A 72,089-nucleotide genomic window follows, 5' to 3' on the forward strand; every position below is an offset into this window, starting at 1 on the left:
AACACCTTTGATCTTACATGTAGGGTCGGGAGAGGGGTAGAGTGTACACAAATCTTATCTCAACCTTGTGTGAGATAGATAAATTATTTCTGATAGACACTCGATTGAAGAAAATAATTTTTTAAGCAGTAATAGTACTGTATTATTTATTTATTTATTTATTTATTTGATGTCACTACCATGCAGTTAATGAAAATCATATCACCCTACCTGTATATACAGATATAGTAGTAATACTTCATTGACTTATCAATCTCCTCCATTTCCCTCCATAGCCTATCACCAATTCATTGTTTCATCACTTTTTGTATACTCTTATACATGAATTCTTTTGATTAACCATTAAAACTTATATCCTTTTTGTCATTCAAATGGGCTGTTTTTTTAGCTCTACTAAAAAAACACGTTCAAATCCTACTACTTCATCACCTAAATCTCATAGATCTCCACCACTTACACTTCCATTTCTTGAAGAAGAAAAAGTGAAAGAAGTTCTCTCTGAAACTCCCACCATACCAAAAAATAATCATCAAAATATTTTGGAACAAAAAAACCATAATGATAGTGTTTTAAAAATAGCCAAGATTTTCAACCCTAAGGAACAACTCTCTCAGGAGCCTCCGGATATGTACAGAAACTTCAGCAGGAGTATCCGGGTCGGGTCGGATCCGAAGGAGACGGTCAAAGAGCTCAGCAGGCATATCCGGGTCGGGTCACACCCGAAGGACACGATCAAGGAGCGCAGCAGGCATATTCGGGTCGGGTCGGATCCGAAAGAGATCATCAAAGATGTTGGAACTGAGCTCCGGCAGAGGTCACCTGTAAGGAAGCGGAACAACACTTCTCCGGCTAAAATAAGGCCTGAGCATTTGTCCGGGTCGGGTCAAACACGGAACACTTCTCCAGCTAGAATAAGGTCGGATCACTTATCAGGTTCGGTTCAGACCCGGAACACTTCTCCAGCTAGAATAAGGTCTGATCACCTATCCGGGTCGGGTCAGATACGGAACGTTTCTCCGGGTCGGGTCGGGTCAGGAAAGAATACGGGCGGGTTATCAAGAAAAGATAATGGGGAGAGTTCATTTAGGAGAACAAGGTCACCGGTGATATGTGCAGATCAAAATGGAACAAGAAACAGTATAAGTAGATGCCCGTCAGCAAGGAAATCCGGTAAGTCGCCGGGAAGAGTGAGATCGGAATTAGGTGACCGGCGCCGGAAGCCGCCGGTGGAAGCTGGCAATAATAGTCACAGGGAAAATAGAGAAAACAAGCTGACAAATGGAAATAATGAATCTCTTGAAAATCCACTTGTGTCTATGGAATGTTTTATTTTTCTTTAAAATGTATATTTGGATATTTAAGTAACCTATGTTCTTTTATTTTGTCTATCTTTTTTTTTTTAAGTTGTAAATGTTGGTATTTATGTAGAGAGAATCATAATTTATGTGTACTTATTGGTTCAGTAAACGAATAAATATTCATAAGGTAAAATAAATCAAGCTTAGTGCAAGAAGTCAAATAAGTATTGACATGTGACTTGTAAGGAATGTGATATATATTTCAATTGAAGTTAGGTGAATGAAAAACATTATTTCATTTCAAATAATCCCCACATATATTTTTCAATGTTAAATTCTCTATTTCAATTCGAAGTTGAAATAATTGACCAAATTATAAAACAAACCTTAATTTGCAAATATTTCAAATTGAAATTGAAATAATGAAATACTCCGTACTTAATTTTTATGACTAATTGGGGTTGCCTAAGACAATGATATTATGTGGAGAAAAGAAATGAACTTTGTGCATGAATTATATTTTTTATGTACAATATGGTTAGATAAAACTTTAAGATTTACACACTAACGTTGTAAAAAATATTAATGAAATCAGGTCGCTTATATATATATTGTAATTGGTAACCTAGTAAAAATAATAATTAACATACTATTATAGAGTTAAATTTTAAATATACGTAGAACTCTATCTAATACTAAAGTTGTTCAATTTGCAAGAGCAAAGGGGAATGAAAGATTGCATGTGGGATTAAAGGAGTGGAACAAGAAGTTGTTGAGATCGTATTTATGGACAGACAGAGTAGGAAGCATAGGAAAACTTTGACTAATTATTGAATAGCTTTTATGCCACCATATTCATCTCAACTACCCTAAATTCTTTTGCAAGCTAACTTCTTCCTTTAGTTTCACACCCGATATTCGCATTGGTGCCTAACAAAATTTAAATTCACGCCAAATAAACATAAATTTTGGGGTAAAGAGTTTCCTGACGAAGACTACTCTATATTCAGGACTCGAACTCGAAACCCCTAGTTAAGAATGGAGGAATTTTTAACACTCCACTATAACTCTTATTAATATTTTGCAGGCAACTTCACATGGAGCAACTAGCAACTAAGCCGCCAAAATGACCAACGAGCATGGACGGATTTATCGCCCAATATATGAGGCATGTGAACTTATGATCTTTTCGCTAAACTAAGTATTTTATGTACATATTTTTTAGAATTGATCTAATATTATTTACCTGCACTCATACTCAGTTGCTTCAATGCTAAATTTTTTATCAAAAGGATCAAGGATCAATTCCCACTTACTAATTTCTTTTTCTTTTTTTTCCTTTCTTTAGTGGTACATTCATTTCATAAAAAATTTAGATTCGCCTCTGCGAAGAGGTAATGAAAGAATGATTAAGTAAAATACAAAATTTTAAAATTCCTATTTATAAGAAAAAAGTTTAGATTGAATTGTTCTCATTTTGGCCTGAGAATTCCAAAACTAGTCCATGCAATTTTATTGTCCTTACCAAAAAAATTCTAGATCCGCCTCTGCTAATGAGGTAATGAAAGAACGATTAAGTAAAATACAAAAATATAACATTCCAATTAAAAAAAAAAAGAGTTTAGATTGAACTGTTCTCATTTTAGCCTAAAGATTTCAAAACTAACCATGCAATTTTATTGTCCTCACCAAAGAAATACTCTACGAGGGTAAGAACGTACAGTAAGGAGGGAATTTAAGGCCATTTGGTTTAAGTGGCGGTCCATCATTTAAAATTTGTTTGTCTGTTGATTTTACTTGAAGCTAGTAGAAACCAAAATAGGCCAAACTAGTAAGCAGTATCAGCCATTTTGAGATTGTCCCTATGTATTTACTTTTGAAATTGACTTCGCTGAAAAAGAGTGTTTAAGTGTTCCCTTGCGCAAAATTCATTTCGGTCCGCCACCAAATTATTTATATTCGATAGCTGTAAAAGTATATAAAGTTGGGAAAATGCATAAGTATCCCTTGATCTATATTCGGATTTTCAATTACACACTTTTTCTTTACGGGAATCCTATTACCCCCTTAAACTTATTATAAATGAAATTATTTGCACCCTTAACGCTGACATGACAGAGTGTGCGTATTTCACTCTTCCAAAGGATGGGAGAGTGAGAAGCAAGAAAAAAATAATTTTCAAATTATTTTTTACCATTTTTTCCTTTTCCTTTTTCTTTGTCTTTTTTCTTTATTTTTTCGTTTCTTCTCTAATTCCGACGGATATTCATTCACCGGTAACTTTGTCTAACCGTTTTTCTTACATTTTTTATTTTCACACACAAATTAAACTCTCAAAAAGATCTATTCATAAGCAAAGCAAAATACACTCAGATTTAGGGGAAAAAATTCATCATCGGAAAACCTTCTCACGCCAGAAAAAAATAATATATTGAAATTTTAACTGGAAAAAGTTTTTTTAGCTTATATTCGTTTTTATTTCTTTTGTTCTTCCTCCCACTCATAAATTACACTTCCAAGAAAAATATATATATATATATATATATATATATATATATATATATATATATATATATAACAAAACACACTTAGATCGGGATAAAAATTTGTCGCCAGAAAAAAAAATTCGCCGAAAAAAATAGTGTTTGTGAAATTCCGACGACCACCATTTTATGCCGTCGGTGACCAAAACAAAAATAAAGAGAATGAAATAACCAAAAAAAATGAGAATAATAAGAAATAAGAAAAAAGGATAAGAAAAAGAAGAAAGAATTAAAAAAGTACTAAAAATACATGTGGGGCGCGTGTAGCTCACCACTTGCCAAGAGTTTGGTTGTCTGCATTAAGGGTGCAAATAATTCCATTTAAAATAAGTTTAGGGGGGTAATAGGATTCCTGCAAAGAAAAAGTGTGTAGTTGAGAATTCAGGTATAGGTCAGGAGAGTACTTACGCATTTTCTTATATAAAATTTATATATTTTTTGTTATATATATATATATATATATTAGGCTATTATTTTTAAAACGGCTATACAATTTATTTATTTTTCCTTACGGGAACACTAAAATGACCTACACATCGGGCCGTGGCTCTTACTACGTGGGATGACACAAGAAAAGAACGCAACTCGTCAAACCAAGATTGTTGTAAATGACTCATTTCAAGTAAACCCTATAACCAATTAAAAAAAAAAAAGTAGACAATACGATTACAGAAGAGTACAATTCTCGAGGAAAAAGAAATGGTGAAAAACCCGACAAACACATAAAGTTTGATTAGGACTTTCCTAATCATAATAAAGTACAATTATAAGCTTTTACTTAATCCTCTATCTCAGTCTTAATGTTTTTGGGTCCTCAACTTGTTGGTCCATTGGGAAAGTAATGATACAATGACAAGAATAATCCTTATGTTTGAGGTAAGTCTTGATGTTTTTGAGTCCTCAACTTGTTGGCCCATTGGCAAGGAAATGAGAAAATGACAAGAATAGTCCTTATGTTTGGTAGGTCTAAAATAGTCTATTAAATGTATTCTTGATCTTTTTTTAATCCTTTACCAAAAGTGAACACTTTTGGTAATGGGTGGGTGCTCACTATTAATTAATGCTAGCAAATGATGGGGGAGTCCGATTGATATGGACGGATTTTCGAATTACTTATATTTAATACGGATAAAACATAGATTAATTGACGAAAAATATGAATATTCATATTTTCTTGAATATTATTATTATTGTGAGGATTCCAATCCACAATATAGGCTTGTATACGATCGAAGTCGGGCTCAACTATTGCACGTCAGATCGGGATTGAAACGCGATGGGTTGAAGATCGACCCCAGGTTCCATCGAACCGAGATAAGAGGTCAGAATGCTCGTCCTCGAGAATCGAGGAAACATTTCCAGACCAATAATGGAAGGCGAAATATCCATAACCAATCGGGTATCATGGCAGGAATCTCAGCACGTATCAATGGAAAACCGACTAATTAGCAAATCATGAGATCTTTTACCTTTTATAGAATTGTACCTAAAGTAGGACTCCCCTACTATATAAAGAGGGTCTGATTATTTGTAAAGCACATTGTAACACGCATCCCAAATTACTATAATATTTTTTTTTTCTTTCTGCAATCTATTGTTCTCCTGTATTTGGTATCATTTGAATTTCTTTCAATCTGATTGAGACTTACTTTTCAAGGCTATAACTGTTCAAGTCACACGGTTTGAATTTACTTTATTATTGTTCGCTTTATTTATAATTTAATTTATCGCTTTGTGTCAAATTAATCCACGTATCCTTAAAACCACTTATAAATTCAATTGTTATGGAATTTTGAAGGTAAACAGTTTGGCGTCTACTGTGGGGCTAAGGATAATAGTGGTTATTTGATACAAATTTTCATAAAACACACTATTTTACACTTGTTCTTTAAAGTGTCTTTGATTTCAGGCTTAAGCTCAAAATGTCAAACTCACAATTAGCACCTCTACCTGCTGACAATGAGTTTTGTTACCACGGTGAAAACAATAACATAGCGCCCGGTAATGAGGTACCGCCCGTTGATCCCATCGGAATTCCAGTTGCGGACCCGTTGGACGCTAACTCGCATGTGGCTATCGACACAAACCTACCTACTGACCTCGAGAATAACATCCATGGTGGAGCTCGGTCAACAGCGTAGAACACTCAAAACAATGGAGGAGACGGGATCAATCTACGAATGATCTTCGAAATATTACATGCTCAACAGACGGCGATAGCTTAGTTACAAAACCAACGCCGTACACCGAGCAGAATCGAACCCGATCCGTCTCGAGAGATCACCCACAGGGAAAAACCGGTCGCGGAGAGGTCGAGTGGGAATGAGTGGGGTACCAATCCCGAGATCATAAAAATGCTCAAGGAGCTGATGAAACGGATAGAATTAGGAGAGAAGAAACTCGGAGCAAATGATAAAAAGGTGAAAACCTAAAATTCCAGAGTCGACCAGATCCCGGGAGCCCCGCCGATACTAAAAGGCTTGGATTCCAAGAAGTTGGTACAAAAACTTTACCCTCCGAGTGCGGCTCCAAAGTCGATCACTAAAAAATTTTGCATGGCCGAGACTCCTAAGTACAATGGGACGACTAACCCAAACGAGCATGTCACTTCATACACATGCGCCATCAAAGGAAACGACTTGGAGGATGATGAAATCGAGTCTATCTTGTTGAAGAAATTTGGAGAAACCTTGTTAAAGGAAGCCATGATATTGTATCATAACTTACCCCCTAATTCTATTGACTCATTTGCTATGCTTGCAGACTCTTTTGTGAAAACACATGCTGGGGCTATCAAGGTTGAAAGGATAATAAAATGCTCACAGAGTTTGTATCTCGGTTTCAAATGGAACGGATGGACCTACCATCGGTCGCTGATGATTGGGCCATTCAAGCTTTTACCCAAGGACTCAATGTTAGAAGTTCCGTGGCTTCACAGGAGTTGAAGCAGAATATGATAGAATATCCGTTTGTCACTTGGGCCGATGTACATAACCGATATCAATCGAAGATTGGAGTCGAAGATGATCAACTAGGGGCTCCTTCCGGGTTCATTTATCCTATTAGACCCATCGACTGAGTCAAGAGAGACATCGACCATGAACCAAGGTCGAATAGGGATCAGTATCAACAGTACAATGAGGATCAAAGAAGCAATGGGTCCAAACGGAGTTCCATGCGAAATGAAAGGAGAAATGACCGAGGCCAGAGCAGCCGGGGACTCATGAGCAAGAACGGTTTCAACAAGCCTATCAGACCTAAAGAAGCACCAAGGTTATCAGAATATAATTTTAACGTTGATGATGCTGCCATCGTATCGGCTATCAGACGCATCAAAGATACTAAATGGCCTCGACCTCTAATGTCTGACCTAGCCCAAAGGGATCCAAACCATATGTGCAAATAACATGGCACTCACGACCGCATAACGGAGGATTGACGACAATTGAGGGAGGAGGTAGCCCGTTTATTCAACCACAAGCATCTTCGAGAATTCCTGAGTGACCGAGCCAAGAATCATTTCAGAAATAGGGACTCTAATAAACAAACCGAGCAAGAAAACCTCAACACATCATTCACATGATCATCAGAGGGGTCGATGTTCCTCAAGGACCAATGCTAAAGTGCACCAAAGTATCCATCATAAGGGAAAACAGACTCGAGATTATATACTAGAAGGAACCTCGTCTTTTAGCGACGAGGACGCAGAAGGAATCATGCAGCCCCATAACGATGCATTGGTAATATCTGTTTGTTAATTGATCCAGGTAGCTCGGCCAACATCATTCGATCGAGGGTCGTAGAACAGCTCGACCTACAAGACCAAATTATTCCTATAACCCGAGTTTTAAATGGATTCAACATGGCGTGTGAAACTACTAAGGGAGAAATAATATTACCCGTAAAAGTCACCGGAACTATCTAGGAAACTAATTTTTATGTGATGGAAGCAGACATGAGGTACAACGCCCTATTTGGGAGACCATGGATCCACACATGAGGGCAGTACCCTCGACTTTTCACCAAGTGTTAAAATTTCCAATGCCAGGAGGGATTAAAACAATCTATGGGGAGCAACAAAGGAAATGTTTGCAGTCGAAGAAGTGATTCCAATATCGATATTGGCGACATCAAAGGAATCGAGTTCGGATACAAAGCAGAAAGCTAAAAAGCAATTATCGACACCAGCCACGACCCAATCGGATAAACATGAGATTGATGAAGATGATGATTACGGGGTTCCCAGGTCTTTTATAGTCCTCGATGATTCTGACGCTACTAAATCAACAGACGAAGAGTTGGAACAAGTCACACTGATCAAACATCTACCCAATCGGAAGGTATACCTGGGCACGGGGCTAACCCCTGAGCTTAGGAAAAAATCATTCAATGTAATAGCCCAGCCCGCTAGTGATATTATCCGCTCTGGGCCTAGGCCCTCAGGGGTTTAAAATGCATCACTAGGGTCTAAGGCTTGTTAACTTATATACCCAGTGATAGATCTTAAATAATCTTACCTTATGTTTTGATGATCTAACAAACTTACTTATAAACCAGATAGGGAACCTGACCTACTTGGATTGCTGCAAATTGGAACGAATCCCAGCTAAGGATGAACTGCTACAGATTTAGGACCTAGGAACCAAACAAGGACCCGATGCTACTGTGGTTCCTATGTAGCAGTGCAGAGTCATTTAGACCCAGCTGGAACTGAAGTGACTGACGGCACTGTTTCTGTCGTACTGCAATATACTGTCAGTGCACTCATTCTTTAACCAAACAAAGCACTCACATCACTTCAAGTGGTGTGTTCAAGATGTACCCGATGAATCCTTATACAAAGACATCACTGGAAGGTTTCTGTTTCTTATTCAAGCCTTTTGCAAAAATAGAAAAATCATCCTCTCAAGCTTGAAGAACAAGGTTGAACGCCACTACGGACTAGTTCCTAAAAGATTGATTGTTCCTATCCTAGTTGAGTTGTAACCATGTTATTGTACTTACTATATCTCCTAAATCGCTTACTTAGAAACATACTAATTAGGAATCCTCTTGTAAATCCTTAAACTCGCTGAGTTTAGGTTGTGACTAGATTTAGTCATAAAGAAAAGTCTTTGTAATTGTAGAATTACAAAGTGGCTTGTGATGCTAGCACCACAAGTTAGAAAAAGCCTTTATAACTAGGATAGTCACAAAGTGGCTTGTGGTAAAGGTACCACAAGTTAGTTGAGTAAATCCTTTGCAATAGGAAGTATTGTAAAGTGACTTGTAATAGGTAAGATTACAAGTTAGTAAAGTTTAAAGCCTACAGGTGTAGGTCGTGGTTTTTTGATCCCCTTGTGCGGGATTTTTTCACGTAAAAATCCTCTGCCTCATTTACTTACTACTTTACTAAGTGCTCTCAGCAGAAACTTGTAGAGGACTAGGTACTCTACCATTTGGTGGACCCATATAAGCTAACAATTGGTATTAGAGCAGGTTCCTCCTATCAGGTTAACACCTAGGAAGGATCCTCATGACGGCTCTAATAAATCTTGAAGAAGGTCAATACATATACCACTCACCCAAGTTTTATGGAAAATGCTATTGGTGGTGGAAAGCTAGAATGCATGATTTCATCATGGCTGAGGATTGAGAGCTTTGGGATGTTATCTGCGATGGTCCGTTTGTTCCAATCAAGGTACTAAATTAATTTTCATTTTCAATGAAAAAGACCAGCGGAGAATACACTGAAGTAGATTAGAAAGCAATAAAGAAGAATTTTCGTGCCAAGAAAATTTTGGTATATGGTTTGGAACCCAAAGAGTACGACAGAGTATCTACATGCGACACTGCTAAGGAAATATGGGTGGCTTTGCAAATAGCCTATGAGGGAACTACACAAGTAAAGCAAGATAAATCTAATACTGATAATAGTTTTATGATGGCAGTTGAAGGCGAGGAGATTGGATATGACTCAACACTTGCTTTGATGGCTCAATCAGACAATGGCGAAGATAATGGCAACGGAGAGGTAAACTTCAGGGATGTTCAGAAAAATCTGAAATCCTATTCTCCAAAAAAAACTCATGTGTTTAGCTGATGTTTTAATTACTGCCTTTTGTAGTCTTGCGGAGGATAGATATTCCTTGTTCTTAGAACTAAAAGAATCTGAATATATTAGAAAAGACTTAGTGGCTGCAATCACTGATCAAAAGAAGGCCATTGAAATTCTTAGAAAAGAAAAGACTGATCTTTTGGCAGAAACTGCTGACCACAGGGAACTAATAGCAAAGCCCTTGACTGAGTCAAAACCAAAAAGCTCTGAAAGAGGAAAGGAGATAATAAGTGAGGAATATTCTAGGCTTGAAGATGAGGTGAAGGCCTTGAGATGTAGGATGAGTGCTGAAATTGAGAAAAACGAGCTCCTCCAAGCCAATCTAGAAAAAGTAATGAATGATCTTGAAAAGTCTCTAAAGTGGACCTGGTCCGTAGAGGCTACCACTACCTTGCTCACTAATAACAGTGAAAAAGGGCGGAGAGCAGGGTTTCCAAGGAAGAAAGATCCTTACAACCCTCACAGTAAGAGCGCCACTGCATCTGACAACTGGCCTCGTACCCAATGTGGGAACACTGGGCACTCCAATGAAGGTGTCCAAGCTAAGAATCAATCAGTCCCAAAAGATAAAGTGGCTACTGAAACTGTGATCACAAAAGAAGGACTAGGTTCCACTCATAGAAAACGTACATTACCTGTTTGGACTAAGAGAGCTCTTATTCATCCTCTTGTGTAGAGAACAGTGAAGGTAAGTGGTCAACAATGGTTCATGGATAGTGGATGTTCGAAACACATGACTGGAAACATCACAAACTTTCTTTCACTAAAAGCCCTGCAAGGAGGGAGTATATCCTTTGGCAATGGCAAAAAGGGGTACATTCTTGGAGTTGGAAAAGTTGGGAAGTCACTCACTCACTCTATTGAAAATATGTACTATGTCAATGGACTAAAGTACAGTCTCCTGAGTGTCTCTCAAATTTGGGATAAGGGAAACAAAGTAGAGTTCTTGTCCAAAATATGTACAGTCACTGACCTTGTGACTGGTGAAATAGTCCTGGTGGCCAAAAGATACAAGAACATTTATGTTGCTGATTTCGAATCCTTACAGAGTTGTGATCTGAGTTGTCTGAAGGCTATTGACGATGATGCTGAACTATGGCACAGAAGACTGGGTCATGCAAGCTTCTCCCTTCTGAACAAACTAATTCAGAAGGACTTGGTCCATGGTTTGCCCATGTCACAATTCAAAACTCAAACGGTCTGCGATGCCTGTGCTAGAGGAAAACATGTAAAGTCCTTCTTTAAGTCAAAAAGAGATGTGAGCACCTCAAAACCACTTGAGCTCCTGCATATGGATCAGTGTGAACCTATGAGGGTGTAAAGTAGAGGAGGAAAGAGATACATTTTCGTGATCGTGGATGACTATTCCAGATTCACATGGACTCTATTTCTCAAAACAAAAGATGAAACGGTTGAAGTATTTATGGCCTTTGTGAAGAAAATCCAGGTGAAGATGGAGTCTAGAGTTTTGTGCATTAGATCAGATCATGGGACAGAATTTGGCAATGTCAAATTTGATGATTTCTGCAATGAAAATGACATCTCTCACAACTTCTCAGCTCCTAGAACTCCACCGCAAAATGGAGTAGTAGAAAGAAAGAATAGAACTCTGGAAGAAATGGAAAGAACAATGCTGATTGACAGTGGACTTGCTAAGAAATTTTGGGCTGAAGCTGTCAACACTGCCTGCTATTTAGTGAATAGGTGCAAGATCAGATCAATTCTGAACAAAACCCCGTATGAGTTGCTTAATGGAAGAAAACCCAAGCTGACTTACCTAAGAACATTTGAATGCAAATGCTATGTTCTCAACAATGGAAAAGATCAGCTTGGTAAGTTCGATGCCAAAAGTGACGAAGGGATATTTCTTGGATACTCTTCTCAAGTAAGGCTTACAAGATATATAACAAGAGAACTCAATGTGTTGAAGAAAGCGTCCATGTTATTTATGATGAATCTCATCCATCATTTGAGAAGAATACTGAGGAAGATCAAGATGGAGAACCCTTACTTGTTCCTAGTGAAGTCATTAACATGACAAACGGAAAAGTAGATATGATGAGTCAAGTGAAGGAGGCAAATGAGGACAACGCTACCTCATCGTCAACAGAACCAAGCACTCCAATTACAACCACTGAAGCTGAAGAAAGAGTGGTTGATGCAGTTCAGGGAACTCTACTACCATCTGAGAGAAGGATAGAGGAAAATCAGCCAAACATACTTTCTACCTCTCAGAATGAACCCCAGACATCTAACTGGAGACATCAAAGTTCTCACCCGTTGGATAACATAATCACTCCTCTATATTCCGGAGTCTAAACCAGGTCAAGAGCTAGAAATTCACTTTCCTTCTCAGCCTTTCTCTCCTAGATAGAACCCAAGAACATCAAGGAACCCTTAAAAGATGCAGATTGGATTACAGCCATGCAATACGAGCTGTATCAATTTGAGAGAAATAGTGTTTGGCACCTGGTACCCAAACCCCCAGATAAAACCATTATATGAACCAGGTGGGTATTCAGAAACAAGCTCGATGAGCATGGAATTACCACAAGGAACAAGGCCAGGCTAGTGGTTCAAGGTTACGATCAGGAGGAAGGGATTGACTATGATGAAACTTATGCTCCAGTGGCTCGCATTGAAGCCATTAGAATTTTGATCGCCTTTGCTTATCATATGGAATTTCACTTTGTTCCAAATGGATGTCAAAAGTGCATTCTTGAATGGACTACTTAAGGAAGAAGTCTATGTGAAGCAACCCCCTGGGTTTGAATGTCATGAGCACCATGAATATGTGTTCAAATTGGACAAAGCCTTGTATGGGGTAAAGCAGGCTCCTCGAGCATGGTATGAAAGATTGTCAAAATTTCTCTTAGAAAATTGCTTTAAGAGAGGGAAAATTGACAACACTCTTTTCTTAAAGAAACGAGGAAGGAACCTGCTCATTGTTTAGGTCTATGTTGATGATATTATTTTTCGAGCAACGACTGACTCTGTGTGAAGAATTTGCAAAACTTATGGGAAGTGAATTTGAAATGAGCATGATGGGGGAATTAAACTTCTTCTTGGGTCTTCAAGTAAAACAGTCCCCAAAGGGTACTTTCATCTATCAGTAAAAATACATCAGGGAACTCTTGAAGAGGTTCGACATGGAAGCATCAAAGGTGATAGACACTCCCATTGCAACTGCCACTCGACTGGACATGGATGAAACCGAATCTCATGTGAATCAAACAATATATAGAGGCATCATTGGGTCTCTTCTCTATCTCACTGCCAGTCGACTTGATATTGTTTTCAGCGTAGGGCTGTGTGCGAGGTTTCAATCAAATCCCAAGAAATCTCACTTGAAGGATGCCAAAAGAATACTGAGATATCTCAAAGGCACGTAGGACCTGGTGCTATACTATCCATCAGGTGACAATTTTAATCTATTTGGGTATGCTGATGCAGCCTATGCAAGTTATCTTGTAGACCGAAAAAGCACCTCTATGATGTCTCACTTCGTAGGATCATGTCTTATCTCTTGGGGTACAAGGAAGCAAAATTCAGTGGCTCTTTCAACAGCTGAAGCTGAATATGTAGTTGCAGCATCCTGCTGTGCTCAACTTCTATGGATCAACCTGCAATTGGAGGATTTTGGAGTTCTCACTGAGAGTGTGCCCCTCCTATGTGACACCCTTCCTATGTGACAACACTAGTGCACTCAACATGGTAAAGAATCCAGTTCAACATAAAAGGACCAAACATATTGATGTGAGGAATCATTTTCTAAGAGATAATATGGAGAAAGGGTTGATATGAATGAAGTTCTGCAGCGCCGAAGATCAAATTGTAGACATTTTTACCAAGGCACTAAGTAGGGAGCAGTTTGAAAGAAACAGATAAAGTTGGGACTACTGAGGCCAAATTAAGAACCTGATTCCTTTTTGAGTTGGCTCGAGTTATTAAGAAATAATAGGTTCAAAGTGTTTTCTGACCCTGTCTAACTCACTTCAATACCATTGCAGGTAAACACGCATGATGAGCATAGAAGCAGTAGATGCAGTACATGATTGATAAAAGAGGATTAATCCTTTTTTTTTTAAAAAGGGGCTTGAAGAAAATGTTATTTCAAAGAACCAGGTTCTTGTACTAAAGGTGAGTAGTTCTGTACATACTTTAATACGCGTCTTAAAAGGCACAAAAAACAACTGCCATGTCATCAACTTTTTAGATCCGCTGTCACGTCCCTTTAATTCAAAACATTCCATCTCCCTCTGAAATGTCACAATTCTCCACGCCCAACCGTCGTTTCAGAACCGATGCCTATTCTTCTCCCTTCATAATTATCCTCTCCGTTTTAAAAACCTATCTCTTCTGCCCTTCCTAACTATAAGCCCTATTCTAGATTCACCTAAAAGGAAGGATCATCACACCACCTCTTCTAATGGCTGAGAAAACTTCTGACCCATCCATGGAACCTCTCTCTTTCACTGAGTCTGTGTCACCCTATATCACTCTTACTACTACAATCACACCTTCCCTAGTTTCCCAACCTCTTCCCAACTCAAAAACCCCTGAAACTACTATTCCGTCTTCTCCGTCATCTACTGCCCACACCAGTCGAACCCTAAATGGAAAACAAGGTGAAAATACTGACTTCATAAAAGGCTCCGCCATCGTTGCTCGACTCCATGGTTGTGGAAGCACCTCTTGAAGAAGAAAAGACTGTGTATTGCATGAAGTCATTTCTAGGAGAAAAGAGTCACAAAGCATGTGGGTAGAAGGGGCCCTTCTGGCTGTTGAAGGGGATGCAACAGTATACACTACTAGGGTATCACATGAGGAACCTGATCCCTCTCCAGAGGACCCAGGTTAGGACTCTCATCCCTAGGATATTGCTGTACCTGCATCCGATGCTATGCCCCTGAAAATTCAAGCACCAGAAATGCGATCTAGTGATGAAGAAGATTTGGACAACGTGGCCCTAGATGCATTCATAAGTAAGCGCAGGGTTGTCACCACCCCTGAGTCTGAAAGTAAGCGACCTACTACCAGGCTTCAAGTCAAAGTAGCCTACAATTCTGCACTCCAAAAGAGTAAGAAAAGTAGTAAGAAGAAAAGGAGAAAGTTGGTAAAGAATGGTGTCCCTGTGAGTGATGAAGTTATCCTTGTAGTTGTGGTGGAGAAAGGAACTTCTAAGGAACCTGGTTCCCTTGTAAGGCGGTCCTCGAAAAAGGCTGAATCTATTTCCATGGAAAAAGGATCTACTTCCAAGTCCAATACAAACGAGGGAGTGAATGATGAAGATATTCTTGTGAAGTCCAAGGGGAAAGGTAAAGTTAGTGGAGAAAAGCATAGGAAACGCAAGTTTGAAACAGTTGAAGAACCCAGTTCTGGGAAGAAAGTCAGAAGTGACGTCTGCCTTGGCTCTGAGCGACTAAGGCATCAAAAGGTTTTGCTGGGTCGTATGTTTGACCCAACAATCTCTGAGATGGCAGGAATGCGTCAACTTCTAGAAATGGTGGAGTTTCGGCAATGGACGCATCTATTCTACATTGACGCTCCTAAAGTGTATAAGGAGGAGGTCAAGAGTTCTTCGCAAGTCTCTTTTCAGTTGATGCTGACCATGTGTGTGCCTTAGTCAATGGGGTGGATATTGTCTTTGATGTTAAATTTCTTGGGGAAATTCTGCAGGTTCCTACAGTTAGGGTGTCTAGTGTACGAGATGTCTGTCAATACAACTTCCGCAATACAGTCGTGAAAGATAATTCTAATCAGAAGGGAGACCAGGTCCATAAGAAAGGACTACTTCCTGTCTACCAGTTGTTGTTTGAGCTGGTTAACAAAGTTTTGTTGCCTCGAGCAGAAAGGCGATCTGTCACTTCCAAATCTGATCTATTCTTAATGGAGCAATTAGACAGTTTCAACCCTGTGAGTTTGCCTGCCATAATGATTGAGCACATGCAGTAGTGGCTGATTTCAAGGATGGCAATCACGGGCTTCCCTATGGATTCTTGCTTACACAAGTGTTCAAATACTTTGAGGTTCCACTGGGAACAGGTAAAGTAGGGACCCGTAAGTAGACATTCTCACAGACGACCTTGGAAGAGTGCGAGTGTATTGAGAAATATGGGGGTGTAGGAATAACTTCAACTGTGTCTTAGCTCATCAATGCCCAAAACAGTGCAACTGAGGAAATAGGTTGATTAAAGGCCAGGATGCCATCCTGGAAGGCCAGCAAGCCCGAGCGGTTCCCATTTCAAATGATGAGCTGATCCGTTTGACCAAAGAAAATGCTGACCTCAGGGCACAAGTTGAGAACCTGAAGGCTGAACTGCATAACGAGCAAAAGTCGGGAAATCCCCGAATAGACCTTGTTCTCCAAACACTTGCTGCAGCTTCCAAGCCTTTTCCTCCTAGTGCCTCCTAAGTTTCCCCTCAGTAACCAGTTACCTGGATATGGTCCTGTTCCTTTTTGTTTCCTTATTGATGGTTGGTGGAAGTTTTTGTTGTTTTTTTGTGGTTGGGATGTACTATTACTACTGCTCCCGTGATCAAGTCCAAATGTTGCATCTTCCTTTTTCAAAGGAAGAGGCATATTTAAAAAAAATTATTAATATAAATCCTCTTTTATTTTTTGTCTAGTACTTTCTCTTTGTGTTCTATTTTTTCTCGTGCTAGTGTGCACATATGTGGCATGAGTTAGCTTGGCTGGACTTCGTTGTGCTTTTATTCTTTTTAATGATGCCAAAAGGGGGAAAAGTATCGGACTAAGGGGAAACCACATTGGGGAACTGGTTCTTATATATGAATTGAAAAATTGAAAGATTAAGGCATAGTCTTAGGGGGAACTTTTTGACACTGCTCTCTGCTGCGTTAATTCTGAACTTATAACTGTTTAAGTTTGTCATCATCAAAAAGGGGGAAATTGATAGATCTTAAATACTCTTACCTTATGTTTTGATGATCTAACAAACTTACTGATAAGAACTAGATAGGGAACCTGACCTACTTGGATTGCTGCAAACTAGAACGGATCCTAGCTAAGGATGAACTGCTATAGATTCAGGAGCTAGGAACCAAACAAGGACCCGATGCTCCTGTGGTTCCTATGTAGCAGTACAGAGTCATTTGGACACAGCTGGAACTGAAGTGACCGACGGCACTGTTTCTGCCGTACTGCAATATACTGTTAGTGCACTTATTCTTTAACCAAACAAAGCACTCACATCACTTCAAGTGATGTGATCAAGATGTACCCGATGAAGCCTTATACAAAGACATCACTGGAAGGTTTCTGTTTCTTATTCAAGCCTTTTGCAAAAATAGAAAAATCATCCTCTCAAGCTTGAAGAACAAGGTTGAACGCCACTACGGACTAGTTCCTAAAAGATTGATTGTTCCTGTCCTAGTTGAGTTGTAACCTTGTTATTGTACTTACTATATCTCCTAAATCGCTTACTTAGAAGCATACTAATTAGGAATCCTCTTGTAAATCCTTAAACTCGGTGAGTTTAGGTTGTGATTAGATGTAGTCATAAAGAAAAGTCTTTGTAATTGTAGAATTACAAAGTGGCTTGTGGTGCTAGCACCACAAGTTAGAAAAAGCCTTTGTAACTAGGATAGTCACAAAGTGGCTTATGGTAAAGGTACCACAAGTTAGTTGAGTAAATCCTTTGCAATAGGAAGTATTGTAAAGTGGCTTATAATAGGTAAGATTACAAGTTAGTAAAGTTAAATGCCTACAGGTGTAGGTCGTGGTTTTTTGATCCCCTTGTGCGGGATTTTTCCACATAAAAATCCTCTGCCTCATTTACTTACTGCTTTACTAAGTGCTCTCAGCAGAAACTTGTATAGGACCAGGTACTCTACGATTTGGTGGACCTATATAAGCTAACACCCAGCATCTCTCTTGTGTTTTTGCTGATGTGGGACTCTGTCTAAAGCCTGGGATATTACATACACCACCTCTTATGGACTCAGCATCCTTGCTGAGGTTTTCCCCACCGCATGGGATTTGCCTAGACTCAGCACTGAGGTTTGTCCCGCCTAACCAAGATTTTCCTAAACTCAGTTGAACTCTAACCCACCATCGGCAAAGCTAATACAAGAGTGGCTCTGATACCATTTGTAACAGCCCGGCCCGCTAGTGATATTTTCTGCTCTGGGCCTAGGCCCTCAGTGGTTTAAAACACGTCACTAGGGTCTAAGGCTTGTTAAATTATATACCCAATATCTCTCTTGTGTTTTTGCCGATGTGGGACTCTGTCTAAAGCCTGGGATGTTACATTCAATTTCTTATATCTAACATAGATTGTTTCACTTGGTCCCTTCTTGATATGATAGGGATCCCACCGGAGATTACCACTCACAAGTTAATCCTAGACCCGAAATTCCACCTGGTAAAACAGAAGAAGAGACCCCAGTCCGAGATCAAACATACTTTCATCAAGGATGAGGTAACTAAAATCTTTAAAATAGGGTCCATTCGTGAAGTTAAATACCCGGAATGGTTAGCAAACGTAGTGGCAGTCCCTAAAAAGGAAAAAATTAGAGTGTGTATAGATTATATGAATTTTAATAAGGCATGTCCCAAGGACTCTTTCCCTTTGCCCAACATCAATCCCCTGATCGATGTTATCACGACCCAAACTGATAAGCTGTGACGAGCACCCGGTACCTTACTCAACCGAGTACCAACATATCGTATCTTTAAGAATACATAATATCATAAAGGTCGGGATAGGGTCCCGCCATACCAATCAATACATGTACTAATTATACTGACCAAAGAAGCAACTCCGGAGCAAATGGAGCGCATCAATACCTTCTGCTGAGCTGATAGCCTACTTGGAGGACTCTTGGCCTGTCTATCAGGACCTACAGGCATGAAATGAAGCGTCCCCAGGCAAAAGGGACGTTAGTACGAATAATGTACCGAGTATATAAGGCATATAAATAAGTACATAACAGACATGGAAGAAATATAGGGTAAATGATTTAACCTGTAAGTCGGGATAACTCTGTAAATCATGAAATAATTATAGTGTCATGTATATGCGTATGAATGTCATGTCGTGCGTAGGTACATGTTTCATAACATCATCACGCTTCTGAGGGCATCCCATCATATCATCTCGGCCACTGTGGGCAAAATCATCAACGTATACCAACTGATCAGGTGGTGGTGTGTATATAACGATGTAGCTTTCCCCCCCCACACACACACACACACATATATATATATATATATATATATATATATATATATATATGCATATATAACGCCATCTGGTCATAGGTCAACATACATGTATAAATGAATGCAATGCATGAGAAAGTACGTCAATAAAATCTTTTGGAATGTCACAAGACCATTATGCCTCTGATTAATATCATGAAGTAAACTTTTTTCAACTTATGTATTTTTCTAAAACCCATGAACAGATGATAGAATAATAGGACACATGGAAATAAAGAACATATGTATCTCTAGTATTTCTATGAATAGAGTCATTTATGGAAATTGTGTATTGGCACATTTCGGTTGTGTCGTATAAATCATGACAAAAAGAAAGAAGTGATAACCTTAACATACTTGAACCAATTCTCTTTTGTAAAAACACGTAGCAACAAATCAAAGTAGGGAAAAATCCGTATGATATTCTTGGAAAAGATTGCACCGTACTCCTTTAGAACCGCAAAATTTTACGTTGCTAGATCTTGTTGGAATCGTTTGGTTGCAAGAAGGATTGCTAACGTTTTTCTCTTCTTATTGCAATGTTTTGGTATTGAAAGTATTAGGAAAGAGTTTCATTTGGTTGAAGTGTCTTTGAGAGTCAATTTTCAGAATGCTAACGTTTGGTATTGGAAATGAAATTTGCAAGGTTTTGTTTTAAAAGCTTTAAAGTTGAGGTGTCTTTTGATTAAAGAATTAGGATGCCACCTACTAATAATTGACTAAGAGTCATTGTCTCAATAAGGGTTTTGCTGCCATGTTTTTTTACTTTGATGCTTATCCAAAATTTTCGATTAATTTAATTAGGTAATATCCTGTAACCCGATAATTAACCAATTATCCGAATTGTTAAAAATTGTCTCAACTTACTTAAAATACTACTTACTTTTAACACACCTTATACATCATACTATAATGGCCATGTGGTACCTTGTATGACATTAATCCATAAATATGGGTATTATAGCTTGGATCGTATTCTATCCCAAAATGCCAAATTTCGACGAAATTCGTTTCCTTTGATTTTCTTACCCTCTTACCTTCACGAATTTGCTCATCACTTGTTTGAAATAGCATAATCCTTATAATCTCTAAATAATCTTTTTCCTTGGACTAATGTCTATTACCTTACGACAAATTCAACGTACAATACTACAGGGTACAACATCGTCGTAATTAAATACTACGGGATGTAATATCGATGTAATATTGCGGGGCGTAACATCATTCCCTCCTTTGGAACATTCGTCCTCAAATGTTGACTGATGCTCTTATCATTCTCATAACCCATAGGTCTTGCGAATACTTTAGTACTCGTCTTGCCATCTAGGCAACTGTTCTGTGAATCAACCCCAAAGGCCAGGGCATTCCCCCCTTTAAGCCTCTTTCTCACATCAGGACTTGTAGTCGGAATCCTTCTAATCTCGTAACTGTTGCTACCTTCTATCATGCAGCCTTTATGACTCTAACTTTGTATGTGCGCCTGACTCTTTTCTTCTCTTCCAGCTTTTAGCCAATCTCTAGGCTTCACTTTGTGAACATATACAAAATTATGTCAAACTGTCCCTCTGGCGTCATTAGCTTTACTACATCTAAGTATGCCATACTATACCAAAATTCTTACTTCGATTTATCATTACTGAGGTCTGCTACTGAACTCCAGGTTACTCTCGTGGCTTATCCTATATGCATAAAGCTAAATCCTTTAACGCTTCTTCATTACTGTTCATCTTAAGACTGATGGTCCAATCTCATCTCGTACTTTGCAACTTTTACCCATCCATTGTTGATTCACCTCAATGTTGATCTACAATCATCCATTGATAACTTGAAATTTCTTACGTAATATATTGTCACTAGGGTTTACATTGCATCATGGAATATTTGAAGTGATTTTTCTGATCCACAGGGGTGATACGATATTATACTTCCATAACCGTATTTCATAGCATCCCAATATGACTTGCCTTATGTGGCTATTTTAATCCTATCCAATTCATGAAGTCCCTTTCTTTTTTTTTCCGTCAGACCATTACTCAATCGAAGGCCCAAACGTTGTCCTTTATCTATCATAATCACACCCTCATTCTATATCATTACATCTCTTCTAAATGCTATTAGTGACTCCTTTTAGTTCATTCAGGCTATAGTGAGCTTTGTATAACTTAGAGAAACTGTCTCCTCTTCTTGTTTTCATGGGCTTAATCCTAAGGACTTATCCATTTTCGTTACCTTCTCACTCGCCCTTTCTTATCCTTACTCATGTCTTCTAGAACCGTGTCGCTTTACCATACAATAGCTTGCGACCTACACGTATCTATTTATATTACTTGCAACCTTTCAACTTGGTTGCATCATAGATTTCCTTATGTCTTTTTGGAATATCAAGCGAGATATCACATCATCTCTAACTCTTCTTTGTTCTCTTAATCAGGCTTCTCGATACCTAGACCATAGGCTGGAGGATATGCTACTGACGGTGCCGCTATTATTCCTAGATATTGAATCCCCATACTTCTAGACTTCTATCCAAAGTAGGGACTATTCACAACCTTTTATATTTGAGTATCTCATACGTTGTCCACCTTTACCTTACTTATCTTAAAGTCTCACATCATATCTTTTATCTCTTTCATGACCTCTATTTCACATAGGTATAATCACATCCACAACTTGAAGCTCTCTTATAATACTTGTGCCTTTGGTGTATACACAATCTGGTGGTAGCTCCATATTGGTACTCTTCTAACTGGCTCTATCGTAGAGCCGTTATAGAATATGGCTACTGTACTATTTCTCTTGTACCTCTGATATTAAGAGTGATTCTACAATGTTCTCAATCATGATGTTTGTAACTTTCTGGGTCCAATAAGCAGACTCCTAATTTACTTAGTTGATGTAATTCATTAATTTCCTCTTTCTTCTGATTAGACTTTATGTAGGCTCAAGCTATCTCCAGGTCTGTGGCTTATGGCATTTAGTTATTACTTTAGCCTTTTATGGACGCTATGGAAAACCATGATATAGTTTTCAAATGATTCAATCCTTTTGTCTATGACCTGGACCCAATTCCTTTTTTTTAGTTTATACCGGAGTCTTCTACGGCTGATCATTAATCGAATAATTCCTTTCGTTCCATTTCAGCTTTCTTCAAATGTAGGCAATTGTTTTTCCTAGTCCTTTTGCCCCTTTTTACGTGCATACTTAGCTTATCTGAGTTCTCACGCATGTCGAAGTTTTTGTGCAACTCATATGGTCTCGAATATTACTTTTGGTTTTACTCCCCGGTCATTAGCCATGGTAGGTGCAACTTTCTTTTGGAGTGCATACAATTTTGTAGTTAAACTGTTGTTACACAACCCTTTCCTCTTTAGGTCACTGTGATTTGGTTGAAGCCTTCTTCCTTATTGCCTCAATTAGTCTTTCATTGTGGTACTTAGGGGGGGGGGAGAATCCTCCGACTCTTGTAAGGGGTTGAGATTATCACATCGTATGCCTGACGAAATTCTTGATGTTCTTCCTCAACTATAATTACCTGTAGTTACTTATCTCCATGCCCTTGTGCTTGTAGGATTACTCCTGAACTAATATTTTGATTGTCTTCACGGTGGCACTTTCTTTTATTTCCGTAAAACTCAAACGATAACTTTTTAACTTCCCAAACTCATATATGGATATTTTTCAAGGATCACGATGTCATAACTATGAAGCTGAATTCTCCATATTAGGGTTCCCTATGTTTATCTTACACGATCTGTTGATTTGTCTGTATTCTCTTGTCTAGCCATAGCTAGGTTATTCTTGAATCAACTACTAATTGCTTGTTGGTCCATTCCCGTATCAATATTCGTGTGTAATCTTTCTTGGGTCATTTCCTTTGTCTTAACTTACCTCTCGCACTGGCTCCTTATTAATCAATAATATCTTGGGCAGGAACCCTTACTTCATCTCCCTAACGTCATGTTTGCATAATGCTCTGGTATCGTAGTATATTTGTAGGCTTTGAATAAGTGTAATCTCATCCCTTTTTCGTTTTATCGCATTCTTCCTTTACCATTCCATAATTACTAGAACCACTTAATTCTGACGTAATATCACGTCATTCCATATTTCTCCCTTTAGGGGAGATCTAAGAGTTGGAGCTACGACGATCTACTTATATATGTTTTACCTCTTCATCTTTACCGTTTTTTCACATCATAGATGGCCCTTAATTTCCTTGTGGTAATCCTTCTATACCAAGGATAACAAAATTCTTTACTCGCGAGGGTGAAACTTAGTATAACTGGCACATACAGTCCCTTAGGTTTTAACTTTACTCACATTGCTTGCTTTAGGGAAGCGTCTGCCTGAATGACCATTCTCAGAATTTCTCATGAATTTTCTTCTGTTTTCCATTCTATTGTTTCCAGAACGAAGTATGAATTTCTCATGATGTCGACCATTATCAAATCATTAAATCCCTAATCCATGTTTACTTTATCTTGTTCACCAGCCCATACTGATCCCTATTATTCTGGGGTCTAGCTTTTCCTATTGCTAATCATGTTAGAGTCACGAACTTACTTCTTGAAATAAGAATATGACTTTATAGCCTATACTCTTTTGTTTTCTTAAGTCCGATCATATCTCGTCTCTTCCTTCACCTGACTGTGGACCTAGTAATATCGTTATCTTTTTGATCTACCATTGTCATCCATGTATTGCATCTTACTCATAATTCTTCCTTATCTCTCTTCTTATTACTCTGCTAATATTTCTTCCTATTCCTTTCTTGTGAAATCTTCAGCAAGACATTCTTTTGCTTTTTGCTCCCCTTGCTTCATCTATCGGCTCTTCGGGTTGATCAACGTCCTTGCTCTACTAGGGACGAGAGTCACACTAAGGTAATATTTATCCCTTCTAGGCTTTCAGTGCCTATCTTCTGAATTTTTTTTGATCATGCTAGTATTCACATCTAACTGTAATATTCTAGAGTGCACCATCTGGGTGTCATACAAGAAGATCTATTAGCACATTTGTAATACCCTTTGGAAATGTCAACTGACACGAACAATCCATTCACCATTTAGGGTTACTCTAACCCCAGCCGAATCCTAATGTTCTATCGTTTTCTTAAACTACACATGTTAGCCCCCATAGGGCATAACCGAGATGGGTACGGCCAATTACATATCTCTGTTACTGTTGAATATAACTTAAAAAGCTTATATTCCTTTGCCTAAATTATAAACACTGTTAACCTTCATTAACTGGGCGCCTCGTACTCTTCTTCATCTTGCTTCTTTTGCTTGTTGAAACTTATATTTATCTCCTGAATCTCTCATTGTCTTTCACCATTAAGGTGGATAGGTATTCTTGCCTTAAGACTCCTTATCAAGAGGCTTAGACCTTTCAGTACGCACATGATTTGCTGAAGACCTCACATTTACACTACAGGAAAATAGGTCTTTAACGATGGGAAATTCGGTCGTTAAAACTCTAAATCCGGTCGTTATCAATTAATTACGATGGGGTAAAAACCGGTCGTCACCAGTCGTTAGTGCCTCCGTCGTTAAAGGTAAACGACCGGTTGATCCCATAGTAAAAACTCTTTTAACGATGGAAAGGAATCCATTCGTTATACCAACTTTAGCGAGGGGATTTTCCCATCATTAAATGTCGTTCTAGTCGTTAAACACTTCACTAGCAGTAACTAATTTTCAGTCGTTATTAGTGTTTGGAGACCGGAATTCCATTCGTTAATCGTATGTACTTTCAACGACATAAAACCCAAAATTTTCCTTAACTAACGTGAAATTTAAATTAATAAATATATTACACGCATTCAAAATCATACAAAGAATGAATTTCAATATCGACATAAAACATCGTTTTGATTATAAAGAACTAAAACATCAAAAAATATATTGCGTCCAAATTGCATGATCCTTTTGTTTCAATTCCTTAAAGAAAACAGAAAACTAAAGAGAAAGCGAAATAGTAGTTTGTACAGATGACGACTACAACTCCTAATAAAACAAAATAGATTTCCCTTGTTCTTGAACAATTCCACATGCTTCAACTTGCTCGAAACTCTCTTAAAGGATAATTCTTCAAATTTCAGGCCCTTTATCTGTTAAAAAAGCTTCATATTAGTTGAGTAAGAAAACAAGATTTAAGATTGGTAAGTCGCTTCCACGCAGTAAAATGTAAAACCACGAAGTGAAGAACATTTCAAAATACTATGAATAATTAGTGCTTCTTACAACTAAATCCAACATTAAGAGTATCATGAAAACATATTACTGATGCTCGCCAATAGTATAATAGCCAATACATTGGGAGCAAATGATATCATATAAAAAAGTATTACTATTCCCTCCTAAGAATCATGCAGCAGTAGCAATGGCAGGACATGTTGAAAAACATGGAAAAGAATCATGAGCTATTGTAGTTTCATCTTTAGGAGCTACTCTTCCTTTGAATGCATCAAGTGATCGAGCTACTGCTGAGCAAAAATATTGTGGTCAGGAGAAGCCTAACATGAAGGTGTTTCCAGCTGAGCAAGAGAAAGGAACCAGAACAATGATCGACCTACTGCTACACTAGGTGATTTAGCTGGAAAACTACTAGGTTTTAGGGATGAAGCTGGTGCAAAAAGAACCAAAAATGGGAACATTGTGCATGCTAATCCTAAGACTACTGGGATTACATCTATTAATGCAGCTTCTACTCCCAAGTCTATTGGTTTGAAAAGAGCACGAACACGGGAAATAGTTGTGTCAACTCAGTCAAAGAAGAACAACTCCAAAAGAAAAAGAAAAAGAAAAGAGTAGAACACTTTCCACCTCACTAGCAGTAAGAAACTATTGTTTGAGTTTCTTAGCACCACTTAACCAAAAAGAAAGAGAGAAAAAACTATTGCATCAGTCATGCATTTATAATCTTATATATATCTCCTCAGTAGAGCAAACTAGTGCTCTTTCCAGCCAGATTAATCGTAATACTACTCCATTTTAATATCTCAAACAAATAAGCTGACAACAACAGTAAATACTTGAATATTCTATTCCATTCAAATACATATCAATAATTTACATTAATCACATATACATCAAAGGGAATATATAAATGACAGTAACCATAATACTTTAAAGCCAGAACTAGGAAAGATACAACCTCAAAACTGTCAGGAACATATAAATTTTATGGCAGCATTAGAGGAAATCAAAAGCTCATTTATGAAAAAATAGTTAAGTACTGTAAACTTAAGGGCTTAACCCAAGTAAACATAGTAAAGGATTAGATGAGAAAAGACAAACTTTTTCTTGTTAACGCCACGAATGTCACTTCTTTCTAGCTCAGTACTTTATTTAACTAACAAAAAAAGATTTCACTAAATTCATTTAAGGATATTCATCATGTAAAAATTTGTAGAAAGCTTACGCACCTGTCAAATACTTCAACTTGTACTTTGTTGACTTGTAGATGGTGCTGATGAAGGTTGATCAACCAATAAGCTTATAAGATGATCATACTTAGACTCAAAGTCGTCCATACGTTTTTCCAGAGAGTCTTTTGCTTTTTTAGTTGCATTCAGCTCTGTTTGTAGTGATTCTTTTTCTTTTCGAGTTGCATTTAGCTCAATCAGGATTGCAGCCTTTGAGGAGCTACCACCTTTCAACTCCTTAGTGGTTATACCACACCCTAATCCAACCACATGACTCTTGTTTTGAGGTCCGAAATACCTTTCTATTACCTCGATATTTGTAAGAGATGGCTCAAATTGTACCAGCTCTTGTATTTCAGCCTATAAAATACAAGAAAATTTGAAATAACAAAATACATAAAAATAAAATGAAGGATGTAAAATAAAGTTCATCAATAAACATACATATTTTTTACTAGCTTCAGGTTCTACAAGCGTGTTGTCTTTCTTGTGAGTCTCAAAGAATATAGTTGCCATGTTCGGTGACATACATATTTTTTACTAGCTTCAGGTTTTACAAGCGTGTTGTCTTTCTTGTGAGTCTCAAAGAATATAGTTGCCATGTTCGGTGGATTACCGTCTTTGCATCCCGTCACATTTAAATAAACAAGTCAAACAAATACATTAAACACTGCCTGAAGATCCCCCCTTAGTTTGGAGCAAGTTGCATCAGAACCTGCCTCAGTAGTGCTGGACTGCAAGGCTTATTAGTAACAATTTTAATCACCAAGTTAATTATAATTGCTACTATCCTCAGCTGTTACGGATAAGATGCAGCATTTCCTAAACATCAAATCTGGTATATTTATGTCTACTTTGTATGTTTTAAAAAGGTGCTTTGCATATTAAATAAGAGACAGAGGAGATTGATGAACTTATAAAGCTCTAATTTATGCCTCCCTTGTTGCATCTAGTGTAAAAAAGAGATGAAATAAACATAAAGTAAATATAGCCATTAAGGAAAATTCAGGATCATATGGAGCTACATGGATGCATGCTACTTTAATCCGACTCTACCAAAAGCTAGCAATTATGACATGCATTAAGCTATGAAATTACGGAGCACTGAAACTAAAGTAAGCAGCAAGTGATCTACTACAGCAGAACAATCACTATTGTTCTGTTGCATTTTAGTATCAGTCACTATTATTCTGCAGCAAGTGATCACTATTATACTGCAGCAGAAGAGTCACTATTAATCACCAAGTTATATAGTACCAGTCAAGTCCTTTACTTCCATATTATTCTGTTGCATTTTTTTTAGAATTAGTAATTCTGTAACATTACTAAACCAAACATGTAAAATCAAAGCGAATACACAGTGTAGTTTGCAGTTCAAGGTGCAAAAATTAAACTGGAAAAAGCACTCTTCAGCGAATATGAATCGGATTGTTGTGCTCTTACCAGTTCGTAAATAATTTCTCTAATCGGCTTGCTACCCGTACGATGAGGCATTCTCAACTTAGACCTATTGATCGAGTTTTTAATACTTGTTTCCTACATTAAGAACAAACCATTGAAATCATGAACTGTTACTTACAATAATAAGAAGTTAAAAAGTAGTTATGAAGTCTTACCTTAAATTTTTCACTTAAAAAATGTTCTTTGACTAACCATTCCCAATCACTCTTGTCTATCTCCTTCGGAACATTTTTTAGAGCTTCATGCAATGGCTTAAACTTTACATCCTGGGCAATGATCCTCTCCAATTGGTCCATAACTTTTTCATATGGTTTAAGACATGATCTCTTTGATGATTCGTGTCATCACTGTCAAATTTGTCCTACAATATTTTGCAAAATCATCAATCAAGAAAGGAAAGGACTTGAAAATTATCAAAAGGCAAATTAGTAATGCAACCACTTTGCAATGAATTAATAATATAAACTAAATATGTATTGTAGGTTAAATCTCACGGTACCTGGCCAAAAAATATGAGGACTATTGAGACAAATACTTTTTAATGATAGGTTGGTGAGTTGTTTTTTAGTTTAGGTAAACACCAAAAATGCAGGACATTTAATATGACATAAAATGCAAGTCAACTCAAAGATTTTTGAGAATGGTAATAATTGTATTAACAAAAATGCACTAAGGCAGTGCATAACCATATCCACAGGGTCAACTCAAAGATTTTGATAGTATCATATGTTCCTATATTTATTCTTTTAGCATTTACCCTCTACAACTCATAACTCCATTTGGTATGTTACCACTTAGATGATTCTGAGAATGGTCTAAATCTTGCAAATATTGAAAGTTGCCAAAACTAGGCAGAGATCACTTCAATGTCAAGAAGCTTTGTAAAGCATCAAATATTTCACACTAATAACAATGTAATTGGCAGAGATCACTAATAGCGATTCAAGACAACTTATAAATGCAAAAAACTAGCTTAAAAACAAAGATTCACAGAAGATGTGCTGCTAAATAAAGAAAGCCCCTCAAGACATTGCCTTCATTAATAAATTTTTAACTATGGAAGAGAAGATGTTCTGCTAAATATGGCCAACTAAACTTCTCTTTCTCAAGAGTGATTTTCAAGATTATATCCCATGAAATTTTTTCCTGAAAAGAGCAATTCAACCAAGAAAGTATTGCTTTAATAATGGTTTAAATACTTACTGTAACAGCTCGCCACATGTGTTCCGGCTTATCTTCTCCGATGTCCTTCCATGAATGTACTTGCAACGGACACATATTACGATCACGAACTAATATACCCAAGTGTCTCGAAAATGAGGTTTGATGCTTTCCCACAACCCGATTGTTGTAAAAGTTAACTCTAAACTTTTCTCCGGGTTTGAGTCCTGCTACATCTTTATTCTTGTTCTTTCCTCTCACCTTTTTCGGCTTTTCAGGTTCACATAAATCTGCAAATTTTTAGCATAAAATAAATTCCAGTCTTATAACAAACAAAAAATATATTAAACTTGAGACCTTGCATCATTTCATCTTCTTGAGCGAGGGAAACATCATCTTCCATCGGATCGAAACTAAGAGGCATAAGATTAGTACTATTATGCGCTATTTATTCTGCTCAGAAGCTGTTGAGTTATGATTTTTACTTTCGCCAACCAGATTTTTCTTTCCAACGCTTCCTTTTGCCGAGCCCGAAGATCTTAAGTTTTGCCCACATCCCCTTGCTAAAACACTAGGTTGACTGTAAGTGTCTCGTACATTCTTCAAAATAGCTCCAACTTCTGCAAATTTTGATCTGAGTAAAGCATAAAATAACTTCTAGTCTTATAACAAACAAAAAATAAATAATTAAAACTTGAGACCTTGCATGTTTCAGCTTCTTGAGTGAAGAATGTCGTCTTCCATCGTATCAAAACCAGGAGGCATGAGATTATTACAACTGTGTGCTAGCTTATTCTGCTTAGAAGCCCTTGAATTGTAATTTTTAATCTCGCCAATCAGATTTTTTTAAAAAATATTTATTTTTGCAGAGCCCAAAGATCGAAAGCTTTTCTCTCGTCCCCTTGCTAAAGTCGCAGGTTGAATGTATACATGATGTATATTCTTCAAGCTGCTCCTGTTTCTACAAATTTTGATTTATGTGAAACATAAAACCAATACCAATCCAATAAGATACAAAACAAAACAAAAAATTATAACTTAAGAGACCTTGTATCGCTTCAGGGTCTTGAGCGAGGGGAGCATCATCTTCCATCGAAGCAAAATCAGGGGGCATAAGATTATTAGTATGTGCAAGCTTATTCTGCTCAAAAGCTGTTGAATTATGATTTTTATTTTCTCCAATCAGAGTTCTCTTTCCAATACTTGTTTTTACAGAGCCCAAAGATCCAAAGTTGTGTCCTCTTCCCCTTGCTAAAGCACCAGGTTGAATATATGCATGATGTACATTCTTTGAAGTTGCTCCCATTTCAGACTTCTGAAATTTTGATGGATTCATATCAACCTAAAATAAGATAAAAGTATGGAGTAACTGTTAGATGAGAAAGATAAAAATCATTAAGATGAGTAATAAAGTTATTTATCCACACAAAATTTCCCGTGCCAATATTACCGATAAAAGAATTAACTTGTGTTAGAATTAGAAAACACAAACAAAATACAACAAGGCTAAACTTGTAAAACCACATAGAGACCAAGCATATGACAGCTTCTCCAAGTCCTTCCAGAAACTTATTCACTTGCAATCAGTTCCAATGTAAAACAGAACCATGATTATATGATTTCCAAAGAGTGCAACCGAGAAGCTGTATAGACAAGTTTGTATTTGCACTCCACAACAGTGAATCAACTTTAAAGCAGTGTATCCTTTACACTACCTTTTAAACACATCTAAACCAAGACAACTACCTGCATACCATTAGATTTATACATTATAGAAAGTTATCTTTACTTCAGTAGTTAGCCACTAGCAGTGGTACTTTCTACAGTTCAATACGAATAGAGATATCTGGTACAAGTTATTTAGCATACATCACCTTGAGGTATTTATCTGCATTTGATGATTATCATATAACACTCTCTAGGCAGTTGTTAGAAGGCATAATACGGTAGGTGATAACAGCTAAGAAGGAATAATGCGGTAGGTGACCAATTAAGAAACTAGTATAAATGCTTGCACTACTTGATTTTTTGAAGGAACTATGCTCAGCAATTGCCCACTAAGGTATTTTCAATTCTTTTTTCCACTTTCCAGCAGTAGTACAACATAAGAGATTAATTCTAGAAGCAGCTTTAACATTGATAATAGTTAGTGAGCATACTTGAGAGTATGAAATGATAATGGCAGTTAAAAGAATGATCCTATGAAGTTGACATTCATTCTTAACCACCTAACTCGAAAATAAGCACAATAAAACCAAAGAGAAAGCCAAACAATTTTTGGAAAGCATCCTATGATGGATAGGAGAAAAATGACATTGAACAGGTGGTCCCCGAAGGTCATAGTAAGAAAGGGGTCCAGCTAGAGCATCCTAAAAAATGTATTATCCAAACAGGAATCCATCTTTGACTATAAAACTATGATAGATAAGTGGAAGTATTACTGATAAAATAAGAACTCAGTTGCAACAACTGAGATGATGGAGAGAGAAAAGAGAAAAAAGAGTCTTTCAAGCTAAATCAAGGTGAAGAAGGTAATAGCACGTAACGGGCAGTCTATATGCATTTGGCCTGCCACTTGCTAAGAGATGGACAAACAATGTTTCCATGAACTTTTCCGTCGGCTGATTGAGTTCCTCTATTAAACCTGGGTAAGGAACTCTGACCCCGCCCTTGAAGCAGTTAGCTTTCCGGTTTCGAATGAAACATGTAAGGCCAGCTTGCACAATACAACAATCTACTAAAGTTAAAAAAATTCATCTGTACAAAAGCTATCCCATAGAACCTCGGATGGGATACCCAAGTAGAGAATTTGACCATTCAATGTGCACGAACTATTGAAGGTTTACTGTCATGGGGGAATGAATTGATGTCAAAACAAAGCCAACCCAGTGTTCTAGATAATGAATAATTATTAAAAATCAAAGGTAGCGACTTTACACAGCATGTGTTGTATACCAGGGGGCATTTCTCCAAATAGTGACTTGAAAGACTATTAGAAATAAGATTTTATCCTTCCTAACCTACTTATAACTTAGAATTCAAGAGCAGAAAACTTTATCCGACTCAAAAACATATCACAATAAGTTTCACCTAGAGCAACATCATAGGACTGCTGGAAAGTAAGCAATGCAAGAGAAAACAATCATTAGCAGCACAAAATGTTCAACACTGATAAGATATGATCAAAGAAAATCCATGAACTGATTCATACTAATTAACTGTTCCAGTTATTCTAGAAAAGCGAGAAGCAAGAGGCCTAAGGAAATAAATATTAACAACATGCATGATAAAGGTCAAAAACCTTCATCAGTTCTTTTCCTTTTCATTTGTGTAGAATTATCCAAATTCTCCAAATCGTCATCCTTTTCTTGTAAAATGTCAAAAGTATCACGAGGTAGAACTTTTCTTGCAACATGCCAGCCTTTATTTGAAGGATCGTCGACATAAAATACTTGTAATGTTTGGTTTGCTAATACAAATGGCTCATTAGTTTTCAATAATTGTTGACGGTTAATACTCACAAAACCATATTCATCCATTTTAACTCCCTTTTCTTGGTCATACACATCAAACCACTTACATCTAAACAATATCACTCTTTTTCCTCCAATAAATTGCAATTCAAGAATCTCAGTAAGTTCTCCATAATAATCAATATTTTTATTCTCTTCATCTGTCTCACCAACTACAACCACCTCGTAGTTTTGAGTCCTCAAACCCCTGTCATACTCTTCCACATGAAACCTATATCCATTAGTAACGTAACCTTTAAGACGTCTCATATATGGCAGGGGACCACATGACAAAGTGAGCAAATCTTCTATTTTCTTACTGTTATCACATTTGTACAATTCAACAACCTATTAAAATAAATTATATAATTTAATTAGCAAATACTATATAAATATTATGGTTAAGAAAATAACAATAGGATATAACTAGTACTAACCTTTTTTTTAACCAGCTAATGAACTCCCTATCAGAATATTTTTGAGAGGTATCACCTGGAATTTGTGAAAACTCTCTACAAAAAATTAAGAATAACATGTCATTTTAATTGAAATGATGGATAAAATATAATCAAATTATTATATCGAGTCAATACTTACTCGAGAAATGGTTGAATTTCATCACAGTTCTTCAAAATATAAATATGTGCTTGCTCTAATTCATCTGGATTAAGTTTATCTATTTTTCCAGCTCTTAAATCTTTTCCATGTTGACAAAAAACTGTTAAACCTCCATCAGATTCAATAATACCACCATCATAATTCCGCTCAAGGCGATTAAATTTTATTTCCACTGTATGCAAATACCTTGAACATAAAGTTAAACATTCAGTTGTCAAATATCCCTCCGCGATAGAACCTTCTGGGCAAGCCCTATTACCAACTAAAGATTTCAAAAAGTATAGCCATCGCTCCACTAGATACATCCATCTATATTGAATAGGTCCAACAATCATAGCCTCATTAGCTAAATGGATCGGCAAGTGCACCATCACATCAAAAAATGAAGGAGGGAATACCTTTTCTAACTTGCACAGAGTTATAGGAATTTGAGCTGCTATTTGTTTTAACTCTTCCATTCTTAAACATTTTGCTCTAAGCAAGTTGAAAAATAAAGACGACTCAATAATAGGTTTACATACAGATTTGCAAAGCATACCACGTATAGCAAGTGAAAGTAAATGTTGTAGAAGAACATGACAATCATGACTTTTTAGGCCTGAAATTTTGCGATCTTTAGTGTTGACACACTGAGATATATTTGATGAATATCCATCTGGAACCTTTAAGTTCTTTAGGAATCTGAAAAATATGTTCTTCTCTTCAGGAGATAACGTATAACATACTGTCGGTAGCTCATATTTATCCCCATTTTTAATTGGATGCAATTCTTTCTTTATGTTCATTGCTTGCAAATCCAATCGAGCTTTTATGGTATCTTTAGTTTTTCCTTTGACATTTAAGATTGTCCCCAAAATATTGTCACATATTGTCACATACATTTTTCTCGATATGCATCACATCTAAATTATGTCGCAACAATAGAGTTTTCCAATAGGGAAGACCAAAGGAAATACTCTTCTTATTACAATTATCACTCCTACTCTCATGTGATATTTTAGGCTTCTTCTTTAGATCCTTTGTTAGTAGTAAACCATCTAAGTCAGCCACTTGATTAAGTATATCCTCACCCGATAAAACTTTGGGTGGTAGTCTTCGCTCCTTAGCGCCATCAAATGACTGTTTATCATTTCTCCATTTGTGATTAAGAGGAAGAAAGCGTCTATGACCCATATAACACTGCTTTTTACCATTTTCTAACCTGATTGAGGATATTTCTTTGTTGCAACATGGGCAAGCTAATTTTCCTTTTTTACTCCATCTAGATAAATTTGCATAGGCTGGAAAATCATTAATGTTCCATAATAGAGCTGCATGCAATATAAAACTTTGTTTGGTTGACGCATCAAAGGTCTCCACTCCAGTTTCCCATAATTCCTTTAATTCATCCATCAAAGGCTGAAGATAAACATCAATTGCATCTCCCGGACTTTCAGGACCAGGAATAAGCATTGACAGAATAAAATTCTCTTGCTTCATACATAGCCAAGATGGTAAATTATAAGGAATAAGTACAACAGGCCAAATGTTGTACGGGGTTCTAGAACTTCCAAATGGTTGAAAATCATCACTAGCAAGTCCAAGTCGAACATTACGAGGTTCAGCGGCGAAAGACTGGTGAAGTTCATCAAACTTTTTCCATGCCATTGAGTCAGCTGAGTGCCTCATCATTCCATCGTCAACTCTTTTTTCATGATTCCATGTCATTAAAGATGATATCTTTGAGGACATAAACAATCTTTGGAGTATTGGCTTTAAGGGAAAATAACGTAAAATCTTGTGCGCTATCTTTTTCCCATTCTTAAATTTAGTTTCTCCCCTATGTTTATCCTCTTTCCATCTAGATGCTCCACAAACTTTGCAAGATTCAAGAAACTTGTCATCCTTCCAATATAACATGCAATTATTCTTACACGCATCAATCTTCTTGTAAGAAAGTCCAAGATCCCGAATTATCTTCTTTGCCTCATAATATGAATCTGGCAAGTTTGATTCAGCAGTCAATAGATCTTCCTTCAACATCTTCAACAACATTGTAAATGACTCATAACTCCAACGCCCAATACTTTTGATATGAAGCAATTTAACCATAGTAGAAAGTTTAGAAACTTTTGAATTTTGGTACAATGGTTGCTCAAAATCCTTTAAAAGCCTATAGAATTTTTTTGCTTCAAGATTTGGTTCCTCCTCAAGAAAATCATCACCATCAATGTTCGTAATGTCTGCATCAAAATCAAGGTATAAATCTCGTAGAATCCCATGTATTTCATCCTCACCATAAGCTTCTTCAATGTCATCATCTTCTACATCTTCTGAATTTGATTGTGGCTCACCTAACTTTTCCCCGTGATGATACCAAAAAGTATAATTTTGAATTATTCCATGTACTATTAAATGTGACTTAACCATCTCACGTGTTCCCGAAGATGTATTACAACATTTGATACATGGACAACGTATTACACGCGCTTCACTTAATTTTGTAAAAGCAAAATCCAAAATATTGTCCACCCCAAGCTTGTAAGCATTACCAAGTCGGTCATGGATAAGTTCCATCCACTTCTTATCAGGTACCATAATCTGTTGCATGTGTAATATATATGTATATATGATTAAAATAATGTATTATCCAGAAGTAAACATTTATTCAACAAGCCAAAAAATAAGCAAAACACTTCAACTTGTATATTTATCATGAATTGACAAGTTTTACGCTCGCCTATTTATCTCTTCTATGGTTCTAGATAATTTCTTCTCAAAGAACAATCGTTTATTAGTGACTTATCCAAACAAAACAAAAAGTGACTCAGTTTTCTTATCATGCATTTCTGAGTTTGGCAACCTAAATAGGCATGTCCTTTGGAGATTATCTTTTTTCAGCTTTATCAAATGTTGGTATTCGCACGTTCAGGGTTGACGAACTTGAGATAGATGAAAAGGGATGTAAAGAATTGCAGAAAACAATTCAAGAATCAAGAATTCTCATTGTTTTCTTCACTAAAGAGTATACCTCTTCAGAGAGGTGCCTTGATGAACTTTTGTTTATACTTGAGAGTAAGAGAGCTTTTTGACGTTTTGTTCTACCTGTGTTTTATGATGTGGATCCCTCAGAAGTCAGGAAACAAAAAGGGAGTTTTGAACAAGATTCTTTAATATATGAAGAGAGATGTAAATCCGGGACCGAAGGAAGGAGACTGAAATTGTTGTATAAGGTGAAGGAATGGAAGGCTGCTCTAACAGAAGTTGCTGATTTGGGAGGAATGGTCTTATAGAATAAATCTGATGGGTAAAATTTTACTAGCTTGATGTTTATTTGTAGTTTTATATTAATGGATTTCAAATTGTTCTATTGCAGAGTATGTGCTTTATTCCTGACTTTAGATGGTATTAAATACAATCCAATTTTTAGGTGTGAGTCAAAGTTTATTCAAGAGATTGTGAAGGTGGTTGCAGGAAAACTAAATCGCACAGTTTTAAGTGTTGCTCTCCATCCAGTTTGAATAGATTCTCGAGTTAGAGATATTCAGTCTCTGATTGAAAGATGGATCAACTAGTATTGATATTATGGCTATATATGGGATGGGAGGTATAGGTAAAACTAAACTAGCTAAGACAACTTACAATATGAACTTTGACAAATTTGATGGCAGCAGCTTTCTTGTTGATGTAAATAAAACTTCAGAAAGACATGATGGTCTTGTAAGTATACAAAGAGAACTTGTTTCAAGTGTTCTGGGGAAGAAGGTTGAGAAGATATACAATGTCGATGAAGGAGTCAACAAGATTCAAGAGTCCACTCGTTGCAGAAGAATTCTTCTTGTTCTCGATGATGTAGACGATAGAGATCAGTTAAATATTGTACTTGGGATGCGATAATGGTTTTATCCGGGTAGTAAACTTATCATTACAACCAGAAATCGGCACATATTTGATGCTAGGGAGATCTGGAGATGTAAGATGTATAAGGTCATGCCATTGAATGCCCAAGAATCAATTCGACTCTTCAGTTGGTATGCTTTTAGAAAAGAACAACCTTCAGAAGATCACAAGAACCTTTCAAAAAATGTGATACTTCATTGTAAAGGGATTCCTTTGGTTCTCAAAGTTTTAGGTTCTTCTCTTAGTGACAGAAGTATAGAGGTGTGGGAATGTGCATTAAGGAAACTAAAGGCAATCCCTAACAATAAGATCCTGGAAAAACTCAGAATCAGCTATGATTTACTACCAGATGATGATGTATAGAATCTGTACCTCGATATTGTCTATTTCTTTGTTGGAAAGGATAAAGATTATGCAGTTACAATACTTGATGGATGTGGTTTTTCTCAGTAGTAGGACTTGAGATTCTTTCATATAGATATCTGATCGAAATGGACAAGGATAAGCTGAAAGTGGATTCATTGATTCAAGATATGGGAAGAGAGCAACGTCAGACAAAGAAGAGACTAAAGCAGGTTATTCACCTAAACCAAATTAAAACATGTGACTTCCCCCTCAATCTCCTGGTTAAAAGTGCTGCTCAGAGTTTTTAATTAGTCACCACAGGTTGGTGATGATTTATTATGGAAACAACTTAGTGAATTTTATATTGTTACTTTCTGTAGTACTTCAACAATATTGATATGTTTACAATTCATAGATTATGATAACATGAAAGTTCTTTTGAGCCAATTCATATAACTAGAGGTCTACTATATAAACGGATTAAAATATGCTAACTTTAGTTAACTGAATAATGTGACTTTAAATTCACACAGAACATGCATAAAGCATTTTACCAAAACAGGTTAGTGGCATCTCTGACTTAGCAGATCTTAATTATTGTATAGTTATTTTCTAGATTTTCTTAGCAAAGACGATCATCTCTTTCGAGATGAAGAAGTTGTAAAGAACAAAACTAAACTAATCTCACTCGTCAACTACATTAACCAATTAAAACATTGCTAGAACAAGAAAGAAGAGAAAGATTATGGACTTGAAGAACTAAGGAATACCACATCTAAACACATATTGTTACAAATTAAGAGGTAAATTTAATTCCTATAAGCATGTTTGATTCTTAAATCTTAATCTTCCAGCAAGCAAACAAATAGCAGAGGTACTACAAGAAGCCTCGCCATAAAGGGCATCAATGTAACTATAAATCTGGAAAATATACATATAATTCTAAGAAGAAATCCAATATTTGAAAAGCAGAGAGATAAAAAAAGACACGATTTCACAATAATTATTACTACAAGTTTAGAGACACGGATTCACCATTCTAACTTGACAGACGAAAACAGGGGGAGTATAGATAGAGTGACGGAGAGAGAACAAAGGGAGGAGATCGGAAAAGAAGCCAACAAAAAGAGACGAAAAAGCAGAAGGAAAAATCATCCAAGCTCATCGTTACCCTCTCTCAAAAATCCCAACACCTAAGTTCATCTTTTCTCTTCCTATCGATTAAACTCATCCCAAACCCAGTTGTTTTTCTGGACAAAATTAGCTCAACATTAGCTCCAAAATAATCCCAAAACAACCCCAAAATGTAATAGTAAAACGAAAACTAAAACCCAGAAAAACTAGCTCCAAAATGCCACCAACATTTCAGCCGAAAAATCCATGAAAACAAGTTGAAAATCAATCCAAAACATAAAACAACAACATTAAAGAGTAGTTATAATTTGACTTTACCTTGACGAAAAGGAGAACGGAATCCTATTAGCGTTGACACAGATTCACCAGAGAAGACAGATTATAAGCTACTTACACAAGCCCAAATTTTTTGTGATTATCTATTGAGTTCTGCTCTGCTCTATATATATAGTGTTAATTTCAGAACTTCTTCGCCGATCGAGTAGTGGCCAGTTGCAGCGAGAGCCCTATTTGTTCATGATTCTTTGCCTCTTCTTTGCTGAAGTTGTTGTGCGTGTTTTGGGATAGCATTTTAGGCGAGAGATTGTAGGATTTTTTTGATAATTTGGGGGTAATGTGCGGATAGTTGGTTGAGAAAATAAAGGAGGGAAAAATTAGCGCTTGTTTTTCGTTTTATTAAGATTTAACAACGGGACTGACACAATTTGAAGGACCACAAATTATTCCCTCGTAAAAATTACAATAAAAAATAACTTTAACGACGACAATAAATATTGGCCGCTATAAGTACACATATAACGACTGGATTAATTTCCTTTCATGAAGAAATGGTCGTTAAAGATCTCTTTTATTGTAGTGTTACTTATCATAAGCAAGATGCAAAATCGAGTTCCTCTAACTCAACACTTCCACAGCTATATCTCTTATCGGTCGTCTTTCTGAATGTAGGCATCATCTTATTACGAATAAAATAGAAGTTCGGAATTTAAATTCTTATAAGTGAGCTCTACCATACGATCTAGAGTAAGAAGAAAGAGTGACAGTCCAAAATGCCTTGTAGCCTCCTGCTTATAAGTGTAGTGCACGATACACCCATAAACAAGACTCTACTAGACACGACTTGTAGACTCCCTAGGACAGAACTGCTTTGATACCACTTTTGTTATGACCCAAACCGATGGGTCGCGATGGGCACCCGGTACCTTACTCAACCGAGTACCAACATAACGTATCTTTCATATCATTCTATCATAGGTAAATGAACCGGAGTAAAGCATGAGGGAATACAAACTTATACATATGAATTACGGGCCTATAAGAACGACATGATTGTTTATATACTTGAAATGTAGGCCGACAAGGCCATGAAAGTATCAGTATATATGACATCTGCCTACAAGCCTCTAAGAATACATAATATCATAAAAGTCGGGATAGGGTCCCGCCATACCAATCAATACATGTACTAATCATACTGACCAAAGAAGCAACTCTGGAGTAAATGGAGCGCACCAACACCTTCCATTAAGCTGATAGCCTACTTGGAGGACTCTCGACATGTCTATCAGGACCTGCGGGCATGAAACGCAGCATTCCCAGGCAAAAGGGATGTCAGTACGAATAATTTTTCGAGTATGTAAGGCTCATAAATAAGTACATAACGGACATGGGAGAAATATAGGGTAAATGATTCAACCCATAAGTCAAGATAACTCTGTAAATCATGAAATAATTATAGTGTCATGCATATGTGCATGAATGTCATGTCGTACATAAGTACATATTTCATAACATCCTCAGGCCTCTGAGGGCATCCCATCATATCATCTCGGCCACTGTGGGCAAAATCATCAACGTATACCAGCTAATCAGGTGGTGGTGCGTATATAACGCCGTAGCCTTTTCCTATATACCATATACATACATGTGTATATATATATATACACATGTATATAATGTCATCTGGTCATGGGTCAACGTACATGTATAAATGAATGCAATGCATGAGAAAGTACGTCAATAAAATTTTTCGGAATGTCGCAAGGCCATTATGCCTCTAATTAATATCATGAAGTAAACAAAAATACAACTTACGTATTTTTTGAGACCTATGAACAGATGATAGAATAATAGGACACATAAAAATCAAGAACATAGGTATCTCTAGTATTTCTATGAGTAGAGTCATTTATGAAAATTGTGTATTTGCACGTTTCACTTGTGTCGTATAAATCATGACTAAAAGAAAGAATCGATAGCCTTAACATACCTGAACCGATTCTCTTTTTGCGAAAACATGTAACGGCGGATCGAAGTAGGGAAAAATTTGTATGATATTCTTATAAAATATTGCACCGTACTCCTTTAGAACCGCAAAATTTTATATTGCTAGATCTTGTTGGAATCGTTTGGTTGCAAGAAGGATTGCTAATATTTTTCGCTTCTTATTGCAATGTTTTGGTATTGAAAGTATTAGGAAAGAGTTGCATTTGGTTAAAGTGTCTTTGAGAATCAATTTTCAGAATGCTAACGTTTGGTATTGGAAATGAAATTTGCAAGGTTTTGTTTTAAAAGCTTTAAAGTTGAGGTGTCTTTTGATTAAAGAATTAGGATGTCACCTACTAATAATTGACTAAGAGTCATTGTCTCAGTAAGGGTTTAGCTGCCACATTTTTTTACTTTGATACTTATCCAAAGTTTTCGATTAATTTAATTAGGTAATATCTCGCTACCCGTTAATTAACTAATTATCCGTATAATTAAAAATTATCTCAACTTACTTAAAATACTTCTTACTTTTAACATACCTTATACACTTTATACATCATACTATCATGGTCATGTGGTACCTTATATGACACTAGTCCATAAATACCGAGTATTATAGCTTGGACCATATTTTATCCCAAAATTTCAAATTTCGACGAAATTCGTTCCCTTCGATTTGCTTTCCCTCTCACCTTAACAAATTTACTCATCACTTGTTTGAAATAGCATAATCCTTATAATCTCCAAATAATCGTTTTCCTTGGACTAATGTCAATTACATTACGACAAATTCAACATACAATACTACAGTGTGCAACATCATCATAATTAAATACTGCGGGACATAATATCGACGTAATATTGTGGGGCGTAACAGATGTCACGGCCAGCCACGAGATCCTCAGTTTTCTCAACGCCTACTCTAGGTACAACCAAATACGGATGAACCCGGATGATCAAGAAAAAACCTCCTTCATCACTAAGTATGGAACGTACTACTTTAATGTGATGCCATTTGGGTTAAAAACACCGGTGCCACTTACCAACGCCTAGTAAATAGGATGTTCGAAGAACAAATAGGGAAATCCATGGAAGTTCACATTGACGATATGTTGGTTAAGTCCGTGTGAGCAGAGGACCATTTAAAGTATTTACAGGAAACCTTCAGTATATTGAAGAAGTACAATATGAAGTTGAATCCAGAGAAATGTGCATTCGGAGTCGGATCAGATAAATTTCTCGGGTTCATGGTATCCAACCGGGGAATTAAGATCAACCCCAACAAGATCAAAGATGTCGGGGATATCACGGTAGTGGACAATGTGAAGGTCGTGCAAAGGCTAACCGGGCACATTACCGCCCTAGGAAGATTCATCTCGAGGTCCTCTGATAAGAGCCACTGATTTTTCTTGTTACTGAAGAATAAAAACAACTTCTCATGAACCCTAGAATGCCAACGGGCCTTGGAATAACTCAAGTGATATCTATCGAGCCTGCCACCACTTCACACGCCGAAGACAGATGAACAACTATACATATACATGGCAGTATCAGAGATAGCGGTAAGTGGAGTCCTAGTTCGGAAAGAGAAAGGTACGCAATTTTCAATTTACTATGTTAGCAGGACCTTGGGTGAGGCCGAAACTAGGTACCCTCACCTAGAAAAATTTGCGCTCTCTTTGCTAAGCTCCTCTAGGAAACTGAAACCACATTTTTAGTGCCACCCTATATGTGTTGTGATTACTTAGCCATTGCAATATATAATGCACAATCCCGAACTCTCGGGACGATTGGCCAAATGGGCCGTAGAAATCATCGGGTACGATATTGAGTATCGACCTCAGAGAGCCATTAAATCTCAAATTTTGGCAGATTTCATGGCTGACTTTACGCCATCCCTAATACCCGAGGTAGAAAGGGAATTGTTGGTAAACTCAGGGACATTTTCGAGAATCTGGACCCTCTTTACGGACGGTGCTTCGATCGCGAAAGAGTCTAGACTTGGCATCATATTGAAGCCACCCACAGGTAATATAGTTAGATAATCTATTAGAACAGTGAAATTAACTAACAATGAAGCCGAATATGAGGCCATGATTGTAGGTCTTGAACTAGCCAAAAGCTTGGGGATGGAGGTGATCGAAGCTAAGTGCGACTCCCTCCTTGTGGTGATCCAAGTTAATGGTATATTAGAGGTCAGAGAAGAATAAATGCAAAGGTACCTAGATAAATTGTAGGTAACATTACATCGATTCAAGGAGTGGACTTTGCAACATATACCATGGGATCAATACAGCATAGTCCATGCCCTTGCAAACTTAGGATCGTCGATCAAAGACGACGAGTTCAACTCGAGGGCAGCCGTACAACTCATAAGATCGGTAGTGGTAGAAGGTCATGCCAAAATAAACTCTACAAGCTTGACTTGGGATTGGAGAAACGAATATGTAGAATATCTAAAGATTGGGAAAGTACACTAGGATCTAAAAGAATCGAGGACCCTGCGTACAAAGGCAACCTTGTTTAGTTTGTCCGAAGATGGGACCTTGTTTAGAAGAGCGTTCGATGGCCTATTGGCAATATTTCTAGGACCAAGAGATACCAATTACGTTATGAGGGAAGTTCACGAGGGAACCTATAGAAATCATTCAGGTACGGAATCATTGGTTCGAAAGATAATCAGAGCCGGCTATTACTAGATCGACATGGAAAAAGATGCAAAGGAGTTTGTACGAAAATGCGATGAATGCCAAAGACATGCTCCGATGATTCACCAACCCCGGGAGCTGCTGCATTCGGTCTTGTCTCCATGGTCGTTCGTGAAGTGGGGAATGGACATCGTTGGCCCTCTTCCATGGGCACCAGGTAAGGCTCAATTTATATTGTTTATGATTGACTATTTTTCTAAGAGGGTGGAAGCCCAAACATATGAGATGGTCAGGTAGAAGGAAGTCATCGACATTATTTGGGATCACATCATATGTTGTTTCAGAATGCCATCCGTAATCATGTGCGACAACGGGAAACAATTTATCGGCAGCAAGGGGACCAGATTTCTTGAAGACCATAAGATCAAAAGGATCCTGTCAACACCTTATCACCCTAGTGGAACCGGACAAGCAGAATCGACCAAGAAAACCATACTCCAAAACCTCAAAAAGAGGTTAAATGATGCCAAAGGAAAATGGAAAGAAATCCTACCCGAAGTCCTATGGGCATATCGTACAACCTCGAAGTCCAGTACTGGGGCCACCCCATTCTCATTGGTTTACGGTGTCGAGGCTCTAATACCAGTTGAAGTCGGAGAACCAAGTATCATATTTCGATATGCAATAAAGGAATCGAATGACAAGGCCATGAGTATGAGCCTGGAGCTATTGGATGAAAGATGCGAAGCCGCCCTTGTCTAGTTGGCTACCCAAAAGCAGCGGATCAAGAGATACTACAATCGAAGGGCCAGCCTTTGGCACTTCAATATCGGGGACTTATTACTAAGGAAAGTCTCACTAAGCACCTGGAACCCAAACGAATGGAAGTTGGGACCAAACTGGGAAGGACCATACCAAGTTATCGTGATCACTGGAAAGGGATCCTACAAACTCAGAACAATGAAAGGCGAGCAACTACCGAATAACTAGAACATAACTCACTTAAAGTGATACTACTGCTAAAGTACGGCCCTATTCATTTCCTTATTTTTGAACTAACACTTGCAAGTAACCAACAGGAAGCGTTACAGATTTTAGGTCTGAAAGCACGTGTTGCACTCTTTTTCCCTTGAACCGGTTTTATCCCAAATGGGTTTTCCAGTTAGATTTTTAACAAGGCAACAATGGATTGTGCTAACTTAGAATAGAAGGCCGGTCATGAACTGGTGTCAAATATTGCATCATTAGTATCCAAGGTTTCTCTCTATGATCAACCTCAAATACTGGGGGGCATTACCCTTGGATATCGACTTTAGCAAGGAAAGAAACTTCGTGATTGAAGGGTCTTGATAGATCGGATTTATTGTAAGGGCCAAACGATTAAATGAACCTTGCCCGCATAGACTTCTCGAGCCCTGGCATAAAGCATGTACGCATGTATAAATATTTTGCACAAGAATAAAAAGAAGTCTCTTCCTTGCGGATAAATATTTTGTCCTTTTAAAAAATATTCTTGCATTTTCTTAAGGAATTTCCTACATCCGGCCCTCTAAAGATACCGATACTAAGGGACACCTTAACCCAAGTTCGAACAAACTCTCACTCGGGGACTTCCGTCTGAAAACAAAGTCGAACGGTCCGGGTTGTTGGAACTCAAGGGCACAAGACCCATTAGGCAAGCGCCCAAATTTTAAAGGCTATGGCCATCCCCCTCGGGGACTATTATCCTAGGCAAGCCCGGATAACTTGGGGTGACAAGCCCATTAGGCAACATCCGAGCTAAAAAGGCTACAGCCAAATTAAAAAGACTCGGAGACGTTCGAGACCCGTAACAAAAACAACAACACCTCAAAATTTCCTAACCGATTCTAAAAGCTACCCTTGGCAAACTATAATCTAAGAAGGTGTAAGTACTTTGGGGAAAAAAAATTTCAGCCACACCGAAACCCCACAATGCCTTAAAAATAAAATAATGTTAAAGGCAAGGCTTGTTGGAACCTCCGGGCAGAAAATTAACTATTTCATGCTAAGGCATGTTAATCTTTGCGAATATAAAAAAGCAAAGAACTTAGAAATTGCTGAAGGGAAAAAAAGGTTTGATATATATCAAAAAACATTATAAGGACCGAAACGACCGCGATACAAATTCTTTATAGAGGCCAAACTGCCTCAACCAAAGAGATAAACAAAAAAATTAAAGAGCCTAAGTGGCCTAGTCTTCGTGAGGGGCCGCATCGTCACCCTCGAGATCTCCTCTGTCTTTAGACTCGCTTGAACCCTCAGAGTCATTATCATCCTTAGGATAAGCTGACATTTTAGCCGTAGCTTCGATCTCCTTGGCACTCTCGATTTTGGCCGACAAGGCAAAACCTCGAGCATGAATTTCCTCGAGAGCCTCCCTTCGGGATTGCTGCTTTGCGAGTTCAACGAGATCCTTTGCCTGAAGTTAAGTTCAATAGTTAAGGACACAAGTTCAAAAGTTAAGGACAGACAGTCCTTACTTACAGTTACAAGTTCAAATGTTAAGGACATACAGTCCTTAACTTACAGTTACAAGTTCAAAAGTTAAGGACAATAGGTCCTTAACTTTGACTTCCAAGTTCAAAAGTTAAGGACAGACAGTCCTTAACTTACAGTTACAAGTTCAAAAGTTAAGGACAAGCAATCCATAACTTACAGTTACAAGTTCAAAAGTTAAGGACAATAGGTCCTTAACTTTGACTTACAAGTTCAAAAGTTAAGGACGCTTGGTCCTAAAGTTTGAGTTCCAAGTTCAAAAGTTAAGGATATGTAGTCCTGAAGTTAAGTTCAAAAGTTAAGGACATGTAGTCTTGAAGTCCTGAAGTTAAATTCAAAAGTTAAGGACATGTAGTTCTGAAGTCCTGAACTTAGAGTTCCAAGTTCAAAAGTTAAGGACATGTAGTCCTGAAGTTAAGTACAAAAGTTAAGAACATGAGCAGAAGGGTATTTTCGTCCGGGCAGTTAAAGTTTATTAAAGCAGTGACTAAAGACTAAAAATATTTTAAACAGTGGCTTAAAAATAAATACATTTGTTATTAGTGGCTAATTGTGTGCTTCCCCCAAAGTTAATAGTGTTGTCCATGGGACAAACATGAACAATACTTGTTAAACTTGAAATTCTGCGTATGGGCAAGCAGGATTAAAAAATCGATAGTGGCACCGAATTGTCCTATTTGTGCAAATCACCCAACTTGGTAACAGACGGAAGTTTTTCACAAATAAGATCATTTAGTGCCATAGTTTAGATTTTGATCCCGTGAAGAAAAGTTTTAGAAAAATAGCCACATGCTAGAATTTTAAAGAACGTTGCCAGCATTTTAAGCACATTGCCAAAATTTGTAGCATGCTTCCAGAATCATCAGCATTCCAAAATTTGTGCAGCGTGATTTAAAATTTTGGTGCATCACTAATTTTTTTGATTTTTTTTTAACAGGGTTAAAATATAAACAACAATTCTAAAAAGGTCCATCCACATAATTTTCTCATAATGTACAGAGCCAGATGCCCATTTAGTTGGTAGTGTTCTATAGTCTCCAGCAGCAGAATAATGGACTGCACTTTCCACATACAATGTGAAGGTCAAGAATTCTGGTTAGATTGTTTGTTTTATCTATGAAAGATTGATAATCACCTGAAGAGACTTGACTGTATCTATGAAAGGTCAAGAATCCAAAGTTTCAGATTTAATATAAAATTTAAAGAAGAAAATTAAGGGCACAACTTAAAATATATCTTACTCTATTAACGTAATATTCATACTAATTAATCAGGCAGACCGTGCTAGGAATTCAATGTCTAGCAGACCGTGCTAGGAATTCAATGTCTAAATGGTATGTACATAATTTTAAGGAGTCAAGGCGAGGGACAAAAAAGCCACTTGAAGAACTCCTAATAATTTTGTGATTCGTGAATTTGGCATTTCCGACGTTTGTTTCCTTCAGATTGAGCTACGACTATGCATTTGAGTCGGGGTTCAAAAGACCGGGTAAAGAATGCTGTTGATGGGGAGGCCATGGATCGCGTTCAGGAGGACAAGGTACAGGAACAGGGTTAGCAATAAAAGTTGGGATGTCTTCTCCTGGCATCAATACTGATACTTCTCGCGCATTTGCTGATACCTGAGAGCAAAATCGTAACATGTTATAGCCAGTTAAATAAATTTCGCACGTTGCATAAAATCAAGTGCAAATTTATATATATATATATATATATATATATATATATATATATATATATATATTTGTGCGCGCGCAATTAGAACCTGGAAAGTAACTAATTTTGTATTCGATTCTCGTATGTCTTGGTACATGTCTAACTATGTATATTTTCTCCTTCTATATAGTGTCTAAATGGTGGATTTCCAAAGCAGAGACTTTATTTTATAAGTATGGGCAGTTATTAATGTTTGCCAGCACATGAACATTACCCCCCCCCCCCAATCCAACAAAAGGTGAAATAATTATATAATATCTATATTATGGAGCAGGATTTTAAAAATAAAGCATGCCCATATAAAATAATTGGTGACAAGGGCTAATTAGATAAATCTCTTTAGAAATGGTAATGTCTTATGACTGAAGACACTCTCCTCTTTCCCCTCAATTTGGAGAAATCATAAGGCTCAAGACACTTGAGAGACAGATAGAAGTATCAAAAACAACGTCTTAGTTCCAAATAAGTTAGAGATCCACTATAAAACCTCACTAACCCTATTTCTCCATTTAATTCAGCAAATATTATACAAATAAAATTAAAACAAAAGCGTCAGAAAGGACCTAAACAATGGTAACGAGTAATATTGTTCACCAATCCTTAGGCAAATGTAAAAACATCACCTAATAAATTTTGTCTCTGTTGCGATTTGAACTTTGGTTTTCCATTATCTTTTTGGTGTGTTACGCCGTATTTCAACCCGGACGTTTTCGGAATGCTGCTAATAACATACGAATGGCAAGTGCTTTTCCTTGTGTAGGAAGTAGCAGGTAATTGATGGAATAGTCAAGGTGCATACAAGTTGATCCGAACACCAACATTATAAAAAAAAAATACTAGTACTAGTTATGCCACAATAAGTAAGCTAGTTGTGTATAATACATGTTATTTCAGCTGAAAAGGAGTTATAATACTATAAAATAGAAAACACAGTTTCTACAAGGCTGGCATTCCATCTCCATTCTGCAGTCAGCGTTGGCAAGCAAGTCATCATTAAGATAGGTGGTGATGGATCTTAATGGAATTATGGAAGTCATGTACATATGTGGGGCTATGCTCCAACACTAAAATCAACATGTAAGGCATAAAGTACAATAACGTACCTAGAATATTTCTATAAGTGGGGTATGGGGAGAATAATGTATACGTTGACCTTATAAATAAAGAGGTTGTATCTTTTAGATCCTCGGCCCAAAAAAACATAATTACAGCGGTTTAATAGATCATATTGATGGGAACCGATGGAAAGAGCTAACTTCTTAATGCTCGGACACCAAAATAATAGAAGTGTTCTTCTGTGTATCACAATCTTGAGGGAAGTCGCATGCAACTTTATACATAATCCGTGTATATTTTTTTATATATTTAGCTTAGCGGTTGTAATTATGTTTGGCCGAGTGGCCAAATGCGTTAAAAGCCCATCAAATACAAGAGTCAATTACTCAAATGGTTCCTCAACTTTCTCAAATTATCTCTTAAAGTCACTTTTCTTTCGTTTGTAACAACAAAGTCACTGAACTATGCCTATTGCACTCAGAAGATCACTCAACTAGATTTTTCAAATTTTGGATTGTCAAATACCTATTTTATCCTCTAAATTATAAATATTTATCTTCTTTTATTTTTTTAACTTCAATATTATGATTTTCCCTTAATTTATATTATGGACTTATCTATAGAATAAATAAATATTATTTATAAATTAAAAAAATAAAAATTATTTAAGCATCTATAATTTATAATGTTGGAATAACAAAATAATAAGCATGGTAAAATTAATTAGAATAATTTGTTCGTAATAATAATTTTAGTATTAACAACAAAAATTTAAAAATTTGTTTACACAATTCAGAATGAAAGAAAATAAAGGTTGTAAAATATATATTTCATGCATGTAATATAAAAATAATTATTTAAATAAAAGTATTTTTATAATATACATATATATATTCTTGAAAATTATGCTCAATTATATTATATATATTCCATGCACGATTTAACATAGTATATTTTACCCTATACAGATAGTCCCCCTACTTTCCGGTGACATAACTTTGTGTCGCCGGAAAGTTGATAGAAACATAATAATATAATTGAGCATATTTAATAATATATAATGTATATTATAAAAATATCTTTATTTAAATAATTATTTTTATATTACGTGCATGGAATATATATTTTACGACCTTTATTTTCTTTCATTCTGAATTGTGTAAATAAATTTTTGAAGTTTTGTTGTTAATACTAAATCATTATTACTAACAAATTATTCTAATTAACTTTTTTTACTAAGCTCGTTATTTTATTATTCCAGCATTGTACATGCTTAAATAATTTTTATTTTTTTAATTTATAAATAATATTTATTTATTCTATAGATAAGTCTATAATATAAATTAAATAAGGAAAATCATAATATTAAAAAGTTTAACAAAATAAAAAGAAGATAAATATTTATAATTTAGAGGGTAAAATAGGTATTTGGCAATCCAAAATTTGGAAATCTAGTTGAGTGACATTCTGAGTGCAAGAGGCATAGTTCAGTGACTTTGTTGTTACAAACGAAAGTAAAGTGACTTTAGGAGATAATTTGGGATAGTTGAGTGACCATTTGAGTAATGGACTCTCAAATATAGAGACACAAAGAACCGGCCTCATAAACATTGTTAGGAAAGGAAAAATTGGGGGCAAGCGCACAGATAACCATTCTCAGGATGCTATTTAGATATTAGCCAGTACTTATTCTGTCCTGAAATTTTAAACTAAAAATCTTAATTTCAAGACAACTCAGCACATTTTTGTCCTGAAAAACTAAAATTAAGGATGTACTGACTAATTCTCAAATAGCAACCGTTTAGAGTGGCTGGTGTCATTTCTCCCAAAAGTTGTAACCAATTACCAGCAGCTACAATGCAGTTAGAACAAAAGAAGTAACATCTTACTGAAGTAAAGTTCCAGCTAAAGACACTTACTTTGGATGTTGGATAACCAAGTTTTCCATTGAAACCAATTTGGGACTCAATATCATCAAGATTCCGGCCACCGGATGGCGATAACGCCGGCGAATTGGGTCTGAGAAACCTCTCAAAAATGGCCATGACAAGAAACATAGAGATGAGAATTGCAGTGGCAACAAATCCAAAAGAAACAGCATTAACAGAGTTGTCAAAATGAGTCCAATGATCATCTTTTGTTATGTACATTGGTGATCCACTTGGTGTTGGTGGCCAATCCCACCCCTCTTCTTCTCCCATAATTTTACCAAAATTCAAGTACTAAAACAACGTTAAAAACCAACCAAATTCATGTCTCTTTTCACTCTTCTATTTTCAAGAAACCTACAAATTTCAAGAACTTGGGAATATAGTTATATGACCTTTTCAAGATATTAAAACCAAGAACTAAAAATGTTAAAAACCAACCAAAATCATGGCTTTTTTACTCTTCTTTTTGCAAGAAACTTACAAATATGAGAACTAGGGAAGACAGTAATGTTAGTTTTATGACCTTTTCAAGATTTTGACCACCATTATAATTAGCAAACCAAGAACTAAAAAATGTCAAAAACCAACCAAAATCATGTGTTTTTTACCCTTCTTTTTTCAAGAAACATACAAAATTTGAGAACTTGGGAAGACAATTATGGTAGTTATATGAGCTTTTCAAGATTTTGACACCATCATAATTATATAAACAATAACTGAAAATGCTTAAAACCCAATCAAAATCATGTCTTTTTTACTCTTCCTTTTTCAAGAAACCTAAAAAAATTCAAGAACTTGGGATCAAGACACTTATGGTAGTTTTATGAGCTTTTCAAGATTTTGACACCATTATAAGTGCCAAACCAAGAACCAAAATCATGTCTTTTTTTACTATTCTTTTTTCAAGAAACCTACAAAATTCAAGAACTTGGGAAGACAGTTATGGTAGTTTTTTATGAGCTTTTCAAGAATTTGACACCATTATAAAAGGAGCAAAATATTACTGACACTAAACTCAAGACATGAAGGAGAAAGAGAAAAAAACATGAGGGGTTGTTTGTTTTGTTTCACTTTATAGACAAAAGAGGTGACATGAGGAGTCCAAAACCTTTTTAATTATTTTTTGACCAAAAACATTTTTGTACTACTTAAAAAAAAAAGTTACATAAATGAGTAAAATGCAGTATTATACTGCGAATTACTTTAACGGAAATTTTGCCGTTAAAGTAATTCGCAGTATAGTACTGCGTTTTTGTTTAAAAAAAAACAATTTGTAAATCGCAGTACTATACTGCGTTTTACTAAGATGTTGGGTCCAGCTATATTTTATTAAAGCTGTTCGCAGTATTATACTGTGTTTTACTTAAAACGCAGTATAATACTGCGAACAGCTTCAATAAAATATAGCCCCTTCTTCTTCCTTGGACCACTGAACCGAAGGAAACCAAAAACCTTCGATTCTGCTGGTCCCCCCCTCCCGCCCCCCAAACTTCAAAAAAAAAAAAATTGGGCCCCACCGATCACCTAAAGAGCAAGGAGTGTAGGTCCCACATACAAGACAAGCTTTGGATTCCTTCTTTCGAGTGCAAAAATTCGATTTCAATCAAATTTAAAAAACTTAAATCGAGGTATTTCAATTTTGTTTATGTCGAAACTCGTATAGTACATGCATATTTGTATTGTTTAATGTGTTTCCATGTTAATTTGTGTTATGTTTGTGTTTAAATTTGTATCTTATTTATACCCGGATTGATTTATTAGCTTTGGTACAAAAAATTGTTAAAATTTGATAAATTATTTGTATTGTTAAAAAATTAATATTATTTATTTTGTTTGTTGTTCATATTTGTATTTTATGTTAGTTGTTTTTATATGTAATAGTGACCTTTTAGCGTAGTAAAATAAATAGCCTTTTAGCGTAGTAAAATATAGAGCCTTTTAGTGTAGTAAAATATAGAGCGTGTTAGTGTTGTAAAATATAGAGCCTTTTAGCGTAGTAAAATGTAGAGCCTTTTAACGTAGAGTCTATGTAGTTTAAGTATGTAGTAACTGCAAACTCTATCCAATTACACTTTACAAAATTAATTATTTAATTATAACAATAAACTTACAAAAATAACGAATTCCTATATGTTGTAAAATTAACTCAAAAAATGAGCCTGGAACCCATACATAATTATTCAGTCCAATTGTAAACATAATTAATTATTTAATTTATTAAGCTAGCACACACAATTGTAAAAATGTTAAAATTGACACGCATAATAATTAAGAATAACTCGGTGCTACCGAGCCTCAAAAATCGAGCCTGGAACCCATACATAATTATTCAGTCCAATTGTAAACATAATTAATTATTTAATTTATTAAGCTAACAGACACAATTCTAAAAATGTTGAAATTGACACGCATAATAATTAAGGATAACTCGGTGCTACCGGGCCTCAAAAAATGAGCCTGAAACCCATACATAATTATTCAGTCCAATTGTAAACATAATTAATTATTTAATTTATTAAGCTAGCACACACAATTCTAAAAATGTTAAAATTGACACGCATAATAATTAAGGATAACTCGGTGCTACCGGGCCTCAAAAAATGAGCCTGGAACCCATACATAATTATTCAGTCCAATTGTAAACATAATTAATTATTTAATTTATTAAGCTAACAGACACAATTCTAAAAATGTTGAAATTGACACGCATAATAATTAAGGATAACTCGGTGCTACCGGGCCTCAAAAAATGAGCCTGGAACCCATACATAATTATTCAGTCCAATTGTAAACATTATTAATTTTGTTTAATGAGACCAATCAAACAATTAATTTTGTTTAAATTATAGTAGACGACATGGACTTTCCTCCGCCTGCGCATCCCGGACCTGCCGAGGATCAGCTACTAGTGTTGTAGGGCGACCATAGGTCCTCATTTGTATGGGAGGGACAGCTATCGATGCAGCCTCTCTGCCCCAGGAGACCTGATGATTTATGGGAGTTCATCGGGGAGCATCCTTTCCATGCCCGCGTAGTCGCGCGCCTACAGGCTACGGGCTTCTATACGATTTTTGAGCTTGGACGGATGCAGCTTGATTGGTCTCTCATCACGGCCTTGGTAGAGCGGTGGCGACCGGAGACGCACACTTTTCACTTGCCCACTAGAGAGGCCACCATCACGCTGGAGGATGTTCAGGTTTTGTACGGGCTGCGCGTAGATGGACGGGCCGTAGCACTGCCCCAGTACATTAGATCCATGACGCATGCACAATTTTTGGATATGATGATGCATTTTACTGGTTATAGACCTCAGGGTGACGCTGGGGGCAGTCGCGTTGCTTTGTCAGCCATCACAGATCATATGGCGTTTTTGCACCCAGACATTACCGGGGAGACGGAGGATCTCCATATTGAGAGGTACACGTGGTTGGCGCTGCTCCTGCTTTTTGGGTATGTCTTGTTCCCGAACACTTCGGGGAGTAAAGTGAGTATGCGCTTTCTCCATCATCTTCAGGAGTTGGATGGTTTACCCCAGTACAGTTGGGGTGCTGCTGTTCTCGCATACCTGTATAGGAGCATGTGTCGGGCGAGCATGGGCCCAGCGGTGGACATATGTGGTTTTCTGCCCCTCCTACAGGTGACAACATTTTCGAATACTCTGTTCATTTCTCCGAATTCTATATGGTCGAAATGACTCATAAATTTTACATCAACCTTTTATCTTAGGTTTGGGCCTGGCAGCGGATCATGCCGTTGCAGCCACCTCTACCAGCACTTGCGCCTGGTGAGGCTTATCCGTTTCTCCCTCTAGCTTCTAGGTGGATTCTCCGGCGTGGGAACTACCGAGGGACCGATGCTCATCATAATCTCCCCCTTATCAGGGATGTGCTAGATATGCTGGTGGACGGACAGGTAGATATGTACCTACACTTACTTGTTTAAATTGAGTTGTGTTGCGCATACTCACTTTTATGTTATTATTTGGCAGTTCATTTGGACGCCATACAGCGACGAGTTGGTAGCTCAGCTGCCCTTTTATTGCTCAGTCGATCGAATGCTTTGGAGCACCTCCTTTTTATGGGAGGAACAACTATCGGATGAGCCTCTCCGCGCCAGGAGACCTGACGATTTGTGGGAGTTCATGGCGCAGCATCCTTTCCATGCCCGCATAGTCGCGCGCCTACAGGCTATGGGCTTCTATACGATTTTTCGGATTGGGCAGATCCAGCTTGATTGGTCTCTCATACTTGAATACTCGGTGGAGACCGGAGACGCATACTTTTCACTTGCCCACTAGAGAGGCCACCATCACGCTGGAGGATGTTCAGGTTTTGTACGGGCTGCGCGTAGATGGACAGGCCGTGGCACTGCCCCAGTACATTAGATCCATGACACGTGGACAATATTTGGATATGATGGGGCAGTTTACTGGTTATAGACCTCAGGGTAATGTTGTACAGAGAGGGGGCAGTCACGTTGCTTTGTCTGGCATCAGAGATCATATGGCGTTTTTGCACCCAGACATTACCGGCGAGACGGAGGATCTCCATATTGAGAGGTACACGTGGTTGGCGCTGCTCCTGCTTTTCGGGTGTGTCTTGTTCCCGAACACTTCGGGGAGTCTAGTGAGTATGCGTTTTCTCCATCATCTTCAACAGTTGGATGGTTTACCCTTGTACAGCTGGGGTGTTGCTGTTCTCGCATACCTGTATAGGAGCATGTGCCGGGCGAGCATGCTTTGCGTGGTGGACATATGTGGATTTCTGTCCCTCCTACAGGTGACAACATCTTTGAATACTCTGTTTATTACTTCGAATTCTATATGGTCGAAATGACTCATAAATTTTACATCAACCTTTTATCTTAGGTTTGGGCCTGACAGCGGATCATGCCATTGCAGCCACCTCTACCACCACTTGCGGCCGGTGAGGCTTATCCATTTCTCCCTCTAGCTTCTAGGTGGGTTCTCCGGCGTGGGAACTACCGAGGGACCGATGCTTATCATCCCCCTTGTCAGGGATGTGTTAGATATGCTGGTGGCCGGACAGGTAAATATGTACCTACACTTACTTGTTATAAATTGAGTTGTGTTGTACATACTCACTTTTATGTTATTATTTGGTAGTTCATTTGGACGCCATACAGTGACGAGTTGCTAGCTCAGTTGCCCGATTATTGCTTAGTCGACCAACTGCTTTGGAGCACCTCCGTCCCGATGATCTTCTTCGATGTGGTTGAGTATCATGCCACAGAGCGTGTGCTTCGCCAGTTTCACCGTCCCCAGCCGATACCTAGGGATCCTGGATGGGTGGCTATACACTATCAGCGGGATGACCGTGCCAGGCTGGACGATATATATATGGGATGGCTGGAGCAGCAGGTCCTTATTTGGGAGAAGCACCGAGCTGACCGTATTCCGCTAGCACCTACATTTACCCAGGAGGCCACTATTCATATGTATGCATCATGGTACCGCCGTCACACCCGACTGATTAACGGGAACCCCATTCATGTACTTGGCAAGCGCTACAGACTATACGCCGGGAGACACGAGGCACTGGTATGTTTTTTGGCTTATTAATATCTTATAATTGTTATATTGTGTTATTTAATTAATATTTTAAATACTTCACAGGCTATTGTGCATCATCACCTCTACCAGTTGGGACAGGAGATGCAGCAGCATACCGACATCCCTGCAGTCGTTGACTATGGTCGGCGGGTGGCACAGTTGGCTCGTCGGACCCTGTTTCAGGAGAGAGATGCCGTGAGGTTGGACCACGAGGCTCAGTATGAGGCGCCAGAGGACTACCATCGGGGTAGGGTTGTCCCACGAGGCAGGGGTAGGGCACGAGGGACGGGTGCCCCACGAGGTAGGGGTGCTCCACGGGGTCGCGGGGGACGGCGAGGAGGTGGTCCCCAGCAAGGGGGCGTTGAGGCACCTGTTGACCCACCTGTTGAGGGACATGATGAGGACTTTGGAGTTGTGGCGCTTGGAGATGATCAGCCGGGTTATATACCTCGGCAAGATGAGCCTTCCAGCAGCATGCCTTTGTATAGCCTTCAGCTATCTCTGCCAGCATCGCAGGTCACCCCGTCAGGAGCATTGTCGATCACGGGTACATTCGACGAGGATGTAGACCAGTACTTTGCATGCCCATCTACCGCAGCTGAGGATCGGCCCACCCGGGACATGGATGGCGGGCGCAGGTTGAGTTATGCCTCATCCCCGACGGTTGATGCGGATCTATCACAGGCGCAGGTATGTTTGTATTACTTTAAAATTTCACTTTGTTTTTTTTCCTTAATGAGCTGCCATTAATTAATTTTTAACTTTCTTATGAAGGCATCGTCCCAGCCCATCTTTTTTACCACTACATGCTTTGATGAGGACACCACTGATGCGTATATTCAGGAGGCCGACGAGACCACGGTGGGAATATATTTTTTGACTTAACACGTACAATACGAATATACTTTGTCACATGCTAAGTTTAGTACTTGTTTTGTAGGTTGCTGACGGCCCGACGGCCTATTCTTCCGATCCTGCCAGTTGTGATGATCCAGATAGTGTACCCGGGCGATAGGGGATGCGACTCAGGCCAGCAGCAGCACTGAAGCACACAGGATGCGGGACTCACTGATTTACTTAGGTTTTTAGTTTGTGTAAATAGTGCATTATGTATATAATGATAACAATTATCGTTTAACAACATTTATATTTTAATTGCATTTGAACAGCAGTTTTACTTAAACAGTACACAAGAAACACAAACATTGCAAAACGTAGTACTATACTAGAACTAAAACCATCACTGCACAAAGGATAGCAGTACACAGAAAAACAAACAATAGAACTAAAACCATCACTGCACAAAGGATAACTAAAATCAGCTTTTTTCACATGGTTTTCATCTTTTTCAGAACGACAAGACAACTCCATAAAACGTAGTACTATACTACGCTTTATGTGTTAAATTTTTCTGCAATAAATCAGCTTTTTTCACATGGTTTTCATCTTTTTCAGAACGACAAGACAACTCCATAAAACGTAGTACTATACTACGCTTTATGTGTTAAATTTTTCTGCGATAAACCAGCTTTTTCACATGGTTTTCATCTTTTTCAGAATGACAAGACAACTCCATAAAACGTAGTACTATACTACGCTTTATGTATTTTGTCTCGCCTATAAATAACGGCATCATTATAGTTATTTTGTGTGCTCAAAAATTAGTAAAAGCAAATATTTCATTAAAAGTAAGGTTTTTTTTTACTAAAAGCAAATATTTCATCAAATGGCTCAACCTCTTCGTGCACCAAAGTGCAACTGTGGAAAAGAATGCTCGATGCAAAATTGTTGGGACGATGGTGAAGTTGGACGCCGCTACTGGTGCTGTATGAACCAGTTATACAAGGTTTCCGGCGAACCTATTTGTGATTTTCAGGAATGGGTTGATGAACCATGTTATCAGGAATGCTACAGAGAACAACTGCAGTTTCTTCATAATATGTGTTTATGCCAACGGGAAACACAAAGAGAAAGCGATAGAATTATTGTAGAAATGAGGGCGAAACTGAAGGAGGTGGGAGAAGAAAAATGGAAAGCACAATGGAATTGTGAAGCACAAAAGGAATGAAAAGAAAAATATAAACGGGAACTTGCGGAGGTGAAGGCGAAACTGAAAGAGGTAGAAGAAGAAAAAGAACGAATCGAAGAACGATTTAAGTGGTTGGAGCGGAGAATAAATGGCAACCGGGACTAAACATTTGCTTGTATGTGTTTAGTGTATTTTTCATATTTCATGTATGCTTATTATGTTGGCCTGTTATGTTTGTGTTTGTGTTGTAGTAATGCTTTATTTTAATTGAAGTGCAAGTTAAGTTTAAGTGCTTGTGTTGCGCATATGAAACTATCAAACCACGCTTTACATATTACATTTCCTACAATTAAACAGCTTTTTCTTCACTCATTTCAAATTGTGGAACATAATTTTATTTGATATATATTGCAACATACACAAGTAAAAACATGTATTACAAAAAACAATACCAAAATAAAAGACTAGGGGTATCCTTGATAGTTGGGTACATTCGACGAACTTGCACCAGGAGCCGGATTACCACCGCCACGCACACCACCTGAAGGACATTTACGACGGTCGTGTCCTGTTTGCGAGCATATGCCATATTTACGCGCATAAATGGTGTCACCAACATCCATTTGGTTCCGTATACGCGTTCTCTTTTGCACTTGCAGCTTGCGCAAATAGTCCTTGTTACATACCATCTTAAAAGGTTCCGCCGGCCAATAATGCTCAGCACCTAATGGCTGCAACTTCCCACTATACGTGTCTATGTATGCAACAACACTGTATTGCCTATCAATATAGTTTGTTGCCTCATATCCAACTTGTTGAAAACATTTCAACGCATGTGCGCACGGCATGTGGTAGATGGTACATTTCCCACATGAACATAACTTTCTATTTTCATTCACCGTCTGTAGATTATTCCCACGGTGTCCATGGATAGCGGTCGTAACTTCAAAAACACCTCGTTCATGATCGTACTGAAGAAATGAATGCCACTGTGCTCGCCTCCTGGACCTTTCAAATCTTCTCATGGGTATTGGCATAAATTGAACACCCATGTCCATCAATGCTAATGCAGTTGCATGCCTTTCAACAAACCTCTCCGCACTCTGTTTGAATGTCATGCGGACCATGGCAGTGACAGGCAGTCCACGGGCAGACTTCAACAAGCCGTTGAATGACTCTGACACATTTGTAGTGAGGGCTCCCCATCGTCTGCCGCCATCAGCATGCAATGTCCACATGTGAAGCTCATGCCCCATCAACCAAGTATAGGCTCGTGGTTCTAACTGCCGGATCGCTTCCATGCGCCTTGTGAATTTGCACTGCTGGTGCTTAGTTGCAGCCATCCACATTAAGTCATGCAATGCCTTGTCAGGATATTTCTTCTGGAAATTGGCCTTCAGGTGACGCACACAGTAACGGTGGTATGCATATGGTTCCTGCCATTCAGGCAAGTGACGTACAGAACTTAAAATACCACCATGCCAATCAGATATTAGACAAATACCTGAATGCTGTTTGACAACGTGCTGCTTCAAGTGGTTCAAAAAAAGCGTCCATGTCTCTTCACTTTCGTTGGCACATATGGAAAAAGCTAGTGGAAATATTTGCCCGTTGGCATCTACTGCAACTGCAATCAAAAGCTTAATATCATACTTTCCATAGACATGAGTACCGTCTATGGAAATAACAGGATGACAATGCACAAAACCATTAATTGTTGGTTTAAATGACCAGAACACATAGTTGAAAATATATTCGGGTCTGTCCGGACTCCGCTCACGCCTCCATTCAACAACAGTCCCGGGGTTAAAGTGTTGCAGTGCGGCCATGTACCTGGGCAGATTTGAAAAAGACTTATCCCAGTCACCATAAATAAGTTCAAAGGCACGTTTGCGACCGAGATATGCCTTTCTTTTGGTTATAGTACAACCATACTCCTGGTGGACGGCTGTAATACACTCTTTAATCTTGAACCTAATGGACACTTCCAAATATGGAATCAAGACAAGAGAAATCAAGTCCACATACAAGTTGAAGTGATTCTCATTGTATGTGTCCATTTCACATCTATACTCGCTAATAAATTTACCCACTTTCCACAAACCTGATTTCTTCTTGGTGGCACGCAACATCCAGTGACAACCCATAAAGTCTCTACGACATACAGCCTTGTATTTCTCCATAGTTGATTCACTTACCGCCATCTCACGACACTCTCTTATACTGTAGATTTTTATAGCCCTAATTAGGCGAGCTTTATCAGGGAAATACATGCCCTTTGTCAGAACAGCTGGTCTAGACTCATCTCACATCGCTGACCGAAATTTATCATCATCCCTTGTGAGGGCATCCACGTTCGGCATGCTTGGCAAATTATCAAGGTAGGGAATATTCCGCTCATGAAATAGCACATGGGACTAGTACACTCTTGGTCTAGTTGGAGGTGGAGGAACATGCTCCCTAGTCAACTCAGGTTCAACATTCAATTCCTCCTCCTCATCATGGAAGGGTGTGCCATCCCCAAACTCATCCGCATTGTTGTCATAATCACTATCATCTTCCTGACTCTGCGCATCTGCCAAATCACGAGTAAATACGTCGTCTATGGGCAATTGTGTGAGGTCAGGAGCTTCAAGAAGCTCGTTTTCACTGCACATAAAGAACAAAATGATAAGTTACCCAACTAGATAAATACTTTAGATATAGCTATATCACTTTACTTACAAGTCATACTGTCTTGACGTTTCATGATGGATATTTTCTTGTTGGTGATGACTCCCAGATGGACCACCATGGTCCAATACTCCAGAACTACGCATATTCCAACTAGGGGCAGGGTCATAACTTGTAAAATTCATATCCGGACGGTACCCCCTATGAAAAATATGAGTGTTAATACAAATCCAATTAAAACATAAATTAAACATCGCTAAAGCGTAGTAAAATTGAAGTTTACCAGTCGTCTTGTTGATTATCTAAAGTCAAAAAATTATTTTGTGGCTGCTCATTCGCCGGTGGTGACAAGTTTAAATCAAGGCAAGCTCTTTCATCACCAATCTGTCCGGCAAAAACTGCTCCAGAATAACCACCCGATGACTGGGGGTTATCCCTACTATGCACGCCCTCATTATTGGGAACGTCTTCCACCTTGACGTACATTTCCAATAATTTTATTACAATAAATTCCCTATATTCAGCCGGAATCAGCAAAAAATCTCTAAGAGTTTCATCATCCTCGATGTTAAACTCAGAATAATAAGCAAACCCCTGCAGAGTCACTGAATACGGAAATCTACCGGTTATTTTAAGGTTAACCGAACGCCTCCTCTCATTCATTTTTTTACGTAACAACGATACCAATTTATCGTACTCCATAGTAAGCGGCAATTTAACATGACATTGTGGAGGTGAGCTATACCTCACAGAGTTATTCTCCAACACAACCTCACCCCCCAATATAGTGAAACCCTTATTTTTGCCACTTTAGACATTTTAAAAAAATAATTGATAAGAAGAAGAGAGAAATATGAACGTAAGTTTGAAATAAAGTATTGAATGAATTTTTATAAAATTGAAATGCCTTTAAATAAGGCAAGTCCGACGTTGGGGTGTAGAATTTTTCTATGTAAAACGCAGTACAATACTACGTTTTATGTATTGAATTATTGTTATGTCAGTTCATTATTGGTGGGGGCAAAAACCAGAGTACAACGCAATTATTTAATGTAAAACGCATTATTATACTGTGTTTTACAAATATATCTTAGTAAAACGCAGTATAGTACTGCGATTTACAAAAAAAAAAATTAAACAAAAACGCAGTACTATACTGCGAATTACTTTAACGGAAATTTTGCCGTTAAAGTAATTCGTGGTATAATACTGCGTTTTACTCATTTATGTAACTTTTTTTAAAGTAGTACAAAAGTGTTTTTTTATTCAAAAAATGATTAAAAGGGTTTCGGATTCGTGACATGAGTTTTATTGAAAAAGAAAGATGACTTTGGGATTTGGATAGAGAGTAATTTGAGCTGAATTTAGCTGCCTATGAAGACTCTGCACTGCAGCAGCAAATCTCAAGATTGTCCTTTTCCTTTACTCTTTTAATAGAGTAGAACAAGTTGGAAATATCACCTGTGTGTAGACTATTTAAATGGAACATCAATTTACTATAATTGAGTAATAAACTAAGGTCCCATATTTATTAACCATGGTTAGTAATAAATCTTAGCATGTGTGTATTTCCGATTAAAAATTTGTTAGATGACTTAAAAACATGTTTTGCTTTTGAATTTAATACATTATTTGCTAAAACTTATAAAAAATCATTTGTTTGCTTACAATTTTACTTGTTACTAAAGAACTAATGTTACAAAAATTATAAGATGTTATTCTAGTATTTAACACAGATTTTTCTGCTTCAAGTAATTAATGTAGCAAAGGGAAATGATGCCTGCAAATAGGGTAAAGATTTACACATTACAAGCATCAGAAGACAAGGTCCAGTTGAGACCCATTAAATAAGCAATTCCGGAATTACTTTTTCTTCTTCTTTTGAATCTTTACACAAAAAGCCGGTTGGATTCACTATTTATGCTATATATTCTGCTTATATATTGATAATACATAATTATACACATATCATTGTAGGCATCTAAAATTTATTGAATTTAAATCCAATAATTATTTGAATTATGTTTTAAATTCAATATATATATATATATATATATATATATATATATATATATATATATATATATATATATATATATATATATTAGTTCAAATAAATATTATGGGCTAATATAATTGGATTAATTACTTAAGTCCAATAAATATTGACTGGGCTGACCCATTTAGTTGGGGCTACAAATGATGTGCCCACTTCATTAGGCCTAATATGTCATCTTTCTAGAGGTTTAGTTCGGTCCCACTTGTCAAATGATGTGACACGCCAAGTCAAACGGAAGAGCCAATAAGATCATGTCACGTGTCAAAATGACAAGGCACGCCAAATCTAATTAAAAGACCAATGAAGTTGTGCCACATGTACAAGTGACATGTTCTGGCCAATCAATTACGGCATTGTCACGCTTCAATCTGATTAGTCGGAAAGAGTTTGTTCTCATCACAATTTTTCCCTCCCACAACTATAAATAGGGGTCTTCATAACTCAGAAAAGACAACACATGTCACGACCCAGATTTCCCACCCTCAGGAGTCGTCTTGGCGCCTACTAGTGAAAGCTACGCAAGCCAACCAACTGAACTATTTACCTTCTTTCCATTTTTAATCTGATAACAGTTAAGAGCCAACAATTAGATAACTATAGAATTGAATAAGCGGAAGGCTGCGTTGTAAAGTTTTAATAATACTACCAATACCAATCCATAACAAATCTACCCAAGACTGGTGTCACAACTTCACACACTGTCTAGGAGTACTACAAATAAAGGTCTGAAAGAAATAAATACAATACTGTCTCTGGAAATACATGAAATAAATAGGAATAGTAGATAGAAGGAGACGTCAAGGCCTGCGGACACCTGCAGGACTACCTCGGGTCGCCTGATGAACAAGAAACAACAATCTCACTGTGGTCCGAAGTCTACAGCACTGGGATCTGCACGAAAGAGTGCAGAGTGTAGTATCAGCACAACCGACCCCATGTGCTGGTAAGTGCCTAGCCTAACCTCGGCGAAGTAGTGACGAGGCTAGGACTAGACTACCAAATAAACCTGTGCAGTTAAATCATATACAACGGAAATAGAAGCAGATAATTACAACTAAAGTTGGGCGGGGGTAACATGCTGCGGGGAGTAACAGGTAACAACAGAATAGCAGTAGAGAAATGTAAGAAACGCCATAAATCAAATACCAGCAAAGATAAGGAAATAAGAAACAGGTACACATGTAATACCGTTGCAGGCGTGCAACCCGTTCCCATCACATAGTACCATTGCAGGCGTGCAACCCGCTCTCATTTCATATAATACCGTTGCAGGCGTGCAACTCGCTCCCATTTCATATATTACCGTTGCAGGCGTGCAAACCGCTTCTATTTCATATGTTACTGTTGCAGGCGTGCAACCCGCACCCTTTTCATTTATAAATACCAATCATAACAGAATCCCCGCAAGGGAACAATAATATCACAACAATATCCCGACAAGGGAATAATACTATAACAACAACGTCCCAGCAAGGGAACAATAATATGACAACAACATCCCGGCAAGGGAACAATAATGTGACAACAACATCCCGACAAGGGAACAATAATGATAATCATCATATGAAGCATAATAAACCTCAATTGAGTCACAACAATTACAATACAAGACTCAGGGGCATGCTTGACACCGACGTATAGATGCTCGTCACCATGCCTATACGTCGTACTCCACAATTAGCACATAGCAAATAAGACACAACTCCTAATCCCTCAAGCTAAGGTTAGACCAAACACTTACCTCGATACCACGAACACAATTCAAGCCTCACCTATCGCTTTACCTCTTGATTCCACCACCAACTCGCTCGTATCTAGCCACAGGTTACTTAATTATATTAATAATTGCTAAATAAATCAATTCTAATGCATGGAAATACGTTTTCTAAAGCTTTTCCCAAAAAGTCAAAAATCGATCCCGGGCCCGCTTGGTCCAAACCCGAAATTCGGACCAAAACCCGATTACTCATTCACCCCGAGCCCGGATATATAATTGGTTTTGGAATCCGACCTCAATTTGAGGTCTAAATCTCCAAATTTCAATATTCTTAGGTTTTACCCAAAATTTCCAATTCCACCATGAAAATCCTGGATTCTAGGATGAAATCTTGTAAAAAGAAGTTAAGGAGTAAAGAAAATGAGTTAGAAATCACTTACTAATGTTTTGGAGAAGAAAGGTTGTTTGAAAAATCGCCTCTTATGTTTTTAGGGTTTTGAAAAGTGAAAAATAACTAGAAGTCTCGTTTAAATATACCCCTCTCAGACCCCCTTCGCGGACCGAACAAAAAGGAGTGCGGCCGCGGAGCTTACCGCGGAGACTGCAGTAACATGCTTTAGTATTTTGGTCATACCTTTCTCTACAGATATCTAAATTGTAATTTCTTTAGCTTTCTGGAAACTAGATACGAAGGGCTACAACTTTCGTTTTTGAATCATCTCAAAATTCCTTGTAGATCAAAAGATATAGGCTTTCGAAGTCAGACTAGTTAACCTGCGGATTCTTCCTCACCGCGGACCGCACAAAATCGAGTGCGGCCGCAAAGGCCCCTACGTGGCAGCACAAATATTTGCGGAACGCACTGGCGGGTTCAGAGATCTGCAACTTCTCTGAACCTGCAACAGCTATTTTTAAGCCTAAAACATTCCGGAACTTACTCGAAACTCACCCGAGCCCTCGGGACTTCAAACCAAATGTGCATACTAACTCAAAAACATCATATGGATCTACTCGTACAATCACATCAACAAAATAGCATATAAAACCATGAATTAAACCTCAAAACTCATCATTTTCATCAAGAACACTTAAAGTTCATAACTCTTCAACCGGAAGTCCAACTCACGTCAAATAGACTCCATTTTTCACCAAATTTCACAGTTATCATTCAAATACTATAACAAGTTTGTACCGGGTTCCAGAACTAAAATACGGGCCCGATACCAATGGTTTCAAACATTAATTCTTTTCTTCATTTCTTAGATAATTCAGCAAAATAATTTCTTTCAAAAATTGATTTCTAAGGATTGTGACCTCGGAATTCATTTTCGAGCATAAGCCCAAGTCCCATATTTTAAAGCGGACCTTCCTGGATTGTTGGAACACGAATCCGGGTCCGTTTGCTCAAAATGTTGGCTAAAGTCAACCAAAATCAAATTTGTTTAACTCTAGAAATTTCTATTTCTCATTTTTTTCACATAGAAGACTTTCCGGATATAGGTCCGGACCACAAACGCAAATCAAGGTGAGGTAAAAAGGAGGTCCTTAGGCCTCGGAATACTGAATTTATTTCTAAAACAAGTGATGACCTTTTGGGTCATCACAACAGAAGATATAACAAGAAGCAAGAGAGAGCTCGTGGATCAAACGCTACAGATTTCTCTAAAAGCTACAAGCATTCAAGTGTTCTAAGGACTAAAATATCGAGATGAAGATTCAAGAACAAGTTGCAAGTCCTTGGATTAAAAATACGTCAAGATTAAAATCAGACCTCAAGCACTTGGATTAAAATAAAATAAAATTCAAGATTAAGCTCGAAAGCTCTTTTATTTACTATTGGAAAAAAGAATCAGAGGATTCATAGAGATTGTACACTTATACTATTTGAAATCAAATACTATGATTATTGCAATATTTTTCGGTCTCGATTATTTTCTTGACGCAATTTATTATCTACAATTATATGTGAGTATATATATATTTAACTGGCTATTTTTATTTAAGCGATTGAGTGACTGGTTATTTATGTTAATTCTTTTTTCTTTTTCATCATGCAAAATTGCAAATGATAGGAACATTGATAATGGCACGGGGACAATGGTCCCTAACAGCTCCCTTGGTTTGCTTTTTCAAAGGGCTCAGCCCAATAACTCTTGTGCTTTTGTCTAATTTCGAATAGCCTCTTGAGTCTTTATCCTTGTTCCTTAAGAGGTTTCACTAATTTTGCAAATTAATTTGCAAGGACTTGAACTTTTCAAGATGAAGCTGTCTAGGATCCTTTATTTAAATTATTTGTTTTCTTTCTATTCTCTTCAAAAATAATTCAAGAGGTTTGTTGGTTTGTCAAATTTTAGGAAAATGACTTCAAAATGGTAAAGAGATTTTTGCAAGGGTGGAATTAACATTGTTGCCAACCGACGCAAAGGTCTACCCAGTGACTTTCAGTTAAACAAGGAATTTCACTGCCTTGACAAGAATGGGTTGTCTAGTGACCTCCACTTCCAATCAAGAAGTTGTGAGTTCGAGTCACCCTAAAAGTAAGATGAGGAGTTTTTGGAAGGATAAAATAAGAAAAGGAATTTCACGCTCTTAGGACGATTCGAGTTACTGGCGTCATTTACCGGGCTTCCATTCAGAACCTTAGTAGTAAACTCATGTAATTCTAATAAACATCTGCTACCTTGTAGTATGTGTTGCTTTCCTAATCGAAAGATAGAACATACTTTTTCCCGAAGTTAAATTTATACTTCCTCCGTTCCAGTTTATGTGAACTTATTTCCTTTTTTGTCCGTTTAAAAAAGAATGACCCCTTTCTATATTTTGGTAACAATTTAACTTTAACTTACAATTCTACTCTTAATGAGAAGTTTTTATAACCACATAAATACTCTGGCCCATTTTTGACTTGTTTAGGACGACAATTTCCAAAAGTTTTATTTTTTCTTAAATTCCGTGTCCAGTCAAACAGGTTCACATATATTGGAACAGAAGGAGTAAGTAATTCTCCTTAATATCACTAGACTTAAGGGGTTAATTCTCCTTAATATCACTAGACTTTAGGGGAGTCTTGAGTAACCGTAAAATTGTATCTGTGTAACTTATAAATTACGGGTTCGCGCTGTGGAAGAAACCACTAATGCTTATATTATAGTAAGTTATCTACATCAAACAATTTGGGTGCGATCCTTCCCCGAATCATGCATAAATGCGAGATACTTTGTGTAATAGGCCGCCTTCCCTATCACTGTACCGGAGCTTTGCTACACAAAAAGAGGAGCTTATATTATTAACACGAGTGAGCTGTTTTTTTTTATATGTATATACATCATCTATAAAAGACATGTTAGTGGTCACCCATTGTGCCAACAAAAAGCTCATCTTTGGTTCCCTTTTGAAATCTTCCAATAAATTCTTTGTATACATCATTTGTACCACAAAAATAGGCAAAAGCAAATTGCAAATTTGGAAAAACCTCCTCAGAATGCAGCCCATCTCGTGTAAACCATCATCACAGAAAGGCTCATGTCCCCCTCTCTGGTCCCACAAGCCACTTTATTACACGTGTCAAGAAATGTCCGCCAGCTCATCATTATCCACGTGGCATGAGCTGTTCCCTGTCTGGCTTACCCCATCAAACATATTTTAGTCCAAAAAAGTGTTGTAATATGATAAATACTTATTAATAAGTAAAATGATAAAAATAGTATAATTTTCTCCCTCCATTTGAATTGAATCGGTGGTGTTTGACTGAGAATGAGATGTAGAAAAGAAGAAAAAAAAATTGAAGCTTGTAATTTTAAATATGTAATGAGATTTCGTTTGCTATAAAAGCGTGTTATTCAAGATAAATTAAAAATTAAATTAAACTTTTTCAAATATAAAATATGACATTTTCTTAGCATAGATAACCAAAAAGATGGTGCTCAAAACTCTATTAGTAAAAGTAAAATATTTTTTCCTCTCATTTCTCTTTCTTTTTGGTCTTTCTATCATATCTTACCCTACTACCCGACATGCCATCTAATTGTCGGACTTCCCATGTTTCAACCAACAAAATAGGACATTCAATCTCTCTCGGGAGTTGTCCCAGCCTATCAACGGCTACGATTACGAGCAGCAATTTTTTGTACGATGTTCACCGTCAGATCTCTTTAGTCGAAGGTCAATCAATTAACGTCACAATTTTAGTCAAAAGAAACAACTCGCGCATGCAATTCAACAGTAATCGCGCACGTGAAATCGCGTGTCACAGTGTACAAAACTCTTTTTTTTTTTGTGTGGCAAGTATTCGTATTGGACACGATAAAATTCAGATTTTGCACAAGAAAGTCTCATATTTGAGAATAAAGCGCTCTTAATAAAGGTAATTTTCATAGTCAGAGCTCGAACCTAAACTTCTGGTTAAGAACGAAAGAATACTTACTGTTATACTACAATCCTTATCAACATGGACAGATCCAGCATAGTGGTATCGGGTTCATCTAACCCAATACTTTCGTTGTGAAACATAAATTTATATGTGAAAATTATCTAAAAATAGAAACAATTAATATATATGAAATTTAACAATATATTGTGTTCAATACTAAATGTTTTACAGGTTGAACCCATAAAATTCAAATTATTATTAATCTGCCTTTGCCATCGGTACAAAACTTCAGGGCGTGCTGTGCGTGTGAAATTCAGTGGTCTAAGATTTGTGTCAGATTGGGCTGTGCTCCTGGACTAGTGGGCTTGATCAGGTAGAGTTGGGGGAACTTTTACAAATAGCCACTTTGTAGACTCTGTAACTGAATATCAGTCACCGTGGAATTTCAATTTCTACAGGTAAATTCTAGAATACTTTCATGAAGTTTCAATTTTTAGGGGCTATTTTTTAATTACAGAACTGAAAATTGATCTATGGGGATTATTTACAATGAATTTGTTGTTAGCAAAAAAGACACAGATACAATGCTACAATTTCGGTGTTTTGTTGGAGAGACATGTTTTTTAAAAATATATTAATGATTGATAATAATGTTAGTAAATTTAATATGTGTTGATGAAACTCTTTATTATTAAAGATTGATAATAATATTTAAGTGAATTGCTTTATTAGGGTTTTGGTTGGATGGATAAGATTTCTCCATCCTTAACCAGAGGTTTCGGGGTTCAAGTCTTTGGTACGGAAGAAATCCTAGTAACTAGAGAGCACGTCTTCCTTTAATGGTCCTTACGCGATGCGAATCCGAATGCGTGAGAATGCCAACAGTGGTAGAACCACATGTACTCATGGGCGACTTTCCAGTCATGTCCTATGACCCCTTGGACGTCTCCTATGGCGCCCTGGCAAGACTCCTAACGCCTAGTGCCTTGGATGGCCCTGTGGTCTTGGCAGCGCCAAATGACAAGTGTGCATGTGCCTATGTCGCCCCATCAATAGCCCTCACCAGCGCCGAACCGCAGACAGATGCCAAACATCTCCCCTTGGCAAGACGCGCCCCAGCGCGCGCCCGTTGTCCGCGCAATTGACTCATGCCCTGCGGCCAGCGCCACACGCAGTCCCTGATGCTAAAAACAAGGTTGCAGCCTCTCCAAGTGCCGCCAATGCACCTGCTCTTACTAGGAATGTAGGTCCCTTTTATAGTAAATATAGAATAGTTTTATTTCATGTATTTCCATTATGATATTCTAGCTTATTTATATCACGTCCTATAATTTTGGTTTATTTTTTTAAGCATTATTAGGAGGATCATATAGTCAAACTTTCAAGCAAGCAAGCAATTCTCTGTATTGGTGTCTCTCCAAATTATATTTGTTGCTTTTCTATAGTAGCTTTCATTAATGCAATTAAGCTTTCTTTCATTCTCATTCTCTTTTATGTTCTTTCAATTGCTCTTGACATCGGTTTTTTCAAACGGCACGGACAGTCTCGTCTAGCGTACGAAGGGGACCCTGTTGGCGGATAGTAACCGTACGAACATCGGTTGCTTAGCCTTACGTCAATCTTTCAAGGCATCTTAGGAAGGCTCCACGTAACAGTATGAGGTCTCAACTGATACCCATTCGTCGGAAAATTATATTATGTACCTGCGTAAAAAGAAATTATGAATATATATTACATATTGATATTCCTTAGCTTCTTTGTGGGGTTATCTTTTTATATTTTAATCCCCTTTAGTAAAAATTCGGATCGGGTATGGATTCCAATAGAAACCTTACAAAAAAGGAATTGATTGCTACTCATTGATGTAAATTTATATATGATCCATCCTTTAATCAAGTGGTGAGCCATTGTGGACCTAATGGCTCGTGTGAGACTGAGCTCAACACTTAAGTAGCTTGTTTTTCTTGTCAATCAGTGTCATCGGGGGGTTCCCGTGGTGTAGGCAAAAGTCTCTTCCTTTCTCCTCTTTTAATGACGTGCTTGCTTTTTGAGTCATTGTAGCTTCACTTTGGTATTAACTTAATATTTTAGGGCTCGTTCGGCACGAGGGATAAAAGATAATTAATATAATTTTGGGATTAAATTTGAAATGAGTTTATCCTATGTTAGGTTGGAATAAAAGGTATAATTGATCATGGGATTAATTATCACGGGATTGTAGTGTTTTTTTAATCCCTATAAAAGGGTAGGATAACTAATCTCAGAATAATTAATCCTCGAATAATTAATCATGGGATAACATGTTTCCGACCAAACGACCCTTTGTGTTTTCTCTTTAATTTCAATACAGAAGTTGGGATAGCTAATTTAATAGGATATTTCAACCTATGAAAAACTCCTGTCTATCCTATATTGGTACTCTAACGACCCTTAATATTGGAAATTAGTAATGCTGTTCTTAATTTCAATAATAGACTTGCATGCAAGCATTTGTACATTCGACTTTGTTTGCAAAACTGTTATTCCTTTTTTTAATAGTTTTTGACTAGTTATAATTTAAGATGTTAATTTTATTCATATAGTACTATGTTAGTGGTAGTAGAAGAAGATGCTAAAGTAATTATTGAAAAAGTAGTTTGTTAAAGAAATATCACATCATATATACTGTAAAACTGAATTGCTTAATAAGTTTGCCTATATATAAAATTTTTAAAGTTCATTAAATGATGTTATAATTGAAATCATGTCAATTATTTTAAAGTTTCTTACTTAAAAAAGAAAGACGTTCATATATATTGAGGAATATTATTTAAAGTTAAAGCAATCACTGG

At 37.4% G+C, this 72,089-nt stretch overlaps 3 protein-coding genes and 1 pseudogene across 14 annotated transcripts; 1 reads left to right on the plus strand and 3 right to left on the minus strand.

The window, feature by feature from the left end:
• Nucleotides 1-24,994: 24,994 nt before the first annotated feature.
• Nucleotides 24,995-39,120, minus strand: LOC104244766 (uncharacterized). Of its 12 annotated transcripts, none has more exons than XR_011402245.1 (9): nt 30,728-30,948; nt 30,263-30,557; nt 29,917-30,170; nt 29,573-29,835; nt 29,258-29,505; nt 28,210-28,415; nt 28,037-28,129; nt 26,594-26,953; nt 24,995-25,276 (listed from the first exon to the last, which is right to left on the minus strand). XR_011402245.1 is itself a non-coding variant. In XM_070156158.1 (9 exons), the coding sequence occupies exons 6-8, from the start codon at nt 28,348-28,350 to the stop codon at nt 26,606-26,608; spliced, it is 582 nt and encodes a 193-aa protein (XP_070012259.1). In that variant the 5' UTR covers nt 28,351-28,415; nt 29,258-29,505; nt 29,573-29,835; nt 29,917-30,176; nt 30,263-30,557; nt 39,022-39,120; the 3' UTR covers nt 24,995-25,276; nt 26,594-26,605. The 12 variants fall into 12 exon arrangements, 11 of the variants coding, with proteins under 11 accessions (XP_070012259.1, XP_070012260.1, XP_070012258.1 ...); XM_070156158.1 differs by lacking the exon at nt 30,728-30,948 and adding an exon at nt 39,022-39,120 and having other exon boundaries at nt 29,917-30,176; XM_070156159.1 differs by lacking the exon at nt 30,728-30,948 and adding an exon at nt 32,517-32,535 and having other exon boundaries at nt 29,917-30,176.
• Nucleotides 34,207-35,922, minus strand: LOC104244767 (uncharacterized). Its single transcript, XM_009800245.1, has one exon. The coding sequence runs from the start codon at nt 35,920-35,922 to the stop codon at nt 34,207-34,209; it is 1,716 nt and encodes a 571-aa protein (XP_009798547.1).
• LOC138878690 (disease resistance protein RUN1-like) lies at nt 36,910-37,677 on the plus strand (annotated as a pseudogene).
• Nucleotides 39,121-47,353: 8,233 nt separating the features above from the next.
• On the minus strand, nt 47,354-51,869 carry LOC104244765 (uncharacterized protein At5g65660-like). Its single transcript, XM_009800242.2, has 2 exons — nt 50,828-51,869; nt 47,354-47,758 (listed from the first exon to the last, which is right to left on the minus strand). Exons 1-2 carry the CDS (start codon nt 51,107-51,109, stop codon nt 47,594-47,596), a joined length of 447 nt encoding a protein of 148 aa, XP_009798544.1. The 5' UTR covers nt 51,110-51,869; the 3' UTR covers nt 47,354-47,593.
• Nucleotides 51,870-72,089: the final 20,220 nt, after the last annotated feature.

Source organism: Nicotiana sylvestris, chromosome 9 (assembly GCF_000393655.2).
Source record: "Nicotiana sylvestris chromosome 9, ASM39365v2, whole genome shotgun sequence".
Lineage (NCBI taxonomy): Eukaryota > Viridiplantae > Streptophyta > Magnoliopsida > Solanales > Solanaceae > Nicotiana > Nicotiana sylvestris.

What these genes read in the sequence shown, in the direction of transcription:
- LOC104244767 (XM_009800245.1), bottom strand. Translation starts at nt 35,922, where the DNA reads ATGGTACCTGATAAGAAGTGGATGGAACTTATCCATGACCGACTTGGT.
- LOC104244765 (XM_009800242.2), bottom strand. Translation starts at nt 51,109, where the DNA reads ATGGGAGAAGAAGAGGGGTGGGATTGGCCACCAACACCAAGTGGATCA. An exon ending in TTGGTTATCCAACATCCAAA is followed by an intron (nt 47,759 to 50,827) that starts GTAAGTGTCTTT and finishes TTTTGCTCTCAG; the next exon opens with GTATCAGCAAATGCGCGAGA.
- LOC104244766 (XM_070156158.1), bottom strand. Translation starts at nt 28,350, where the DNA reads ATGGACCAATTGGAGAGGATCATTGCCCAGGATGTAAAGTTTAAGCCA. An exon ending in TTTTAAGTGAAAAATTTAAG is followed by an intron (nt 28,130 to 28,209) that starts GTAAGACTTCAT and finishes TTCTTAATGTAG; the next exon opens with GAAACAAGTATTAAAAACTC. An exon ending in GAGAAATTATTTACGAACTG is followed by an intron (nt 26,954 to 28,036) that starts GTAAGAGCACAA and finishes TGTATTTTATAG; the next exon opens with GCTGAAATACAAGAGCTGGT.